This window comes from Cyrtonyx montezumae, unplaced genomic scaffold, assembly GCF_038088225.1.
Source record: "Cyrtonyx montezumae isolate F1298 unplaced genomic scaffold, pur_monq_1.0 scaffold_30, whole genome shotgun sequence".
In the NCBI taxonomy this organism is placed as follows: domain Eukaryota; kingdom Metazoa; phylum Chordata; class Aves; order Galliformes; family Odontophoridae; genus Cyrtonyx; species Cyrtonyx montezumae.
This window is the reverse complement of record NW_027072035.1, coordinates 3267387-3339175: the sequence shown is the minus strand read 5'-3', so window position 1 is coordinate 3339175 and position 71789 is coordinate 3267387. Positions and strand designations below refer to the sequence as shown.

Here is a 71789-nt window from a genome sequence, read left to right as displayed (position 1 = left end):
CCCGCCGGCCCGGGAAGCGCCGAGCCGCCCGCCCCGGCTGCGCCCTTCTCCACCCCGGAGCCGCCGGGCTCCTCCCGCGGGCATGAACGGCTACGGCTCCCCGTACCTCTACATGGGCGGCCCCGTGTCGCAGCCGCCGCGGGCGCCGCTGCAGCGGACGCCCAAGTGCGCCCGGTGCCGCAACCACGGCGTGCTGTCCTGGCTGAAGGGCCACAAGCGCTACTGCCGCTTCAAGGACTGCACCTGCGAGAAGTGCATCCTCATCATCGAGCGGCAGCGGGTGATGGCCGCGCAGGTGGCCCTGCGCCGGCAGCAGGCCAACGAGAGCCTGGAGAGCCTCCTCCCGGACTCGCTGCGTTCCCTGCCGGGGCCGCCGGGCAGCACTGAGCCCTCCGCCGCTCCTCCGGGGCCACCGCCGTGCGCCGGGCCGCAGCGGGCCCCCGCTGAGCTGGCAGCCGCCGCCGCGCTGCGCTGGGCCGCCGAGCCGCCCCCCGCTCTGCTGGGGCCGCTCCCCAAGGCAGGTGAGGACGCGACGGGTTGCGAGGCCCGGGAGGAGGGGAAGGGCCGGGCGATCCCTTCGCCCCGACGGCGCGGTCGGGTGGGAGGGGAGGGAAGGCCCGGACGTTTCCTTTCGCTCGGCGGAAGCGTTCTGTGTTTAGCGCATACACGGAGTCCCGGGCCCGGCGTGAGTCACGGCACTACATCCCAGGCCGTGTCTCCAGGCCGGCCGGGAAGCTGCCGGAGCGGCAGCCGCTCCATCCCCCACGGCCGTATAACGAGGAAAGGGGAACGACAGCGGTTGCTAAGCCGCGCCGGGAGTCGGACGCTTTGTGCGGGGCGCGGGCCGAGGGGACGGCAGAGGGCTGCACCGCACCCCGGGAGGGAGAGCAGAGGCTGCTGCTCAGGGCTCCCCCGTGGAAACAGCCTGACACCGGCTTCTAAGGAATGCGACCTTCGGTGACACGCTTCTCAGCCAGAAAGCCCGCCCCGACGGCGGAGCGCGGGGCGATCCTTCTCCGCAGGTGACCGCAACGAAGCGGGACGCCTGCGTTCTGTCCCGGGAGCCGCGCGGAGTATTCCGCTAAGGGCGGACACGGGTCTATGGGTACGGCCGGCACTCTTCTGTCGGCTCGGCCCTGTCCACCTATCCGTCCTCCTCCGCCCGCAGCCCTCCTGTGGGCAGTGTGCGGGCAGCCGACTCCCGACTGCTCTCCCGGGCCGGGAAATGGGTGTCCGCATCCCACATCTCCTCCCCGGCCGCTTCTCCCGGTCCCCCAATGCGTTTTGCTGTATGGGGTAAACGGGCAAAAAAAGTGCGACTCGGCCCCCTCCAGAAATTGAAACAAATGCTCTTCGCCAGCAGGATATAAATCTGGTGGGACAGGAGCGCTGTCCAACTTTTCTTCCCTTGATGTATGTACTTTCCAGCTTAAAAGATTACAGTAATCACGGCAGGACAGTGTAAATCGAATCTGATAGCAATAACTTTTGGGGAAGGTCAGGCTCAAGTGAAATGTTACCAAGCAACAGGCGTTTTGTGTGCAAAATACAATCAGAGTGTATTGACGAGGAATTCTTCCCTGCCAGCCAGTCAGCACTTTTTGCCAACAGCTCCCCGAGCGAAGGGACGGAGCACATCTCCATCCATCAGCCCCGGGGCGCGGCGGGGCGGGGGAAAAGGGGGGCGAGCCGAAAAATTGCGCCGTGAATAAAAGAAACAGCGAGAGAGAAAATTTTCTCCTCGAGGGCTCTTTGTCGCCCTAGCGCCGTTAAGGAGATATCTGTGTGCGTTTCCGAGCACTGCGAGCTTTTTCTCCGCACTACGTGCACAAAAATTGCGTTCTGAATGGAGGATGCAGTTATCTGCTCCCCTGGTTTTAGTCAGCTATCTTCTGGAAGATCCCCGGTGCCCGGTGGGATCAGAGCCGTTTGCTTGAAGCAGCGGTTTTCCTGACAGAACGGGTTGTGTCGGTGGGACTGCTGCAAAGTTCTGCTCTGTGCCAACCGACAAACCGACAGATCGCATCTGCAGCATCGAGATGCTCCTTCTCCGGACCGTGTGCTTACGTACCTCTCTCCCGCAGAGCATGTTACGGTAGCAGTAAGTCACCAAAGGCAGCAGTTAGCAGAACGCCGTGCTGAGTCTCCTGCTGGTTTCAGAGCAGCCTCTTGAGTCAGAGCGGCTCTTTGAAGCTCCCAGGGAGCACCGAGGCAGGGGGTCAGGGAAGAAGGTCCGTGTTGAAAGGTTTTTCTTTTCGGTGTTGTTTTTTTTTTTTTTTTCCCTTTTCTTCAAAATCAGAATAAAAAAACTGCACCTTCCCAAACAGCTACAGAAATCCGACCCGCAAACAACCACTAAAAAGAAATCCAACAACGAAACAACACCAAATCAGAGCCCCAAAACCCCTTGTATGTGTTTTAGGAGAGCTTTCTGTCTTACAGATATTTCTGGCATCAGTCTGTGCTGGCAGTAGACAGGGAAAACAGAAGGTGTGTTTGGATTCGGGAAAATCTGTGCTGCTGTGTGAGCTGTCCTTGCAACCAGAGAGCAGAGTCATTGCACGGCGGCTCGGCAGTGGGAGTATCGAGGGAGAAAACGTGGACCTAAATCACGAAAGCGGGTTTTCCAGGGAAGCACTGACCTGCAGAGAGCAGCCTCCCCCTTCTCTCCGTGGTATTTTGTTCTGCGTTATTTGCTAGGAAAAGTTTGCCTCATGATCCTCAGTGTGTAAATACTCAAATTAAAACTGGGGTATGCGTTGTTGCCAATCCCCAGCAGCTCAGTTGATTAAGTCTCATTTATTAGCTTACAGTGAATGCACACGCACAGTTCTCCCTTTGCACCACTCAGTGTGTTCCAGCGGCAGGTCGAGGTGTGTGTCTGCACGCGTGATGTTTGTTGAGTATTTTCCACCGCTGACATTAATGGGAAGACAATTTCCTCCGAGGGGGCGAAGTGGACGCGTGGAGGCAGGCGACTGGAAATAGAAACTGCTTTAAAAACAAAACAAAACAAAACAAAACAAAACAAAACAAAACCTTCGTCGCCAACAAAAAAAAACTGTGAGCACCCTCTGAGGAGCTGCCTCTGGAAGCCCCGACATCCCCACACGGTGCGGAGAGCACCTTGGGCTGAGCGCAGTGACTGTATTTCTAAATACAAAGTAAAAGTTTCTAACCCGAAAACGTAGATGTTGGGGATTGATACACGCTAGCGACATTTCTATAGTTCTATGCCCATGTCGGGGCATCTCATGCATCTCCCCACACCTCTGCTTATTTAACGATAGCTGTTTTCTGCCCGTTTTAAAAGAAAAGCCCGATCCCGGCAGCTCCCGCCGTATCCTCCGCGGGCAGCGCGGGCAGCTCCCCCCCGCCCCCTCCCCCAGCTCTGATAACAGCATTTCGTTTAAATTGCCTAAATCTCTTTTCCCGGGCGTGTCTCAGTGGCAAGGAGCGCGGCGCGGAGCAGCGCTGTGCGCTCTGCTGTACGTGGGGCTGTCCCACGGCGAGGCTGAGGGCGAGGGGCTGTGCGAGGGGACGGCTGAGGCCGCTGAGGGCACGGGCTGACGGAGGAGGGGACGGTTTTCACGATGCGACAGGTTTTCTTTCAGCTAGTCCTCATGAGGATACTTTTAAACGTAAGCGAATCAGGAACATCCTGAAAATAACCATCACTCGATGATCGGTTTCTCATTAGGGAGATCTGATCTTATACTATTTTATTGTTTTTATTTTATTATTATCTTTTTATCTCCCTGTTGACCCTTGTTTTCGGCCGATAATTTGGCAAAGCACAGTATTTTTGGCATGCGTTTATGAGCATGTGGTCTGCAAATCTATCTATGTGGAAATTAGGACCGGCGTCTCCCTTAAATGCCGCTCTGTCTCTGGCACGGCGGGGCAGAGGCAATTAGTTGTCCTCAGGCTGCCCGGTAAGACTCGGGTGTGTAAATTGCCCATTCATTCAGACGTGAATTATTCTTAACATCCCTTCTCTTGTAATAAATGTGTGACTATGAGAGTGTGAAGGGATTAAGAGGGAAAGGTAGCACGATCCTCCAGCTTTTTCTTTCTTTCTTCTTTTTTTTCTTTTTAATTTTTTTTTTTCCCCAAGTAAAAGCTACACCTAGATCTTAACATTCTCTCAATAGGATAATGTTACTGGTTTGTTTGCTTCCTGCATTTCCCTTGGCTGCTAAGGCAAGACTAATGCAGAGCGCATAAAGAAGTTTGTATGCATGTTGCCTCGTGTAGTATACCTACGTGAAGAATTATCGCTTCTCTGTTAGAGAGCATAACCAACTGAAAAACGGGTAACCTGCACAGGTTATCCACCTCAAAGAGGAGGATTTCAGCTCTGCTCCCACTCTCATTTTCTACTGACCGAGCCAGCAGCACCCTCATCTCTGTCGGACAGCCATTGCTCCTGCCTCGTGCAGAGAGCAGTCCTTTGCCATGCTGACTGCCTGCCCTGCTCTGCCAGGGGCTGATAGTTTACTTACAGCAGAGGAATGTAGCTCCCGTTCTGGAAAGCATGATGACCTCTTGCTCAGCTTACTGTGACCCCGACTCCTTTCTCAGAGTGAGAATGTGGGTAAATTGCACCGGAAATGTCCTGTCTGTTCCCAGGGTGGGAGACGAGTGGCAATGATATCCCATTTACATGCAATTAATTCCCTCTCAGTCTTGCAGGGGTGACTGTGAGCACACTTTGGAAGCCTTTGCTTACTTTGTGCAATATCTAGTTGGGGTTATCACTGTTCACTTGGGAAACAAGGCAAGTACTTCCATTGGTTTCTGCAGACCATCTTTCACATGTGCTTTCAAAAGCACTGCATGTGAACACAGCCCCTGTCAGCATCAGCTTGCACAGTGTCGCCTTCCCCAGATGTTGATGTTTGTCAGGAGGTCAGCACTGCACTGCATGAGGGAGGTCAGCAGAACAGCATCCTTGGAAATGACTGTGAACAATCTCAAGCAAATATATCTCCCCATTTGTACACATGCTGTGAAAGCTGTTAATCTTTTTTTCTTCCTTTTGACTAGCAGTTTTATTCCAAAGGTTTCCATACTCTGGCCAGGCTTTACCCAAGTGATCAGAGAACTAGACTATCTTCATTTTTGTGTGTCCCTCTGGCAATAGCACGGTCCAAGGGCTTGTGCTTAGCCCTGTGCTCAGCTCTTGCCCTTTTTAGCTTCACACAAAAGGCAAGGTACCTGAAACAAGTGCTGAGGGAGGTTGATAAGAACCCAGTCTTAGAAATATATAAAGCCCAGCTGAGCAGTGACTAAAACAAATTGGTCTAGATTTTAGGCTAGTCCTGCTTTGAGCAGGAGGTTGGACCACGTGCCTTCAAGTGTTCCTTTCCAAAAATCATTTTTTTCTAAATTCTGAGTTCTAATCAATCAAGGCATCAGCTGTGATCAGGTTTGGAAGAGAAACCTGTGGTTCTTGCTGGAGAAGGAACTGGTTTCTACAGAACCAGAACTGGAATATATTGATTTGCAAGAACAGTTCTTTAACCCTGAGCCGGTAGACATGATGCAGTGATTCTACCAATGCTGTTGCACTTGCACAGGGAATTTTGGTCTTCCAAGTTCTCTCTGAATATCTTTATCTCACAACCAGTGAGACAGTGCAAGTGAGGAATTACAAATGAAAGTCCTCAAGTACTTCTGAGAGAACTTGCATTTGGGTGGCTTGTTGCTGTCTTGTAACTAGTGAAGGAGAATAAAAGGATTGGTATAGTGTATTTGATGCAGAAGAAAAAAATTGCTGCTTTTCTTGTATATGGATGAATGAGACAGATAGCTGTAAAGAAGCAGAAAATGTCACATTACTCTTCTCCTGCTTTGTCAGAGGGATTGGACTAGAGGATCTCTAGTGGTCCCTTCTAACCCCTACAATTCTGTGATTCTCTGGCACTCTTTTGCAGTTTTGTTCTCATGTGATGTTGCAAAGAAAATTTAATTTAATCAGAAAAATGCTTATTTTTATTTTTATTCTTTTTCCATAGGAGCTTGCTCTGTTCCCTATAAGAAGAATCTATCCTCAAGTGCCCGTAGGGCATTTGGACTAAGCTTTTTGTTGACATCTCTGCCTTCTTTTGCAGACATAAATGAGGAGCGGCTGGGTGATGCCAGTGGAACAGACAACGCCGAGACCTACAGTGACAAAGACACAGACCAAAGAAGTTCCCCAGACATGACTAAAGCCAAAACCTGCTTCACACCTGAAAGCCCAGAAATTGTATCAGTGGATGAGGTTGGTTATGCAGTTCAGAAAAATGGTGGGAGCACAGAGAGCCATCCAGAGAGCCCCAAGTACCATGCAGAGCAGAACCACCTCCTGATAGAAGGTCCTTCTGGAACAGTTTCTTTACCTTTCAGCTTGAAAGCCAATAGACCTCCACTGGAAGTGCTGAAAAAGATTTTCCCTAACCAGAAGCCGACTGTGCTGGAGCTGATCTTGAAGGGATGTGGTGGTGACCTGGTGAGCGCTGTTGAGGTTCTCCTGTCCAGTCGATCTTCAGCGGCCAGTGGGGAGAGAACTTCTGTGGAGTCAGATGGTCTAGTTCTGCCTTCCAACGGGCACATTTTTGAACACACACTGAGTTCCTATCCTATTTCCTCTTCCAAGTGGTCTGTGGGCTCGGCCTTCAGGGTCCCTGACACGCTGAGATTCTCTGCCGACTCCAGCAATGTCGTGCCCAATCCTCTGGCCGTACCTTTGCAGCACCCGTTCCCTCAGCCACCACGCTACCCACTGATGCTGAGGAACACTTTGGCAAGAAACCAGTCCAGTCCTTTCCTGCCTAATGACGTCACCCTGTGGAACACTATGACACTGCAGCAGCAGTACCAGCTGCGGTCCCAGTACGTCAGCCCTTTCTCTAGCAACTCAGCTAGTGTATTCCGAAGCTCACCTGTTCTTCCTTCTCGCTCATCGGAAGATCCTCGGATCTCAATCCCCGATGATGGATGTCCTATTGTGTCTAAGCAACCTCTTTACACGGAAGATGAGTATGATGAAAGGTCTGATTCTTCAGACTCAAGAATACTCAACACGTCTTCATAGAATGACATTTGGCATATGATAAGTAAAGTGATATTTGCAGTGCAGCTGAACTACTGGGCCTGAAGAGGAGAGACTTACTCTACGAAACCCTTGCAATTGTACTAAATTGTGACTTTGCTTGGTATTGTACTGTAGCAATAAAGACATAACTTATTTAATTTCTTGCACTTCATTGGATAATGCCAAATAGCAATACTCTGGCTTTAGCTCTGAGTGTGTACTACAAAGAAAGACTTTACAGCCATCAGTTACGGGACTCTGGAAGATTCGTAGCGGAAATGGAAGCTCAAGGTCTACTTTGTTCCTTAACTCAGACGACTGGGGATATTAAACTAGAATACTTGAATGCTGTTTTATAAGAGAGAACTCCTCAGGACATAAGAAATCAAACAAAAGTAGTTCAATTGCAAATGGACTAAAACAAGGACTGGTCATCATCTTTGCATTGAAGAAAAGGCAGAAGAATTATGCACATGGAACTAGCATGAACTGCTTCTGTACTGTTTGAGCTTGGACACTTTTTAGAAAAATAATCTTACGAGTTATTCTTTTCCCATGGCTAGGTCGAAATGTGTAATGTCAGTGTAAAACCAATTACAGCTGTGAATTGCATGAAGTGTATTGTGAAATGAACACAAGATTAAACATTGTCAGGTTAATGTAGCATGCTAAGGACTCTAGAAAAATAAACTAAGATGATGATCTTGGTTTATGTCATTTATATTGGGCAAATAGCATTTCTGAGGATCGAGAGCTGATTAATCACCAGCTGGGGTAACAATTACTAGCTCCAGCAATAGCAGTTGAGGGAAGTCTATTTTTCCTAGTCCAGGTTCTGTTCCCCTGCCTTCTAGCTTGAAACAGACTCAGCAAATGTTATCACGAGGGAAGCTTAGGTCCTTGGATGTGTACTACAAACACGTCCAAGTTCAGGTGAGTGAAGCAGAACTTGCCACAGTCACAGTAATCAGTAAAAAAAAAAAAAAAAAAAAAGGCTCTCCTGCCCCTTCAGGAACATCTTTTTTTTTTCCTATGCTATGAAATAGAAAAAGGAGATAGGATGTAATAGCAGACCTTTCTTTAAAACAATGTTGAGTTAAATGGCAACTTTCCTGCATCTGGAAAAGTAATGATGTGAGCAATTTATTGCATGTTTGCATGCATGAGTTCCCCTTGTATCTTGCTTACATTACAGTGTCAGATTAACACTACAAATTGGTTGTGGTGATGAATGCCACTATATTCATTGTTCACCTAAAAGTTTGTTAAGGTTTTTGTGCCATTTTTTGAACCATTTGCAAGTGACCACATCTGCTTGGCAGCTGGACTTTCCAAAACACATCTGTCAATGGGCATGAAGTGGCTGGCAGGCCTGTCAGCTGTGCAGATCAGCCCTACCCCACAAACCCAATGAAGGTTCCCCCCGAAGGGGGGTGATCTAAAGCATGTGGGCTGTGAATTTGTCAGACATGTTGTCTAGTGTCATTGCTAATGTGAATGCCTGTTTCTCATTTGGCATTTCATATTTTGTAAAGTTTGTGTGCCCAATGAATCTTGCGGATTATATTGATATTGAACAAGCACAAAAAGAAGGAGAATAAAAATAAATAATGGCTTTATTTTCCTTGGGGGACAAATGATCAGAAAGACACTTTTTATTGCGTAGTTTTGCAAACCATTCAGTAAAGCAATTTGTAGGTGTGTGCTAGAGAGCAAAGACAGAAATGTGAAGAGTGGGAGGAAAGAAAATAAATAGCATTCCTTATGGAAATGTAAAAACGTCTGGAATTTTCATGAATGTAGAATTACAGTTTTGTACTGACAGATTTTCCTGTACTCACATGGCACTTGTAAACAAATTCATCTTCAAGACACTCCAGGCATAAAAGTAATACATACTGTAAAATAAGCTGGATCTTGCAAACGGAGAGAGATGAGGTAGTGAAATACTGTGCTCTGACATCACAGAGAAATTAGGTGTGAAAAGCTAAATGCAAACAAACAGATCTGTGAGCTCAAGTTCTGAGCTCACGCACCAAGCACATTTCCCTCCAGCAGATAATTTTGTATGGATATCCTTGCAGGTTGAATGAATTCTGTTTATTTTCCTTTTTTTTTTTTTTTTGTTTGTTTGTTTCCCAACATAGGATGAATAACCACCAGCAGGAAGACCAAACAGTGGCAGCCAACAGCTCATCATGATCTTACACACTGTGGTGTGTGATTTTCAGTGAGCAGAAGTTTGACTTCTCAGAATTGGGACACATCTTTCAGAGAAAGATGACCTTTGGCTGAATTGGGGTAAACTGCTCTTACTATAAACACAGTGGGTGAAAAATGAGGGTCAGCAATATAATTCTCAAATTCTATCTCTTTTGATCAACAGTTTTCTGGGAAAGCACAGAAATCAAAACTGTTCTTTTTTCGGGAATCAAAATATCTTTTGACTTAATAAACAATTCTTTTTTTTTTTTTTTCAAAGTAACCATAACATGTTCAAAACAGCAACAACAACAACAACAAAATGCACATTTTGTTTGTCTGCAGACAACTTTTGTAGTATTTTGGCTATCTATATCTTCCATTAAAACAAACCAACAAGCAAACAAACTAACCAGCTACCCAACCATACTCACCCAAACAAACCAATTGGATTGATCAGCAGTGATGTCTCTGAAAAAAAGTATTTTGTTCATGCAGCTGTGTTTCCAGGCTTGCAGTAAATCTGGACGTTATTTCTAGCTTCCACTTGTCATGCAGCAAGGGTCTGGGGTCCTTAGCGTGTTGGCAGGACTCCATGGTGCTGGAGTTTGCTCCTTATGTCTTTACTAGCGGGAAATACCCACGTGCTCCCGCACTTACAGCAAGGGCAAATGGGAAATGAGGGAACCCCTGCTCTCCTATGCCCCATCCCGTTCCACCGCATCCCATCCGATTCCATCCCATCTCGCCTCATCCTATTGCATCGCATCACATCGCATCACATCCCATTCCTGGCACCTGCCCACATGCACCACCCACACGCACCCTTTCCTTTGCCTCAGCAGACCTTTCTGAGAACACTTTTTCTCCCTCAAGCCGTGCACTTCCCAGCTTCGGTCTCGGCAGGGGCTGCAGGTACCAGGTCCCAGCCCTGTGTTTTCCGGCTCCATCTCGTGGTAAAAGAAGGGAGAAGATGCACGGATGAAAATGAAGCGGTGAAACTGGAGGCTGTGGTTGCGTGTTCAGAAACCAGAAAGAATAAGCATCAAGAAGATTAGCTGGAGTCTGGTGAGGTGTCTGCTAAAGTCCTGCAACAAAGAGGTCCTATTTCATTTCCATTTGTTATTTTTTAGGGGGTGATACTGCAGCCACGAGTCTGTTGGAGCAAGAGAACTTACCCTCGTTTCACGGCACGGTTCCTGAGCTGAGTGCACGGCGCGGCTGAGCCCAGGTGCCTCTCTGCCGTGCTCCTCCCATCAGGCAGGTGATTTCACCGCTCGCTACCCGCCTGTGCACTCAACACGGACGGGAATGCTGCAGGAAGCCCCTGTGCCCGCTGCTCTGCAGCCATCCGCGCCGCGGGGCCGCTAGAACCAGCGCACGGCCCCGTGCTCCGCGGGGCTGCGCTGCCCCACGTCCCTCCCCGCAGCTCCGCAGTTGGCTGTGTGCTCCCCGGGGCCCGACGGGACCCGCCCTGGGCCCCAGCGGCCACCTCGGCGACGTTTGTCGGGCGCTCGGTGAACAGGCTCACCTCGCGTTCGTGCTGACACGTTTGAAAAACGGTTTTGATTCTCTCAGTATACTGTTTCAGTGATTCATTCCTTATGTGGACGTGAGTGGGGGAATAAGATGGATGCTAAATTTATATGTTAATTTTAATATTGGAGCTATCCTGCATTTGAAGAATAAGATCAATTCTTCATTTTCATTTCTTACTTGATATTGCATATTGTCATTACCAGAAAATAAAATTAGTTCTGATTGCACACTATCCAAACTTCAATTCTAGCGGACGTATAACTCTGAAGCATCATTCTTCTCCCTTCCCTATAACCAGCTAACTTAATGCAGTATTTTAACATTCCCGCACTCGTCTGCCGCTGGCAGATAACAAGCCTTCCACCCCAAATGCATTTCAGAACGCAGTGTCACAGCAGCTTTGTGCATGACTCAGCGGAGTGTATATTGGAAATCTCAGCCGAGAGCTGCATCCCTTATATAAAGGAGTAATTCCATTAATTTCCACAGTATCACAGTACCGGAGGGCCATAACCACAGCTGTGTAAAAGACACGCTGACACACAGTGTGAATAATCCTGACATCACATGGAAGATCAAACTTCTGAAGCAGTAGCAGGCAGTAGACCTTGCAGATGATAAGTTCAGAGCATCACGTGAGTGGAAAGGTTTGGACCTACAGAGGGAGATTTACTTTTAGAAGGTCTGCTGTTGGAGACCAGGCTTTCATAAAGTCGCAACTTTGGGAATCTTTGGGAATGCAGCTTGCTATTTCTCTTTGCTATGCAGGAGATGAAGATGAGATACTGGCAGCAGGAACTCACAAGGGTACATCCCTCCTCTGCCCACTGACTTGATGGAGATCTCATAGCTCAGTTTGAGCTTCAGATATATATTTTTCCATCTTAATGAGGTAAATATAACTGCTACAAGGAGTTCATGGTTATTATCTGTAAATTCTTCAGTGCTCTGTAAGAACTTAACACTCTGTGAAAGTGGAGAATAATACAGTGTTTATCAGACATGTAGTATGAGGTTTATTTTTTAATTTCTTTCTTCTCTGACAAAGAAAAGTGGGAGTGTCATCAGCTTTTCCACAGCTTAACAGTGCCTGTGAGTGCTGTGAAAAGCCAAAGTCAGAGTAATCCTGAGATGCTCCTGAGTCAGCTGCTGTAGTGGTGGCTAAAAGACATCGTGAGTCCCACAAGGGGACATATTTCCTTGACACCTGTCAAATCCAGAGGTTCTCATCATTTAGAAGGGCTACATGGCTGATCTTCTTCCTTCTTTTCCTGGTTTTCCTTTTCCTTTTTCTTTCTCCTTCTTTTCTTTATTTCCCCCATTTCTTTTTTCATTCTTCCTCTTTTCCTTTTCCTTTCCCTTTTCCCCTTTTTCCCTTTATCCCTTTTTCAATTTTTCCCTTTCTCTTTTCCTTTTTTTCTTTTTCATTCTTTTTTTCTGTTTCTTTTTTTCTCCTTTTTCTTCTTTTCTCCTCCCTTCTTTATTCTTTTTTTCCTTTTCCTTTTTTTCTTTCTCCTTTGTCCTTCTTTCTTTTCTTTCCTTTTTTTCTATTTTTTTCTATTTTTTCTTATTTTCTTATCTTTCCTTTCTTCCTGCATTTTTCTTTTTCTCTTTTTTCTTTCTTCTACTTTCTTCTTTTTCCCCTTTTTCTCCTATTTCTGTTTTTATCCTTTGTTTTTATTTCTTACTTTCTTCTTTTTGCTTTTCTTTTTCTTCTTTCTTTTTCTCGCTCTTCATTCTTCTTCTTTTATTCTTTTCTCCCTTTTTCTTCCTTTTTTTTTTTTAATTTTACAAGGGAATTTATTTTGATTTTTTTCACAAACACACAAATACTTGAGAAAAAGTGCCATTTCTTAGTGTCCAGTAGGATAAAGAAATACACTCTTGTACTTCCTTCTGCTGTTCTCATCTGTGTGATCATAAAGTAGCTATCAGTAGCTAACATTTCATGGGAAAAATAAATAAATAAATAAAGGAAATCAGGGATTTAGAGCTGATTTGCAGGACTTTGGTCTAAGTACTAGTAATGAGTGAGAGAGGGGAGAAATTCTGACTATCGGTGACCTTTTGGGAGCTGTATTTAGCATGTGTTATTAGAGGTGATGTGTGTGTAACTGCTGTTTTGAAAAAGGAACAGAGACCTCTACAGCAGAAGCCAGGAGGTGAGCTGGGCTGGCCTCGCTGCCTGCCTGTGCTCCTTTCTCCCCCCTGAAATGTTTATGAGGTTTTAGTAGGCTTCTGTGATGTATGGGTATGGAAAGCTACAACTACCTCCCTAGATGATTCGTTTATACTTAACATCTGAAATCTCAAGCAAACGTTCTGCTTGTTGAGTTATTATCTGGCATTCACCTATTTCCTGATTTGGCCATCACTGCTGGCTGCAGTTATAACAAATTTTCACTATTTCTGCTGTCACATGGGTCTGGCAACTGGGGAAATAGCTGTGGCTGTGGGTGTGGTGAGAGCAACACAACCACCCCATCCTGCTCTGAGTACTCACCTCCTCTGCAGCACTGCTTCACAGACCCTTTCACATCGTGAGAGCAGTGGCCAGCAACTGGCCATGGTGACCTGGGTTTAATTTGTCTGGAACTGAACACAATTAGTCCCCAGAGAAACTTGGGTTGCTTTTTTTATTTCATTAAAAAAAAAAATCATTGATGCTTATGATCTGCTATGTGCTCCATCCTTCCAGCTCAAGTCCCCCTCCTCCGTATACTGGCAATGCATGAGTTCAACTGAAAGTGAACTATGTGTACAAGATATTTGAGAGCTCCTTGGGAAATGGCTCATATTTTTCCCTTCAAATGTCTGGAACTGCAACTGTCTTTGAATGCATCCCCGAGCTGAGCTTTAGAAGAGAAAGAATTGGTCATCAATAACTGCAACGTGTGTTATCCAAGCATCTAAGGCAAACTCAGTATTGCACAGCTTAACCTGGACATCAAATGCATGGCCTAGTCCTTGTACAAAAAAAGGGCCTCCTGGCAGCGTTTCAGCCAAATCTGGACTCATAACAGAGGGCAGACAAGAGTGATGTTTATCTGGGGGAATCGGGTTGAGGAAGGCTGCATGGCCCCACGCCGCGTTCTTCGGGATCGCTCCGGCGGGCAGACGGCCCCATCTAGCGGCGGTGCCCGGACCCTCGGTGATGTCACCGCCTGTTGGGGTGACGTGAAACAGACGGAGCCCCTTCCCCAATCCCGCGCAGCCCCCGGAAGCTCCCGGAATGGATGTGTCAGCTCGCGACATATGGCGATGCGAGCAGAGCAGAGATGGAGTAAATCACACCCCCTCTCCCCAGCATCATCCGCAGGTTCACCAGCAAGTTCTTGCAGCACTCTGAAAACCAGTAAAAAGGGATGGCAGCAGCAAGCCTTGCTGATTGAGAGTGCCTGGTGCTGTGAACTCTTGGAGGAGCTCTCTGTGGCATGGAGCTGCCAAATGTTGCTCCTGGTTTTGCTGTTGGCTGGATTTACTGTGTGGAATGATATCAAATACGTTACAGTAGTTTGAGGCACAGGTGAGGACTGCCAGGTCCTCCGTCAAAAGCAAGACAAGTCTTTTGGCAGTAAGTAAAATAAACTGAGCTGTTCTCCAGTAGCAAGCCAGAAAGATTCTTGGATTTTGCACTTCGTTCATAATTTGTAAGCAAATAGTCAAACTTTCAAAATAGAAAATAATATCTTTGCCATCTCTTCCTTTTATTTATTGTTATTATTATTTTTAATGTGAGCTCAATAATCTCTTCCTCATCTCCATTTTGCTGGATAGTAGCCAGCCACGGTGTCTCTTTCATGCGTTTGGTTCTGGAAACCAGCTACTTTTCTGGATCAAACAACATGGACACCCAGTGGTGGCTGTCATCAGGTGGTGAAGACATTGCAGGCTATTTCCTGCTCCTGCTCCCACTCAGCCCATCCGTGCATTGATCAGATGTGCAACAGTGCTTTAAATGTACAGCTGCTCAAGGAAAGTGATCTTCTTCCTGCCACAGCCACACACCAGAGATAATTCACATCCAGCATTGGATGTAAGCCCTTGGCATCGTCCTACGTGACAGGAATCCAAGCTGTTTTGAGACCTTTCAACAAATTAACCACTTTACAACCATCTTTTCTGTGGGTGAAATCATAAAAGCAGAAGAGATCTTATCTGTGTTTGTTGCTGTTAAGTGCTGGTTTGTGAGCAAGGGCTGCTGTGATGTCTCCTTATGCCTAACAGCTTAAATGGTATACTTGAATTAACACATCTTCACGAGCAGAGAAGGATCTGGGTCTAGAGTGTAAGCAGAGGATGAATTTTCCCTGTCATTTGTGCTGAAATGAATCATCCTGTGATATTCTCAGGGAACAGTAACCTGGCAGAAAAGAGTCTTTCACCTCTTTGAAAATTCTCCTGTGATGTCTGGAAATTATTCTTATTTGTGCCTAGGGTCTAGAAATCTCCACAGATTGGGAAGCTCTGGCCAAGGGGAAGGAGGAATCTGAAATGAGGCAGTGCCAGCTCCCTGCTTGTAAGAGGGTGTCTGATCACCTTCCTGCAAGCAGCTTCATGTTCTCCAGCACAAAATGACCTAGAACCTCTTTTTTTCAATCTTCTGCTAAAATTTATCTTGTAGTACTTCATCTGCCTTCATTCTTACTTGACCTCACTGACCATACATAAACCAATGTAACTTGCGAGGCTGGTGCCGTTGAAGTGGTTTGAACAACCAGAAGGCCATTTTCACAGGTTAATGCCAAGAAGATTCCATCCTGTGCTACCACTTTTCACACATTAGGTGGAATTTGTTATTAGTAAAGGTCAGCTTTCATGGTACACACTGCAACACTACCCTACTCCTGGTTAGGATCAACAACATGAATGATGATTATGATTTTCATTCTCCTCTGGGGCCCCCTGTTTCACTGGCAAAAGGACTGGAGGCAGGAATAAGTCTGTGGGTTGGATCTTTGGGTTGTTTTTCCACTGATGAAATGAAGGCAAGCAAATGATAGATCCAAACGTGCAGCCTTGGGCATATGGATCAGTATATCTGATCTTCTGGCTGGAACTTCTGGCAGGTTTTGTGCTGAGATAATGGTTTTGGTGTCAGCTTTGACATGAGACTCAGACTGTCATGAGGTGTTTTGCACCCATTCTATACAGTATTTCAAGCTCTTCACGAGCAAACTGCCTATATTTCATTTTGCAATCTCATCTTTATTCATTAACATGCTAATTGCTGGTCACCAGCCTTCCTAAAAATGTGATCTTAAAATGGCAAAGTAGCTTTTGCACAAATTCTCAACCCCCTAAATACTCTTCTCAGAGTATTGGGCCATTTTCAGCACATATCTGAAGGCCAGAAAATTAGCTCATAACTGTATGCAGTCAGAATGTTAACACTGCTACATTGCACACAGGCACACAGCCATTTATAATGGCCTTGGAAGACAGCTGCAGCAGGAACTACCACAGTCACCAACTCCATCTAGTGGGAAGAAATCAGAAACAAACAACAATATACAGTACTGTCCACTTGCTTAAGCATACACTTTAGACATATATAAACCATGTATACACACATGCTCACAAATTGGATTTGAATTCTTTCACAGAAAGTCAGAAATGTCAGAGGTGTTTTGTTTATCCTATTTGCCTGTGGAAAGAACTCCACCACCAAAATAAATGAATACTCGAGGAAGTGTTATGCTAACTAAACATTTGGCTCATTAGATGTCTTGAGTGTTAGAATACTTGATGCTGCCCTTCTCCTCTGCCATTCATCAGAGTTATTCTTTTTCTCTGCTTGCACAATATATATTGCCGATTTTATTATTTATTTTCAGTAGAAAGAATGGCAACAGTTGGAAGAAAGTGAGCTAGTAGCTAACGAGTCCAGAGGTGTCTGGCAATGTCTGTGATACGTGTGAGTTTTGTGCACACCTTTTTTAACTGAGGTCTTCTGTGCTCAAACTTCTGCTGAATCCTGCTAGTTACTTTTTGACCTTTTTTTTTCATCTCTGGTTCAGATATTTCAAGACCTTCTTTTGATACTTAGCATCTTGAACTGTCTTGTTATAGTCAATATTGGATTGTTTCCGTGTCCTCTGTCTTCCGTCATAGGATAAATTGTAAGATTGTCCAGAAAGTGAAGGTAGGGCAAAATAAAGCTGTACACTTGATTTTTTCAAATGAAGAGCATTTTGTATTCAAAACAAAATGTCTGTGCTGATGCTAAATGTATCTAGTGGAATTAAGGTGTTCCAAGGGTATTTTTCTCTTCATACCAAGTAGACCATGCCACACCCTGCCTATGGAGTTGCCCTTTTGGTGAACATTGTATGTAGAAATACATCCTTTTTGCCTCAAAAACATCCTAACTGTACTGTTTTTTGATCTTGATTATTGAAGCACGGTAGTTGCTGCATGGTGAGATGTTTCCCAGTTTGTGAAAACAGCCATGGCACCTGCTTAAATGAGCCTACCATCCTACTTGTTTTTTCATAGAATCATAGAATCTATTTCTGACAGTAGAGATGGATAGGTAAATACTGAAACAACCGGTCACAACCCATGTCTAAATTTAACTTAATGTTTAAATATGTATATGCTAATACTAGCTGTATAGATCCATTTTAGGTACTACTGCTCTTGGATGTGGTCTTTTGATACTAACAGTACTTGGATTTAGTATCATGTCAAAAGTCTTGGTCCAGATGAGCATATGCTCATGTTACCCAGCAAGTTAGGATACAAAGAAAAACATAAGTATAGGCAAAGCCTTTGTGTGATGTCATAGGTGCCAGTGAGCCAGGGGGTGACTGGGAAATTCCCAGAAGACTGTTAGTTACAGGAATTGACTACAGCTGTCAGGACAAGAGCTGATAGGGTCTGAGCCATGCTTACAGACGATAGCATTTGGTGGTGTTGAAAGTAGATAATATAGCTTTGTGTCAAACTTTTAACCACCTCACAGTCTGAAGCAGGTAAGGAGTTGACCTTGCTAGGAGACAAGGAGATGCAAGAACTGGGTTACCACTGTTTTCTTTAGGTCTCTCTTCATCTGACCCCTGTTCTAAAAGCACTGGAAGTTCCCCTTGTCACCACTGCTGATTACAGTTGCAACTGCATGTACTGGAAGGCTTGGCCCCTTTAGTATCCTTTTTCTCACTGTGGGAAGAGTACACAATGTCATTTTTACCCCTTGGAGTAATTTATGCCATGCACTTGGTCAAAATGTTACTACTGACAATACAGCGTGAATGTCTAATTTATCTGCCCGTGTGGGTTGTGTATGGGACATGCACAGAAGAGGACACTCACAGTGGTCTATACTGGTTCTTGCTGCCTCATTTCATGGCCTTGACAAGCACCTTTTTTTGTATCGATGTTCAGGACACCAGTGCTTGGGAGATAACTTTTGTGGGGAACCTGGTTGCCCATCTCCAGAGTGCAAGAATGGTAAGCAATACAAGTAGCTATAGATTGGTTTTATAACCTTGTAGTCAGTTTCTTTTCAGCAGGTCCAACCAGTGCTGCTTCTGCTTAGGAGAGAACCACACCTTGTTCTAGTGTTTTGAGTCTGACTAGGATCTACATTTTACTGAGTGACTCTGTTCTTTGTGTTTACCTCATTCTCAAGTCTTTGGCTTGACCTGGAGACTTACCAAAGGTGTATTTAATAAAACAGCATTGCATTGCTGAGAAGTGAGTTCAGCATGTAACACTTTTTGCTGGTGTGCATAAAATGAAGACTAAACCAAGGACAGTAATACCTTGAATGTGGCCTCAAGTGGATTTCCTTATGGACTCCACTGCTGAGTGAGGTGTTTTCTGATATTCCCATTAACAATAAAATTTTTTGGAACATATCCTCTTTCTCATTCAGTAGTGATATTGCACCAAGATACAGTGCAGAAATAACCGTATGTTAGCAAAACTCATTCCATGACAAGAATGTCAGTGTGTTAATATTGTTGTAGGGTTTTTGTGGAGGAACCCAGTACAGATTGTTTTACCACAAGAAGCTTTTCTTAATATTTTCCTTCACGACACATTAAGTACTGATGTTCGTACAAAATAAATCCCCTCATGTTTAAGTAAAATACAATCCTTATGAATGGTGCCCTGTTCTTGAACTATCTTTCCTGTGCCACAACTTCTGACTCTGTCACTCCCCCCTAACAAAGGTGCAGCTTTATAAAGCTCAAAGTACCTTACAAGGATAGTGCTGTGTTTACGACTGAGCACAGTTTGCACTGGCAAAAGTGCTGGTTCTTTGCCACAGGCAACTGAAAATAAAACACTGAAAAATGCAATAAACAGATGTTCTGCCTGCCATAGGAGTTCCCAGTTTCTCCAGTATTTATATCCCAGCACTGCCCCTTTCTTCCCATGATCAAGGCTTTTTTTATTAGAGATGTGCCAAGCTATAAAGACCATGTCAGCCTCTTTAGCTGCATCTGTTACCTTCACATGTGAGAAGCAGGAAATGACTGCAGAGCACAGCATCCTGCAGAGGATTATGATTGGACCTGCCTTCTTATATTTTGGCATTGCTTAGAGGCTGCTGTCAGGTTTTAGTGTTGCAGTGTGCAAAGTTCAACACAAAATGCAAACTTATAAGCTTGCACTGCTAACACCACAGAGCCAAAGAATCACTCAACTCGTTGTGCAAAAATGTGTTTTCCTAAGAGCAGGCTGCAAGGAGTCACCATCATCCCCTGAGTTTGATCACTCTTGCCTGATGTACCAAGAGGTGGTGAAGTGATCTGCAGTGCTGAAGTGCCTTGCCACATGCTGATCTGACTTTTCTGCACGAATAACAAATTGGTCCTTTGTGTCAGCACATCTGGCTTGTCCTGCATGAGTTACTTATGGGACATGGTAGACCTACTATGGTGACATGCTATGTATTATGTGCGTATTAATATGTATTAGGTGTTTATGTTTCATGCTGTGTAAACACCTCTTGAAATTGTTGTTTTTTTAATTACTTGAGATTGTCTCTCAGCTTTGTAGTTGTGGAAAGCAGCACTGTTAATGGTGTTCTCATTCACACACACATACACACACACAAAAAAACCCAAACCAAACCAGAACAACAACAACAAAACAACAACAACAACAACAACAAAATACAACAAACCAAAAAACAAACCAATCAACCAACAATAAAAAGCTCACAGCAATTCTTAAAGTATTCATTCAGAAGACTGCATGAAATTAACATATGGAAAATAGTTTTCTACCAGCAAGACACGGAGTTGCCATCTTTACCTTTCAAGTTAAAATACAATTTCTTTCTGACTACCAGTACAGAAAGATTGGAACAGTGAGTACAAATCCACACAGTCTGCATGCTTCATGTGGCACTGTAGAATGTGTTTGGCTTGGTTGAGATGCAAGACTGAACAAAGAGGAAGCTTTTCCACTGCAGGTACATTACTTCCACTAAACTGAACTCAGAAGAAGATGGTTTGTCCATAGTTAGGTCAGTAAGATCAATTAGTGAGTTGACTAGATGACCTATAAATGTCTGTTCCGACTCAAATGATTCTATGATTTCAAAATAGTACACACAGACAAATCCACTTCAGAGATATGCATATTAAACCCAAATGGTCTCAGTCAAACTATCTAGGCACAACTCAATACAAAAATACAATCCATAGAGTACAAATAATTCAGCTACAATCTGGAACCAGTTTTGATGTTTCTTCACTGACTGTAACCACCTACTTGACTGTGTATTTCTGGAATTTGCAACACATTGGCTTCTACACAGGGCTGACTCAACTCATGGTAATCAAGTCAGCTACTATTGTGTTGTGTGCTCATCTGCACAAATCATTTGTGTTTCCATATATTATAAGTTATGCCAAAAAGTAAATGAGAGGAACATCAGGCTAGAATAAGGCCCATTGCTCTGTTAATTGTTAATTGCTAACAACTATAACTGGAATGCTGAAGGGTAATTCTACAGATTCACCCACGATTCAGAATCACTGTAGAATATTTGCCCAAATCATCACTGTGCAATTCTTAGTGACTATGGAAGATGACCACAGCAAGAAACTTACGTACTGGCAAATGATTTGGCATTTCTTTTTGCATTATTTTTGCAGTCATGCTTGTGGATTTCTGTAATGGAATATTTAAGGATAATACTGAGAAGACAAGCATTAGCTTACAAGGCTAGGTTTGAGGTGAAGAAGATTGGGATGGGAACCAAGGATGTGTGCAAGAAACACAGCCATTCTTGGGGTCATTGGGTTGCTGTATGATTAGAGGAAAACTGCACCTAAAAAACCCCCACCAAAACCAAAACAAAACAAAACAAAAAAACACAACCAAAGCAAAACAGAAATAGAACAGCTCCTGTCTTCTGGAGGAGTGCTTCTTGATGCTGAGATGGGTGGCCTTCTTCCACAATGCTGAAAGATGAGAGAATTGCAGTAATTTCTGCAAGGGAGGACATTTTAAGGAGCAGAGATGGAGTTCTTGCATTATTTGATTCATGAAAGGATCAGTGTGTTCCCTCTGGCCCTGGAAAAAATGTACTCAGCCTCTCTTGCCACTGTTTCTCCTAATTTCTTTTAGGAGGGTCTTCCAGAAGCTTGGCCCACTACTGATTTGCATCTCTGGATTGCAGAGAGGAGAGTTTCGCTGCTGGCTGGTATGGCGGCCTGCAGTGGGGCAGCAAACTAATTCTCTGTCCTTCCCTTGTGGATGACTTTCACCAAGAGGTGTCTTCACGCAGCTCTCAGCAAACTCACCACTCCACCTTCTCCACCAGAAAGCCCTGCTGCCTAGCCTCGTGCTTCTGTGCTTCTCCCTGGAGAGCGTTGGAGGGAGCTTTGATGTGGGATGCCCTGCGTGACCCCAGCTGTAGTGTGGAGTGGAGGGCTCCAGGCAGGGTCTGCCTGCCGCCCCTATCAGGAATGAATTAGAAAGTTTCATTCTTGTAAGTGATACTTTTTTGAGTAAACATCCCTGGGTTCCTGTGATGTGTAACTAATGGAGTGCTAAACTCTCAGGGCTGGTTTAAGATTCAGAAAGTACACGTGTTGCCAATCCATCATGTTCCTAATACTAATTAACATAGCAGGGACACAATAAAGCCCCAGAACCTGCACACATTACTCAGCTCACATTACCACTCCATAACAGTCTCTCTATTGACCCAACAAAAGCACACTTTGGAAAAATGAGACGCAGTCTCTTCTGACTCAGCGAGACATATTCAGCCAAAGAAGAGAGCCAAGGACTCCTGTTTATTATTGTTCATTATTATTCTGGTATATCACAGAAGGGAATTCTCAAATCATGTAGGATGACATTTCTACTTTGCCAGCACCTGTGTGTGCACCAAGCTGAGGGGCCGGAAGCCCCCAAGAAGGCAGCAATGGCCACTGGATTGCAGGGAGATGGAACCGCACTGCAGGGGATGTTCTGCTCCTGCAGAAGTAAAAGGAAGATCTTATTTGTCAATTTACATTACTGTTATTTGCAGTTCTGACCCAAACAAATCTTACTGTTCTACTCTTACAACAGTTCCTGTAAAGACATAAAAAAGTAATGATTAAATTAAATTCCATTCCTGGATAGATGAGCATTTATTTTTAGCTCTTGGAAAAGCTTTCTGTTACTGAGACATCTAGATGTCTCTGTGATACTCTTCTACCAATCTATGATGATTCCACTAATTTTGAGAAAGACATACGATGTAGATCTGGAGATAACTGAAAGAAATTTGGACAGCAAAAGATTAGCACGTCCTTATTGCAGTGATCCCTAGTGGGAAGCAGTGCAGCTCTGTGGAAGCTGAGGCCAAGCTGACATTTCCTTTCTGCAATTTCATGGTTCGGATTTTATGGTGCTTTTGGTTGAAATTAGTAGAGCTCACTCACCAGTTCTTGAAGCTGGAGTCTGCCATCCTTCAAGGGGCTGACTAAGGAGGGTATGAATCTAGTCATTATAACATGAAATTCTTCTAAGTTGTTGAAGTTACCACAGGTTTTCTAAGCCCAAAGAGTGCTACAGATGAGCTGGGTCCTTGGGCTTGTTTGTACATTTCCTTTCTTGGTCAAAACTTTGAATGATTTACCTGAAGCAGCTGTAAGGATGTGTCCTGCTATCAACAACACATTTGGAAGGTGTGTCTTCTTGTTCATGAAAGGGAATTTGTCATCTATGTTTACGCATCCCAGAAGTGCCTTTCAGCCTGGTTTCGGTTATAACAGATGTAGTATTTGCACATCGGACATCATGGTGTTTTTCTTTGCTGGAAATCAGTATTGGACAGAAAATACTGTCTAAGAACTGGGAAGATGGGGCCTAAAGAAAAGCTCCTTCATGTACAAGTCACAGAGGAGACATATATCTGCAACACCAGACCAAGATGGGCAGAAAGCACAGCCCCAGCCCTGCAGCATAGCAGATCCTGTTGGCTTCTTTCTGCTTAAATAAAGGAAGAACTGACAATGAATGCTTCGATCCAGAAAACTGGCCATGTAGGGCAAGCAGAATCTCTGAGAAGTATGTTGTCATTTCTTTTAAGTCAACAGAAGTTAAATATGAGCCCCATCCTATTTTTCCTACAGTCAACATAGAAGGTTTTCTGTCGACTTCAGCAGAGCTGGTTACAACCCTTTACTCCTAGAATCAGTTAATTTTATGCACTGAGTGGTTTGACACTTTGTATAGTTGATATCGCTCTGGATGGCCAAAGACCACGAATTATCCAAGCGTCACAGATGCTAAATCACAAAGTAGATGACAGCGTGCTTGCTATGTCATATGATCTCAGCACAGTTTGTGGAATAGTCTTTTTTATTATTGCAAATAATCATAAGAGCTGAAAAAAATACCATAAGTAAAATAGCATTTTCTGAGTACAATGTGTCCAATGTTCTTAATGTATATACACATCTGCAATATGTTAAACTCAGACTTATGCCCATTTAATCTCAAGGATTTCAATGGACTGTCTGTATGGGAGGAGGAGTAGAGTTTGATCCCAGAATGCTGAATGACTGCAACTTCCAGGAAGGGTTTGTCTTAGATTTTCACCAAGACTCCTGTTTATAATAATTAACACAGCATTGACTAACTATGCATTTATAATACATTACATGGTTTTAGTGGTTTATGTAATGTAGGATTCTTTTCAGATATTGTTTGCTTTTTCTACTGTGATTTCACGAAACATCATAACCAGATATGTGGCCATGTGCACAGCCACAGTACTGAATGCTTGTCGGAATAGAGTCTGCTGACAGAAATGACCAATGTACTTATTTCAGGAGAAAAACCAAAGCAGTCAATTAAGAGGTGCATGTCTGAGAGAAAAAGATTTGGAAGCACGTTCCCTTTCAGGGCTGTTAGAACAGCTACCCTTTGCCAGGGGACAGTCACAAATCAGGGATAGGGCAAGAGAAGCACCCAACGAGATGGAGGTGCTCCTATATGTCCAGCCAGGCACTGGATTCTCAGCATTCTCTTTGACACGCCCTCCATGTCTGGCACCTCTTTGTGGCAGACCTGTGGCAAGCAAAAACGTGAGACTTGTATCTGCATGGAACTCTGTAAATGGTTCTGTGAACCTTCCTGCTAGCAGAGGTTCAGCTAGCAGAATGGCCTAGGTCCCTGCATATAGAAATATGGCTTGAATCTGTCTAGGTTATTTTAAGTGATATATTGCCAAATTCTGATACTATTTTTCATGCTGACTAATACCTCAGGTCATCCCATTAATTTCGGTAAGGCTACCCATACAGTGAATACTGCCTAGGAAATGAGAACACAACCTGGCCTGTTATGGTTCTGTGATTGAGTTTTTACTGCTAAGCACAGTGTACCCTACCCAAATTATTTGATTTAGCAGGTGCTTTACTGTCATTTAAAATATTTTACATATGATTATAATGCATCCTGAGGGGAAAAAACCCTCAACCTTACATTTTATTAGAGACTTCTTGCTGTTCCCCTAAAATAAGGCAATCAAAGAGACAATTTATATTGCAGAGACTTGACCTTTACTTCCCAGGACTGTAAAACAAAACCCCAGGCCCCGCACTTTCTGCATCTGGTTGACATTTGAATAAAACTGCCAGAGTGCAAACAAGTTTTGAGACAACATCTCCAGCAACATCTTCTGCAGTGAGTCTAAAAATATTCTTGGCTAACTTAGTTTTTAAGGCCATATGTTGAAAAAAAAACCCACCAAAAAACAAAACAAAAAAAAACCCAACCCAAAACTTCAGTAGAATTTATTGCAATAAGAGATTTGCCAAACTACTTAAGACATTTGGGAAGATTATAGTGAAGTACATTAGTTGCTGACTTGACAATTTGCTATGCTCACTGCTTTTATATTGGATTCTTGATATTCACACTGAGAGCTGATCCGACTTTCGAGTACATTTTAGTAAGAAACTGCCAAGTGTCTACTGGCTTATTAAATGCTGGGAAACCAAAGGTCAGCCATATTTATTAGCCACTGCAAAGCCACTGTGGATGGTACACAAAATTTTCCCATGGCATTTTGCTTGTTCAGACTTTCAGCAGAGGAGAGGATAAGGGCTGGTTTCACCGGTTTTGCTTCACAGTCTCTCTTGGTCGGCCCCAGCATCTCCTGGCCACGTGCTTGGAAGCTGCAAAAGAAGCAGTTCTATTTACACTGTGTCTAATGCTAACTCTGCTGGTGTGTCTTGTTTATAGAGCCATGGTCAGAGCATGCTCCTGGTACAGCCCTAGTGCAGCAGGGCCCACCATGGAAGGCAAACCTGCCCTGCCTTCACAGCCCCTGCCCGGGAGCTGCTTTCTCCAAGGCTGCTGGAGGGTGAATGGAGCTGACATTGAGAAACTGTTGTGCTCTGTGCCTGACCCAAAACTGGCTTTGCCAAGGGGTAGTCTGACCTGCTGACTCCTCCAAACTTCTCTCGCTTGCCTGCAGTGGCAGTTCTGTTCTGCAAGCACTCCAGTCATCTTTACTGCTTCTGATTTCAATTCGGTTTTACACGGCTGGAGATTGTCCTAGTGTAATGCACAAGTTTCCTCATAAAGGCTAACCCTTGCCCTCCTTGCCAAAGCAAACATTCCTACAAAGGCAGTGGAATCACTCTCACAGTCAATAAAATTTTCTTCCATATCATGCTATACAGAACACATCGCTGTCGACATTTCTTACAACTTTATTATATGTTTTTATTACATTTACTTGACTGATGTGCAAAGGTAACAGAAAATTCCTCCTCTGTCCATAAAGGTGCTTACAGTACATAAGGTGGAGATGTAATCAATCAATCAATAAATAAACAAATATGCAACATAAAATCATGCTTATTTAAAACACAACAGTACAAAACGTTGGAACTTGCTCATTTTAACACACAAACCATTCTGAAGGATCTGTGCCACGGACAACAATCTCATCGAGATTCAACTTCTTGTAAGCAGTTTACACGAGAGTGATGGAGAATGACATAAAAAACAAACCTACCTTTTTATGGAAAATAGCTGCAGAAGAAATAATGCTTTCCAGTAGTTGCATAGCACTGGGAATAAAAAAAAAAAAGAGGTGATTTCTTTTTTTTCAAATTATTATTTATTTTCATTTTTCTTTTCTATTTTTTCCCCGCAGTTGCCATCACTCGTGGAAATCTGCATGCTCTCCCTGCTGCAGGCAGGGAAGCCCGGCCATGCTCGCGCACTGCGGGTCCGTGACGGGGCGGGCACGGGCCCCCGGGGCAGCGGCAATTTGTTTCAGATTAACGGGTAACATCTCTGACCAAACAAGCGGCGGGAGCTCCCGCGTTTGTCGATGTAATCCGCTCCCGACGGCGTAAAGGGAGGGCACGATCAAAGCATTCTTCCGGGGAATTCGCACCCGGTGCTGCCGTTTGGTTAGCCGGCCCGAACGCTGCTAATAAATCCCCTGGGAGGAGGGGAGGGACAGAAGGACAGGGAGGGGGCTGCGTTGCTTGCACCTGCATGTCTGCCATCCGCATCCCCGCCGCTCGGAGAGCGATGCGGAGCCGGACCAGCGAGGGGAAGAGAGGCTTTGACGGTTTCACAAATGCTCCTGAGCTGCTTTAGCTCTAACGACGCGGTGCGCACAAATACCAGGGTCGTGTACAGTTCCTCACGGTCACTCCCCGACCAAACCTCGGCCCGGGGGCTCAGCCACTGCTGCTGTCGCACCCCCGGCCCGCTGCCCGCTCCGCACCGGCGCAACGCTGTGCACCTGTGCGGCGCGGGCACCAGCCCCTTGGGTGGGGAAACGCTCCCTCGAAGAAGCTCCGAAAAACTGCGTAGCTCTCAGGGGTGTTAGTGAGGGTGAGGGAGAAGCATAGGTTTGAAGAGGCGGCCGTGAACGAGCCCGTCATATCGGGCAGAGGGATTCGCAGACACCGCACTGCGCATTTCCCAGCGTGGAAATCAGTGCCCGCTCCGTCTTGTCCCGTCCCGTCCCATCGCAGCCCGCTGAGACCACAGCTGGCACCGCGGGCCGAAGGGATGCGAGTCTGGAGCCAATGTGGGGCCACAGCTGAGGTCCCCGCAGCCCTCGAGTCCTCAGGGGAAGGGGAAGCAAAACGCCCCACGGAACAGAGAGCAAACAGGAGGAGAAGGAGAATGTTACACAAACATGCTTTAAAATCATGGCTGGATTTCACAGTTCCCTGTGGATAAAGTAAACAGGAGGCGAACTGTTTTGTAATTTACGCCAGCGGCCCGCAGAATCTACTTTGTAATTTGGTGTCGGTTTACAAGCAAAGGGGACTTCTGTTTCCTAACCTAGCAGGTTCTTTGTCATGCCCGCGCCTTTTAAGAGAGACCCCAAGGGGGAAAGTGGAATTCCTTGGGTATTTGCCTTTTAGTCATGCCTGTAAGTAGCAGTGGGCAGCTCTTTGGGGATGAACGCTACCTGCCGTCGAGGCAGCTGACGGCGAGCAGCATTCCGACGAGACGAACACTGCCGCAAAACACGCGGCTGTCGCACATCTCGTCCGAGTAACGAGGGCCCGGTCCGCCCGACCCGGGTGCTGCAGCCCCCGGGGCGCCCGCCCGACGGGGACGGGTCCTGGGCGGTGGCACGGCGCGCGGCCCACCGTGCTGAGCGACGAGCGTGGCTTGTCTGCGTGCCGCTCGCGGAAAGATGTTTGCTCCTACAGGAGAATTGTTTCGATGTATGTCGGTTTTCGATCAGCACATCAATGCTCTCTAAGACGCCCTTTTTTTCTTTCTATTTTTCCCAGTCCGTACCCCGTTCAGACTCTCCGACCCTCCTCCGCTCGGTGCAGAGCGGGTCCAAGCTGCGTGTCGCCCCTTCTTGCCCCCTCCCGCTCCCGTTTACGGCCGCGCTTCGCAACCCCGACTTCGCGCAGCAATATTGGTTCCCCCCCGGCTCTGGAGGCGCGGCGGCCGTCGGAGAACCGGAGGAGACAGAGCTGTTCCGCAGCTCACTGGGAACGTCACGGTGGGAACGCTACGGAGTTAACGAATACTTTGCGCCACTGCGTTATGGAGAGTGCGGGAAAAACGCATAGTTAGCGCTGTGTTTCCAGACTTGAAATAAAGTCATTCCCACGCATTTCTCTCCCTGCAGCGGGACAAAGATCGACGACAAACGAAAAGCACCGTGCGCGTTCCACCTTTCCCCACCACCTTCCCCCGCCGCGCTTCCCGGGGGCTGCCGTGCGTCAGTCACCCCCACGCGCGTCGCTCTCCTCCTCTCGTTCGCCTCACGCTTTCGATCCCCACCCGCCGCCGCTGCCCTGCTCGGCTTCCCGGCGCCCCCACGCGCGTCCACGCTCCCCCCACGCCCATCCACACCCACGCGCGGTGGCTGGCCGGCGGCCGGCTGGGCGGGGCGACGGCGGCAAGGGCCAATGAGGGCGGCGGCCGAGCGGATCGGGTCCAATGGGCGGTGCGGGCGGCGGCGGACGGCGCTGATAACGCGACGGGGCCGGAGCGGCGCGGCGACGCGGTTGCGGTCCTGGTCGCGGTTCCGCTGGCGGCGGCATTGCGCACCTTGCCCGCACCCGCCGGATCCCACCGGTGTCACCTGACGGCGTGGCGTCCCGTGGGTCGCGGGAGCTCGGCGCTTAGCCAGCCGGCCTGGGGTACGGAACTCGGGTAAGAGCCTTGGCGGCGGTGAGGATGGGAGTTCGGAGCAGGAGCCATCGCTTCCCGGATGGCATTAACCGGGCGCAAAGCCCGCGGCCGCTGGGGCAGTGGAGCTCCAGCGCCCCGTGCCCGTCCGTTGTGCGTGGGTGGTGGGAACGCCAGGGGGCTGTGAACCCACGGCCGCCCCGATCTTTTTCTCCCGCGCTCTCCCCGCCCTTTTCCCCGCGGCAGGCGCCCTCCAGACGGCGCATGGTTCTCGGGGCAGCGGCCGTCGGGGAAGCTCAGCGGGATCCCCGCGGATTCCGGGGCGGGGGCCGAGGAGCGCGGGACGAGACACCTGGCGGGCCCCGCCGTGCCTGTGCTACCGCGGGCGGGCAGTCTGACCCTTCTGTTTCAGCTGCGGCGCGGAGCAGCCATGGCCGAAGGACGCGCCGCCGGCGAGTGGGAAATCGACGTGGAGAGCCTGGAGGGAGAGGCGGCCGAGGGCCCCGGCGCTCCGCGGGAGGAGGAAGAGGAGGAAAGCGAGGAGGCGGTGGCGGTCCCGCGGCGGGGCGGCGGCGGGGAGCCGCGGAAGCTGAGCCGCACGCCCAAGTGCGCCCGGTGCCGCAACCACGGCGTGGTGTCGTGCCTGAAGGGCCACAAACGGTTCTGCCGCTGGCGCGACTGCCAGTGCGCCAACTGCCTGCTGGTGGTGGAGCGGCAGCGGGTGATGGCCGCGCAGGTGGCACTGCGCCGGCAGCAGGCCACCGAGGTGAGGCGGAGCGGCGCGGGTCGGGCGGTCGGGTAGGGACGGGGCGGGCGGCCCCGGCTGACGGCGCCGCCCTCCCGGTGTCCTAGGACAAGAAGGGGCTAGGCGGGAAGCAAGCGAGCCTGGAGCGCAAAGCCGTCTACCAGAGGCACGTCCGGACGCCCAGCCTGCTGGCCAAGAGCATCTTGGAAGGTAGGTCCGGCGACGCCGAGCCGCGAGCGCAGTTAAAGTTGGCGGGGCCGCCTCTCCCGAAGTAACGCGGTGCGGCCCCTGCCCTGCCCTGCCCTGCCCGGGCGCGGTGCCGTCGGACTCCTTCGCGGCTCCCGCGCTGCGTGGGTGGAATCGATGCTGCAGAACCTCAGTTCCCCCTTCCAGATAATGCGAGAAATGTTAGCGGCGGTAATCTGAAATTTCAGGGTTAGTGTTACAAGCCGACATTCTTTTTACATGAGTACCCAGCAGCGTTCCGCGGTGCCGGGCAACTTGTTTGCGGCCGTATCCGTCAGCTAATGAGCAAATCAAACCGCTTTCTTTCTGAAGGGAAAGCTTAACACAGCGGCTCTGTTTACTGCGTTACCAATTGCGAGATAGGCACGACAGGCTGCTCAGATTTTCTTTTTTTCCTGCTGAAAATGTCAGCCGCAGAAACAAAATGTTGGAAAGATCCGTGTTTTAATGAGCGCATAAATTTATTGTTTGTCCTCTCTGCTTCTTAGGGTCAAGCCCCAATTTATTTCTTTCACTGCTTTAATAACTTTCTGAATTGTAACTTTGTAGTATTACAGTTATTACAGTTCTTCTTTATTTTTTTTTCTGGAATAGAAAGCTCTTTTCTTTGCCTGTGCCAGTGCGGTTGCAGTTCTGTTCTGTTAAGCCTCTCTCTAATTTTCTCCTACAATTCATTCTTAAAAATAAAATCTTTTTTTTCCCCTGTATTTATCTTAACTTTCTTTTCCTTTTCTCCTAGTTCTCCTTGGATTTTCTACCATCTGTAACAATATGATCATAGTGATTCATCTTTAGAGAATAGGAATGGCAGCAGCTATAGGTATAGATATCTTCCTTGGCAATGGGGTAACATGTATGAGAGGATTGGGAATGAATACAGGCAAAGTCTTCTCTTTACTCTTGTAATAAATTCCATAATTCAGTAGTCTTATGCAACTGGGTAGACCAAGCAGAATTGGACCCTGACAGTTACATTATATTAATTCAGTTTGCTGAATATAGTGGAGATTAGTTTTATTAACGTACAACTTTAGTTCTGAATAAATGGACTATCTGAGTACTTCCCATGTTTATTAAAAATATTGCATTATTAAACCACAGTATGGCTCATAATATGTGGCAGGATATTGCCTTTTTTTTTTGTCCTGCTGCTTTCAGTCACTGCTGTAAATGACTGAGCAGCTAGCTCTGGAGGAGATGATGCAGGGCAGAGCAGCCGGGCTGGCTTCTCTGCATGCAGGGATTGGTGAGGGACATGCTTGAGGGTGCAGGGAGTGCAGCCACGGTGGCATGGCCATGTGGGTAAGAGCTATGCAGGGTCTGCGGACCGTGCTCTGTGTCTGGTGGGCAGGCTCCGAAGGGAGCCCCTGTGCAGACACAGCTGTCATGTTTCTCCTGCATGCTTCCATTCCTAATGCTATTTCGCTGTTTTAGGTTACCGTCCTATTCCAGCAGATGCTTACCTAGGAGGAAGCTCACCTTTGCCACCCCCTGTAAGTGACAGGATGAGAAAGAGACGGGCTTTTGCTGATAAAGAGTTGGAGAACATTATGCTAGAAAGAGAGTACAAAGAAAGAGAGATGATGGAAGCTACACAAGCAGCTGCCCTGTTCCTCCCGAACCGCATGGTGCACGGAGCCGAATACAATGCGTACAAAACTGCCTTCAGTCCTGCTCAGGTTGACGCTCCCAGCAAGGAGTTCTGCAATTTCTTACCAACGTGCCTTGACCTAACCATGCAGTATTCGGGATCTGGCAACATGGAACTCATTTCTTCCAATGTCAGTGTAGCTACTACCTACAGGCAGTATCCCCTGCCTTCCAGGTTCTTAGTGTGGCCAAAGTGTGGCCCCATTAGCGATGCTCTCCTCTACCAGCAGTGCCTGCTAAATGCTACCACTGTTCAAGCTCTCAAACCAGGGGCAAGCTGGGACGCCAAGGTGGCACAAAGCACGGAGTGTCCAAACACTGAGCAGGATATAATGTCTCCAAAAATGGAGAATCCACTCCTCCTGACCCACACACCTGACATCCAGCAGGCATGTGGTGAGGTGCCGTGCCTTCCCCAGGAAGCTCGGGAAAGGTCAGCCTTCTCTCCTCCAAAAAGGACTTTCTCTCAGATTTCCAATAAGGATTCTCTGTCTCCTCCAGAACAGCCATTGAGCAAGGTCAGCAAAGACCCGGCCAAGCCTCTTCCTCCTATTAAATACAGTTCATTTCAGCCACTGTTCCCGCAGACATTTCCAGACAAATCGGGAGCAGAGCTGAGAGCGTCTTTTGTGAAAGAGACTTTTGAAGAAGCATCTAAGAAATATAGGGAGTACAGCATTAAGGAGAACCAGAAGTACAAGTTTACTGTAGATAAATGTGCAAAAGACTTCTTTGGACCCAAACAGGCCGCAACAAAACTATCAGCGGTGGAGCCACTGTCATTTTCAGTTGAATCCATCCTTAAATGACCTTCTGTAGAGGCTAATGTCTCCCAGTGAGTAAACTGCACCATCAGTGTAGAGAGCTTGTATGCTTTGCCTTCTGAAGAATTACTACTGCCCAACCTTTTCTCTTAAAAGATTTGTAAAGAGGAGTTTCTGCTGTAAATGGTAACTCTTTCTTTTTCTTCCTCAAAATGATGTACGTAAATATGCATGTTTTAAGAAAAAGTGAATTTATTTTATTTTTAAAAATTGAAATGGCAAGTACAGACTGTAGTGTTCTCTTAAGCAGAACTTCAAACCACTCAATAAAATGAGCTTACCTGCAAAAACAGATTTTCTTTGCCATGCCAGTAATATCCCCTGATCTTAGTTGTATCCCTAGTCTCTTGCAGACAAGTGTGCTCTGCTGTCAGAACATACCTATTCCTTTGTCTGCCTGATACTGAAGTACTGAGTTGTCCTGGTAAGGAGAGCTTTATGTAGACTAGTATGAATTGGAAGACTTTTTTTTATTAAGTGAAATTTCCACCAGATTCCAAATACTGTTCTTAATCAGAAGGTGAAGTGTATGCTGTTGTGCAGACTAACTCCACACATCTCTCCAAAAGCTTCTGTTCCTAAAGTAAAGACTTACTGGGTAGACTGTGTTTGGGGATAATGAGATTTTTTTTTTTGAGTTTTTTGGGGATAATGAGTTTTTTGGGTGAGTTTTTAAATAAAAGACATACTTAAAAATATTAATTTTTGAATAAATGCTTTTGTTCTGAATAGATGTATTTGCTTGACTGTGCTGTTCCTCTGGGTTTCCACTCCTTAAAAGTATTTCCATTTTAAAAACATTCACCTCTGACCTGCAGTAGTCAGAGATTCTTAAGCTAAGCTAATTGGAATGACTGTAAAAGTGGTGCACAGAATCCTTGTTGCTAGTGAGAAGTCAAGTCATGATCTCCCAGATTTTCAACTCTAGGCCCTTTTGCAGGGGTAATAGAAAGAAATGAGTAGTAGTAGAATTTACCGTGGAAACCTAGGTACCGTCGGGGCTGTGGGACAAGGCATTACAGCTCTCACTGTGACTGAGCATGAAGGTAACTCTCTGAACTTGTGATATTTTGAGGTTTTTTTTACTATATTTCACTGTTTGCAGTTCTACTTACTGCTGGTGACTTGTTTATCCTCCTTAGCGCTTCAACCCAGCAGACACTGCTCAGTCTGCCGAAAGGAGCTGTGATTTGTTCCTGATTTTTGTTATTTTCTAAGGATAAATTCTGTTTGATGTTTCTGAGCAGAACGCATACAATGGTTTTAGCTGGATGGGACCTTGAATATCAGCTAGTTCTAGCCCCCTGCTATAGGCAAGGACATCTCCCTCTAGACCAGGTTGCTCAGAGCCCCATCCAGTCTGGCCTTGAATGCCTCCAGGGAGAGGGCAGAGACATTATTTTCTAATCGTACAACATTCACCATACAGCTTGAATGATTATTTTGCCATAAATAAATCAAAACACAAACACTGCTTGTTCTGTATCTCTAGGCATGTTTGGTGTTGGTACTGAGCAGTGTTGTTCGAGCATGGGGTGAGTTGTCTGCCAGGGTGCTTTTCTGTGCCCTTTTGTGTGGCTTGATGCTATTGCCAATCACCTCATTCAAGCAGTGAGCTCTGCCTTTTGCTTGGGGAAAAATAAACAACAAAACATTTTAACACTTTTTACATGGCATGTAAATTTTGCATGACTTATTTCTTAAAACACATAGAAACATTTTATTTCAGGAGATAATAATAAACAATAACACAAACTACTTTGTTGTAACTTAACAGGATTTTGGCACCAGGCAAAGTTTCGCTTTATAGAAGCATTTGCACCGACCAGACTTTGCCTGCCTGAAAACCCATCTCCAGTGCAGTGAAACGCTTTTTCACATGTTCAGGCTTTGTCCTTTGCTCAGCTGCCATTAGAGGGAGTTGTACCGTGCTTGGGAGCTGGCGTTTCTCATCAGTCAGTTCAGCAGTCTCACCGAGCTCAGCAGCTTTTGCGCGGAGCAAAATGCTCCACACTTAATTTTTGTTTGCTTTTACCAGAGCTTGCTTTCTTTGGCTTAACTGAACATATTATACTAACAAGGGGTTTTAATTTCATCGGGGTTCCTTTGTTATTAGAATTATGAATCATTTTGTTGTTCAAGCTGCTGATGTAAAGTAGGATGGCAGATGAAAGACAGTTCAGGAACACACAGTAAAACAATACTGGATACCAGAATTAGTCCTTCATAAACATATTTTAATTTTTGCCTGACAACGGGTGCATCTTAAAGTCATTCAATTTCACATTTTAAATATTTTTCCAGGAAATCACTTGTCGTTATCTCTTCATTAGAGACCAGAAAATCACAGCCTTCCAAAACAATTGCTATCTCTTGACCTTTTAAAGAACCAGTTCAACTGAAGGGATGAAAACTCTCAAGAAATTAAAAATCTGTACCTATCTATATCATGCACACACAGATATAGACAGAATCACACACATACATATTCCTCATCATATATATGTACACATGCACGTACACTTACACATATCCACACAATCTGTGTCTGTGTTTCAGACGATCTTGTTTAAAGCCCACCCATCAGAAGAGGAGTGATATTTCTATTATTACTTTAAAAACGTGACCATTAAAAGTGAAACTGGAACAGATTCTGTCTACTTCATTTAACAAATTAGTCTCACTGGAGTCAGCATTTGGCCATACCATCCTGCTGTCACTATCTCATTTCTTGCTTTATTAGCCATTTACACCTGTACTTTGTTTCCTTTCATAAAACCTGGGCACTCCTTAAACTGTGAAAAACATCTTATCTACCTTGAACACTTGTTGCTACTGAATCAGTCTCCTTACCTTTGTTAAAAACATGTATAAACATAGTTGGAGGATTATTAGCTTGAACGGGATAGATCACAGGCAGACAATGTGTGATTTTCCTCACTCATCTTCGCAGTGGATGCATAGGACTCCTGACTCAGTCTGCCACATGCTTCCTTGGACCAGAAGAAGAGATTTGTCTGTGTGTGCTTGTGGAGCCATACAAACTCACAGACATGAGGAGAAGTCATTACTCTTTTTCCGTGGCCAAAAATGTGATGTGAGACCTGCATGCGAAATTGCTCAGCACTGGGCAATGAATTCCTTGCAGCACATCAGCTGTTACCAACCTGAGTTCCCTACTCCTTAAATGCAGTGTTTGTGGCATTTACTGTACATGTGGGTGCCTGCACCTCCTGTTCAGTATGACCAGCTTTCTCTGGATATAGTGTGCAAATTTGTGCTGAGCTCATGATTTTGGATCACGTTTCTCTATGCATCACCTCAACTTTTCTTACACGATGGTGGAACATGCTGGGAACTCAGCAAAAGAGCTGTGGGATGGAACATAAACAACATTTACCCATTTGGTCTGCAGAATACCACATCTAGCTGGTGCTGTTGTCAGAGACAATGAAACACTTGCTAGAAGTGCTCAGGTGTACTCAGACAAAAGCTGTCTGAGTTGCTGACAAGGGCTGCAGTGTCAGTGTTCTCCCTCAAGCAATGTAGGACCATTCAGGAGGACACTGCATTTCCTGCCCTTGGAAAGAGCTGCTGCACAGTAGGTGTGGGTTGTTGGCTTCCTGTTGAGGGCGAGGTTCTCAGTGGTGATGACAACAGCACTGCTGGCTCATTGCAAAGCCTATGCTAAAACTGGATTAGTTGTTCAAGTCTCTGAAACAGCACATCTGGCTACTGGGCTTGAGCTCAAGACATTGAGGGCGCTGAGATTGTGGAACACCAAGCCATCAGATGAGATTAGAACTGAAAGGTCTGTCTAGTTTCTGCTGATAAGCTGTATCTTCCGTGATTCTGTGTGTGATTGAGCACTGAAAAAGAGAGGAATGATTCTTCATATCCAATTAAGTTATTATGTTGGAAGAATATGACTAATGAACAATTTTGTTGGAAGGCAGTTGTCTTCTCAATTTTTGTAGAAACTAATTACAACCAAAATCCACCCATAGAAAAGCAGAAGACTGCTTAGGCAAACCTACTGATATATTCATCAACTGATTAAGTGGCACCAGAGCCTGTGAATGTGAATACTTATCTAAGCAAGATAGAGTTTAGAAGTCACTTTGAGACATAGAAGAATCTTGAGAATGACAGACGTGATGCCATGGTCATGCTGGCTGGCTGACATTATGCATCTGTACCTCACTGTACTCACCCAAATCTGAGATTCAGACAGTGACTAAATTTTTTTTTCATTCCTTGGCAATATAGTTGGTCAGGAAACAAGTATGTCAAGCTGGTTCTATCTGTGGCATACCATGTCTGTCTTTGTGCATTGAGAGTTCACCGTAACATCCACTGTACCCAATCTGTTTTTCCCCCAATCATGTCATTTCTATATGAACAGTTCCACAGAGGAGCAGGCTGTGGCCAGACCCTGCTTTTTTAAGTCCAGCAGAAAATATGGGTGAACAGTCCACTCTCAGAGGTAGCTTGCCTCTGGGTTATGAAAATCATAGCAAAATCTGGACCTCTGTGGAAAGGTGCTGTAAGTAGTCAGAGAATTGTTTAACCACAGATTTAAAAAGAGTTATGTATACAGATAGAAAACCAAAATCTTAGTGTAAATTATGTATAGGTAAAACCAACACCTTTCAGACAGTTGTAGACTTGCAGCAGTGTAAGCATAGGGAGCTGAAAAAAGCCATCTAGGGTCTTAGTAAGTAGCTTGGGAATATCAGATAGACAGGAACCTTGCACTTAACACTTTTGGAAGATCACATTTCATTTAATCTTTTATTTAAATTTGAAATTTATTTACACTTATAACCTTCTGAGCTTCTTAACTTGAGGAGGCATTACTACTTCTTCTACTGTATCCTCAAACAAGTTTATTAATGGGAATTTAGCACTGCATGATATAAGTAGGGAGCAGAACTGCAGTAGCACTAGGGCTGGCAGGCACCTCTGGAGAGTGCCCAGTCCCACCCCATCCCAGAACAGCTCAGCCACAGCAGTTTGCTTGAACTGTTCTTGGGCAGGTTTGATATCTCCAAGGATGGAGACTGTGCACCTGCTCTAGGCAACCTGCTCCACTGTATGATCATGCTCACAGGAAAAAGGAATATTTTCTTCTATTTAGATGCATTTTCCTGTATTCCAGAGTGTACTCAGTGACTCTGTCCCACCCTGGCTACCATTACAACATATATCTATGTTTCCTATAGCAGGTATCTATATGTGATAAGATCTCCCCTGTGCCTTCTCTTCTACAGGTTGGAGAACCCTGGCTTTCTCAGTATTTCCTCAAAGGAGAGATACTGCTGTTCCTTCTTGTTGTTGCTGAATTCATTCTGAGATGTACTGGGAAGCTCAGCACTAGATATGTCTAACTGGTGCAGGGTAGAGATGAAGGATCACTATCCTCTGTATTTTGGCAATGCTCTGCTAAATGTAGACCAACATGGATGTATGTGCTGAGTGGAAAACTACTGTCTTTTGTTCACCTTGGTGTCTGGTCCAACAAGGCCACTCTGACTCAGTACATGTACAGGATTTACATTTTGCAATATTACTGTCAAGTGCACTAGCATTAAATATACTACCCTCTATTAAATCATTGCATACCTGATGCATGATGGAGTAGGTGAAAAATAAAGGACTTCCTATGAGTGTAGGACCTGAAAGGAAAGGAAGAGAAAGAAAAAGAGAAAATAAAAATAAAGGAGAGGAGAGAGGAGAGAGGAGAGAAGAGAGAGGAAGGGAAAGCGCAATAACCATGAAATTTTGAAAGTGTACCAAAAAACACACAGTAAATGTGATGCTAAAAGGTTATAGCCTAGGCTCAAGATGAAGTACTTACATACAGTGTTACTAAAAAGCTTTATGTTTGGAAGGGCTGTGTTCCCTCAGCTTCAAACATGATCTTCACCTTCTTACTAACCATGCTGCACTTTGATACGGAGGCTGAGAAAACTGCAGCCACATTATCATATTGTAAAACTACTTCAGTTCATACACTGTGAAAATAATGTAGGATTTGAGTTCAGGAGCAAAGTGCTTTATACCAAAATTGTTTTGCCACTGTTGTTCCTGGTAATCTGGTGAAGGAAGTGAGAAAAACAAGACCAAAGCTTAATGGTAAGGATGCTACCTGGCAATTGACAGGTGAGCGCCATCTGTCTTCCACCTCGGTGGCTCTGAGGAAGCTGGGGAATGGCAGTTGGGCTGGTGGAAATCCCAGCATCTGCATGCTTTCTGCTTACCCCAGTCCTGCAGGGACCGCACAACCACAACCACATCGGCCTTCCTCTGCAGGAGGTGGAGGTGGCCAGCTTTAGGGCATCCTGGCAGCTTCAGCTTTGCCAGGCACTGCAGTGAACTCTCTTACAAAAGCAGCTGCATTCTGCTGAAGTAGCAGTTCTGGGTTAACAGCTTGAAGATGTGGCTGCATGGGTGCATGCTCTGCTGGGCAGGGAGGGCTTAAGCAGAGGCTCTGCAATGCAAAGAACTGAGAGGAATAAGTTTTTGGATGAAACTCTTATTCAGTCCATTAAATTCTCTGATTAGAATTAGAGGAGTGTCACTCAGTGATTTTTTAACTGAGATCTGAGAGTAAATCAATGATGCTGTTAGTATTATTTGTAATAATTTAACCTCAAAGCAAAGATGATGTAGATAATCATAAAGGAGTTTCTGTCTAACAGAGGAGGATATGAGCAGAGGGTTTTGCTGAATACATGATCTTCTGTAATTTATGGCAACCAGTAATAAGTCCAGGCTTACAGAAAGGAAAGAGTACTTGTGTTGACAACAGGTTCCCTGTAAGAATGTCTTCATTCAGCTTCTGGTGTTACTCCCGCATAATGTCTTGGTGGGAGCAGGATGGACTGAGCCAGGGTGAACTCTGCAAAGCAGTAATAGCTAGTATTACTAATCTTGTCTACTATTGTCTGCTGCACAGCAGTTCTCAGCTCACTTACCGCAGCACCAAAACACACACCTTGTGCTAAAATGGTGATGCTATTGTGGTGGGTATGCTAGAAGTCCTTTCCTCCTAATTGTTTTATCTGACCATGCTTTAACTTTTACTTGTCACATTTCTTGAAGTCAGAGTCCCATTAGGAGGACTTTGAGTTGGATCCTTTGTTGCTTAACTAATAAACATAGAGCTCCTTCTACTTTTCTCCTGGCATGGAGATATCTTTGCAGTCTATCCCCTCTATCTAACCAACCATATCTGTGAAACTTGCAGAATTTTATATCTTTGAAATCGCTGCTGTATGCAGATATAGCTGGAATAGTTTCAGTAGTGAAGGGGAATAAGATAGACTCCAGCTGAAAACAACTGTTGTTTTTCTTGCGCTCTTCTAGCCATCCTTTCCCACATAGTTGAGCTTGGTGTCCTTCTACACTCCTTTCTTCCCTGCTGCACATCCTCTGTGCCTGTCTTGGGACACTTGAGTGACTCCTCCAACATAAATGCTGCATTCTGTACTTCCCTTCACACATTGGCAGCAGCCAAACATTGGAACTGCTTGTTGTGCTCAGGTTTGGTCTCTGTGCTGCAAAACAACACCCAGAATGTCTTGTAAAGGCTTTCTACAAAGCAACCATCTCAGCATGCCTATGTGGAAGCTGCAAAACAAACAAGGAATCATAGCATATCTCCCTCAGCTGGGAAATGCCACATGTGGATGAGGATAATCCATTCATTAGGTTCTGAGCATAAAGTCCCACCTGAGAGTATCATAAATCCACATGATGTCCCTGAATGCTGGATTTTTTGTTTGGGCCTATGAAAAAACTGAAAAAATGTGTAAAATGAAAATCACATGTACTCCAAAGCAGCTTCTTAGCACTGGAAGCTGGTAACATCTGAAAGTGAGTAGGCAAAACTGACACATAAAGATGTGCTCTGAGCCAATTTATGGCAAAGGGTAAAGATCATACTACATCTGAGTCAACATAGAGTAGGCACTACTCCCTGGCGACTGTACATCCGAAGAGTCTCCGGTGTACTGATTATACCAAAAAATGTATGGAATACATTACAATTATGAATGCTTCTCTGACATGCTGTTTCAGAAAAGCTATGAGAGTGGTTGATTCTTTCAACCTGCAGTCATAATCAACCCAATTTCCATTGCTGTCAAAGACAAAGCAGAGATGTTTATCTCCACACAGCCACTTGTTAAGAGGAAGAGGTAGTCTGACAGAATGAAGATTCTCAGCAAAAGCATTTACAAGCCTTTCTAGAACATCTTCTTCCTGGTACTTCTTTGGAGCTAAAAGCTGACTGCAGGAGGCAGGTATCCAGAATGTCTGTAGGGTGTGTTCTGCAACTACATATGTGACTGTGCTTAAATGGAAGGGTTTTATATTCACATTCTTATGTCATTGTTTTGACAAAGAGCTTGCAATGCATGTCCCGAACCTTCAAAATATATAAAAAAGGAAAAAGAAGAAGAAAAAAAAGAAGAAATTAAGGGGCAACTCCTCCAGATAGCTGATGTTTTATTATGGTGCTAATTTGATTCATCCCTTCCCACAGTTACGTAGAACCATTCTTTCTTTGCTGATGTTTTAAACTGAGGAAATGCAAGCTTGTATTAAACAAGTATAGCATAGCGTTTGGAAGATTAGACCCATGAGGTAGACAACTGAGGTACGTGCACAGATTTGGGCTTTGAGTGGAAGGAAAATGCAGTCCATCTGCTATGCCATCCAATGTTCTTACTGCTAATGAAGCCTATTAAAGAAGTTACAAGAAGTATGTGGACTCATGTTTGGGCCAAAGGAAGGCCAGAAAGTCTGTGTTCAGCAAGTCCCAGGTAACAGTGCTCACACGTAAGAGAAGTCAGTTAACTTCTGCCAAGTTATCTTTAGGGCACATCAGTGACAAGATTGTCAGCCTCCCTCTGCTCGATACAGATATTTAGGAAGTCTTAATGAGTTGTGTTGATGGTCTAAAACCAGCCACCACTTCCAGCCCTGCTTGGCAGCTCCTTGCCTCAGCAGGGAGTTCAGTGATTCATTAGAATGGAAGAGAAGTAAATGAAGGCCATCTGCTCATCAGAAAGGGGCACAGCAGTTTTGAAGGAGCTGGCGATGGTCTCCATTGCCCTCTGCCAGCTGAAGAGAGTTCAAAGCCATGGAGCCAGGAGAGCAGGAGCATGCAGCATGATGGATCCAGCAAATAATCCCAGGGAAGCAGTGAGAGCATCTGGATGCTTGTTCTTTCTCAGCACTTTTACCCAAGAGAAGGACTGCATCTCAGAAAGTTACCCCAAGCCAACAGCATCTGGTGAGCTGTGGCTGGTCATTCCAGATCCAGACAAATAGCTTAGACATCAAAGAGATGGCTCCTGCATTTCAGTCTGGTGTTATGGACTGCTGGATAGCAATATCCCATGCAGGCAGGATTTCTGTCTCTGCTTTGGACAACTCAGAGGTAAGTGCGGTCCAGTCCTTTAGCTATTCACCATGGGAAGACTAGATAATGAAGCAACAGTTCCTTACATAGACATAGATCACTGCATGGAGGCCTGTAGTGTTGTAGATCCTAAACATACTGCACTCCTTGGTGGCCAGAAGGCTCAGCCCTGCTTCCAGCAAACCTATTATTGAAATTTGGAGGATGAAGCCTCTCTCTGTTGCCTGCCTGCAAATTGAGAAAAGACCATTCCCTTGGTATGAAACTTTCACATGATGAATAACATCTTTAAGGGCAAGAATAGATGCGATGGAGTGACACTCTGCTGTCAGGAACCCTGGTGCTGTTAAAACAGTGTCAAAGACCTGGTAAATGCCATGGCCTTAGACTAGGAGCAGAAAAAACTGGCTCTATTAGGGTGGCTCCTTGCCAAGCTAGCAGCATGACTTGCCTCTTCTTCCAGCTAGCAAGAGGCATGTCCTGCCTAACTGTAAAAGAAGTCTTCTTTACCTTCCTCAATGTAGATCACTTTACTGAAGAGGTAATGCTAGACCCCCCAGCCTACCCATGGCATACACAGGCTTCCAGACTGCTGAAAAGCCTTGCAGGCAGAAGGACTGCATATACAGTGTCCTTCATAACACAAGATATCCTTGTGTGGTGTGCATATAGAAGTCTGGTTCATCTTTCTGCTTTCTCTTCCACAGCCTCTTGCTGAAGGTAGAGATCCCTCCCTAGTTTTAGCAGACTTCAGAGATGGACACTGGTTTGGGTATTTATTGATTTTTATTCAGATATATAGAAGCATTTAGTAAAGAATACAGCAAGTTCCAAACTAGGCCCTGAAGAAGCACTGCAATGGTTTTAGAGGGAGAACAGTGACCTTTAGCTGTCCTGATTTTGGGTGGCCTCTGGGGGCAAAGCAGGCTGAAGCTGGGAGCAGGACAGGCTGTTTAACCTGAGTCCTTTGGGTTGCTCACGAGGTCAAGTTGCCTACCTTGGGCACAGGTGGGGTATGGAGGTTGGCCTTGCCATCCACCCAGTCCTTTATTTTTCACCTAAGGCAGAGTCAGATCCAGAAAACAGAATACTCTCTCCTCTCAGTACTAGCCTACACTTTCTGTGGTAATGTAATCTTAACAAAATGTAATAAAAACAAGCTTCCATGTACTGGAACTGCAAGACATATTCCCCCTCCAATGAGATGCACACGAGAAAAGAGGGAAGGACACTATTCCAGTCAGGGATAAGAAAATAGACATATAAAATCACTTCAGCATCTGGCTGCTAAAACCAAGACCCTCAGCAATTATTGCATGATGTTTGGTAATGTAGTTCGGGTTTCAAATGCTTTGCAGAGTTAACAAAGGGACAAACAGACCCCTGGTAAGAACCCTGTCTGGGAGTTGACTGTAATGGAAATAATTGAAAATGTTAAATTGGTTAAATTTCTTCTTTAAAAGAAGGAACTGAACAATGAACCCTTACTGAACTTTGAGTGAAACTTTACTTCAGTGTAATCAAGTGGCTGGAAAAACAACAACAGCAACAAATTGTCACCGTGATATCATTGCAACAAAAGCTCTTAAGTCTTCTCGTGAAGGACTTCTTTACAATTTACACTCCACAACTGAAATGCAGATTCTGATGCACTGGTAACATACATCTGTTCTCCTGACTTTTTAACCATAGAGTGCTAGTTTATTGCTGAGCTTAAGGATAAAAGAAGCAAGAAATGAAAGTAAAAAAAAAGTTTCCTCTTCACTAAGTGCATTCAGATGTCAGCCTGTGAAAGTCCTATGCTGAGCTTCATTCTGAGATCATTTTACCTTTCTACTTATGAGACAATGTTGTTACCAAGTAGGTTTAATCATAAAAGGGTTGGGTTATAGAATGGGGAAATGTTATTTTCAGATACTGTCAATAAAATAAATTAAAAATAGCTGATGCATGTTAGTATCAGAGAGTTAAAACTTCCAGAAGAGCAGATTTGTAAAATAACTGTACTTGCATGCATTGCTGGTCCTTGTTCAGCCTTAAACTTTCAGTGATATCAAAGCTGGAGACAGGAAGCCTAATGTGATTTGTGTTACACATGAACATAGATCTGTTCAAAGAAATACTGCTGCTATTAGCTGCTATACATGGAGTAATGGAGCTGACAAAGGACAGTGTTTCAAGCCAAACCCATTGCATGTTGGCAAGGGTGTCCTTTCTGCCAAGATGCAGGAGGTTGCCACCATGCATGTTTCCATTCCAGACAGTGTTCAGATTTGCCTGTACCCATAAAAGACATGCAGAACACAGTAACTGGTGAGTGGATTTTGTTCTCCTGTTGGGCAACTCTTCACTGAAAGGAATAGTGTTGATTTCCCTCAAATGGTTTAGTTCTGCAAAAATAAAGCACATCTGAGCTAAGTTTGAGCTGAATGCATCCTGCTCAGGCCATTTTCAGAGATAGCCATGATTTTTATGGGTTTTATATTTTTATAACCCTGACTTTTGTTTTTGATTCTACAGGTAACTGGGACCATGGTGTATGGCTTCTCATTTTGCAAACATGAATGTCTCAGCAGAAGCATTATGGTTCCACATAACCTTTGGTGAGAGAACAGGGAGGATATAAAAAGGCTAATATCTAAATTTAAATCTGAAAAGACTAAATATTGTGTCATGGATTACTTTTTAGTTTATAGAGCTGCTTCTTTCTGCTTTATTCTCCCTAGTTACCTTCCTCAGTGTCATTTGTCTTCAGATATGTGGTTTGCTGTAGGTCCTTATGAGACATCTGATCTTAAGACAATCCCTATTCCTAAGCACATACCTCAAGCTTTAACTGCAACTTAGAGCAGAGCTCATGAGGAAATATTCTCATGCACCAAAAAAATAATTTGTCAGGATGCAAATCAACAAATCCTACAATATGCTTTACTATTCCTTCTTTTTCCTCTAAGCTTCCTTTGAGGAGTCCAACACAGCCAACTCCTCTGTACTCTGCTTTAAACTGTTGCATTAGCATTGAGAGAGAGAAAGTCAGAGCCTGCCTTTATCACAGGGCTACATTCAGAAAATCAGATTTGCCGCTCAAACCTTGGTGGCAACCAATGTGTTGAAGAGGCTAAACACTGCTATAAGTCTCTTATGCCCACAGGTAGCACTTATTGTTTGCTGAAAGGAGGTGATGCTGACTTCTCCTGGGGGAGTGATTCTGAAGTGTTTAAAAGTACTTTTCAAAAAAGCTACATGCTGAAATACACACTGAAAAAGGCTTCTCTTCTCCTTCCCCATGTGGGCCCGTCAGCTGTAAGATGGTAGTAAATGCCCTCTTTGAAAAGATCAGAGAAGTATAAATGGAGTGGCTGTGGCAGCAAGTTCATTTTATGATGGCTATTTTATTTTATTTTATATTTATTCATTTTATGATGGTACAAGTATCAGGTTGTGGGCTGAGATTACTACTTGCTTCTTGTCTACTGTGGTATATGCAAACTGTGCCTTAAAGGTGCCACAGCATGTGACCAAGCAGCCTCAGGAAGGGAAGCTTAAATGGATATGAAGTGTAGCAGTAAGTATTTAAGCTAAGCTAAAGGGATAGCATAGCTAAGGATATCATCCCTGCTGCTCCCACCTGATTTCTGCCAAGATGAAAAGTTGCATGCAAACCCTCCATGGTCTCTTCTTTGACATCTTGGTCTTTAATGACAGAGATACACTAAGTTTTCTGCTTTCCTCTCCTTCCTGTCACTGAAACATTCATGAGTATCTTGCTGGGGATTTGCATCTTCTCAGGTGGTGCTGCCCGAAACAGACTCTTTGGTAGCTCCTTCTAGAGTGATCATGGCTGGGACTGATAAATAATCCATGGTCATTTGGACTTGCACTTTTGAGTACAGCTTTGGGAGCTAATAAATCATGGCAGCTATGATGATTGTCTGATTCTTCCTATGTTCTGCAGGAACCTGCACCAATGCAGGGTCTGGCTTTTAGTTAGCCTTTGCTCACAGTGCCCATGCTGTTCTGGCTTGCTCAAGAGAGAAATGCCTATCGGCCACTAGTGCCAGGTCTTTGTTCTACAGCAGAAGATATTCCTCTATGTTTTCCTACATGCTGTCTGTAGGATGCATGACTAATTCTCTCCCTAACCAGAATTTTTGACTCTTTCACCCATCCTGAATGTGTTTGCTGAGTTAAAGGCTGCTTCTGTCTCTAGTTGGCTCAGAAGAGTTGTGTGGCCTGAGACACCTCCATTCTCCTTTGAAGTAGAAAAACTTGTTCAGCTGAGCTGCAACTGAGCCTTAAACCTATTATAATGAGACATGTGAGGCACCCCTGAGGGAACTGGGGTTATTGAGTTTGGAGAAGAGAAGGCAGAGGAGAAATCTCCTTACTCTCTACAGATACTTGAAAGGAGTTTGCTGTGGGAAAGGACTCTTCTTGATGACAAATGATAGGATGTGAGTAAAGGACTTCTATCTGTTCTAAGGGAGGTTTAGATTATATATGAGGAAAGCTTTCTTAGTTTAAAATATAATAAGGCATTGGAATGGGCTGTTCAGGGGAGTGGTGGTGTTGTCAAATATGGAGGTATGTAGCGCATGTGTGGATGTGGTTCTTAAGGACATTGTTTAGTGGTGAACTTAGTAGCATTAAGTGATGGTTGGATTTCATGATTTTATAGGTCTTAAAAAAAAAAGTTTTAAGATGATTCTATGATAAGGTCTATCTTATTGTTTTTTCCGTGTTTGGTAGTATTGCTGTGATTCAAGTTTAATAATGCATGCTTTTTATAACTGAGGCTATGGAAGTTGTGTTCACTACAGCAGCATCTTACTTTTCATACTAGGTTTGTGTGAGCTTCCTATATATCACAGATAACCTGGCCTTTGTAAATGGAGTGCTTGCATGTGAATGGGCATGGGGGCATGAAGACCTGGGAAGGCATGACTTGCAAGCTGGCAGTGCTGGTCCTGCATTTGTTCCATAGCTTCCTACCTATTTATTGAGTTTGTTCTTAAGTCCTTTTGGCTGCTGTTTTGTACCAGCAGGTCACAGTCTGGAAGGACTAGTCTGTGTCAGTATGGTAAATAGAACCATTCTCTGCCTGGTGGCTTTCATGTAGCTACTTCCAACTCATGTTTTATGCAGGGCATACTTATTATATGCTTAACGCCAGCTTTCAGCCCAAAGCCCCATGCCCTGTAGTGGCATATTTTCGTGGTGATTAATACCATGATCAGCCTTGCTGCTTTAATAAAGCTCAAATGTGTGAATAGATAGATTACAAACGAACATTGAAAGCACAGCAGTATGAATCTTACAATGATCTTAGATCAGGTCTTAAAATATTCTTCTGTTACTACTCTCTGATATAGCTAAAGCAGTAGTTAGAATAATGCTGCCACAGTGCTTAAGACGCTCTTGGCTAGGCAGCAGGAGACATATGTTTGGAAGGTAGTAATTAATCAACTGCTAGCAAAGTCATCCTTTACTCTGCAGGGTGAAACGGAAAAAAAAGTTTACAATTTGCCTTTCAAATATGAATGTTTTGGCGTCTCAAAACACACGAATTACTTATTTATTTATTCACAGTATGAAGCGTTCTCGGTCTCAGGGCAAAGGCGAGGTAAAGCCGCCTTCTCCTCCTGCTGCTCTTCACCGTTTCAGTCCGATGCGCGGAGCTCCTGCGGGTGCTGCCGGCCGTGCACGCCTCCATCCCGGCCCAGCGGAGCGCCGGACGGACGCTGCTGCTCGATGCTTGCTGCCAGCGCCCGCTAGATGACGCCTGTGATTTTGCAGCAGGTTGCAGCCTCGGGAGTTGAAGAGCTCCAAGATTCGTTTTATGCAACTTGTATATGGTGAGTGTATGCGTGTGGTGCAAAGAGGGCTCGAGAATAGGGAAGAGCGAAACACATCTTTGTCGCTGTGTATTTGTGAGGACTGTGAGGATGAAGAGAGGTGCTTTGTGCTTCCAGATCCTATCTCACCTGGTTTGTGGAGTGCGAACTCGATTGTAGAGACACGTAGTTGAATCACTTCAACATTTCACCAACAGGAAGAAACACTTTGACACAACAAACACGATGATGCTGACATGTACAACCCATGACCTAAAGGAGGAAGGGAAAAATATTGAAAAGCAGTCAGAACTTCAGCAGATGGGAACATCTCTCCATGTTGTAATGCATGTCTTGCAGAAAACAACCTGAATGGAGTGTGAAGGTGAAGTCCTCTAACCAGTGATATGCCTCAGGATGGCATGCAGCAGAGCTGTGTTAGTGCCTTAATTACAGTATAACAACCGACACTCCTCGTCACCTACCTGCCTCTGCTGGTTTTGTGTACTTGGGCCTTTAAATTCAGCCATGCTTATATTTAAAAAATACACAGCATAGTTAAGACTAATGGGAAATAAAGATCATTAAACTAGATTGACTGGTCATTTATGTCTAGGTATGGCAAGTTCATTTATTTAAATAATCTTGATTGTTTTATAACAGGCAAATACAATTTCCTCCTCTGGAAGCAGGTGCAGGAGGAGGTTTTATTTGGTTGTTTGGATTCTGAATGTAACATTCTGACTATGGGTGTGGAAAATGAGGGGAAAATTAATGACATATAACAACATACTTTCTGTAACTGTGCAATACAGTCCTCATTTCATCAAAGGCTAAAAGCAAAATCCTGTCACTTGAAAGCTAAAGGGTTTGCTGGCCAAGGTGGGAGTCTGCAGTTAGAACCTCAGCACGAATCACATGTAGCAATTTGCCCTGCTGGTGCCCTTGGACCCACACTATCTCCTAGAGAGCTTTTAAATGAACCAGCAAACATCTAAGGTGGATTTAAATGAGGAGGAAGTAAGAAATCCTGTTGCTAAATACAATAAATATACCATAATTTCATTAAAATTTTATGAAAGATTTATTTCCAAAGAACTGAAACTGTTAATCTTCCCCTAATTTTCTACTTTAGATCTATTGAGTCATGTCTTACCTTCCTTGGTTTCATTGCAATCATACTGGGACCTCCAGAGATGCCAGTTAGAGTCCTTGTTAGCCATTGATCAAAGGAGCAACTGTGCTGAATCATTACCTAGGATGTGTTTTCCTCTAGACCTCTGTGAGTCATACTGAAAATGCCTAGAGAGTTTTAAATAACCTCATTAAACCTTGTTTCACCTTCTTTGCTACCAGTTACTGCTGCTAACTGCCACTTCCACAGATGTTTATAGCCTTTTCTGTACAGTACAAAACATTTTAATCTGAAAGAAATAACATGCAAATAGCCCTGCAACCTCTCTAAAAGAAAAAGATTTTAGGCCCTCCTTGTGCTTGTTGAGGAAGCAAGAATGGGTCTATCTGATATTTTACCCTCTCACAAATGTATCTGAGAAGTTCAGGCCCTGTACTGCTCTGTACTTTCAGATGCAATACACTTGTGTCACAGTATAGACTCGCTCCCATGTGTGACTTTCTTCAGATCTGAGATCTTCCTTTTCTCCTAGTGGTACATACTTTTCTCTGTAGAAAGATCTAGGCATAAAGGCAGGAAATGACTGAAGCACAGTCTGAATTATATTTTCTTCTCCTTAGTCTGAGAGAAAATGGATGGAAATGAGTGTGGTGCTCCAATAGCCTCCCTTTATGTTCTATGTCCCAGGATGTGATGTGGTCAAAGTAACATTCTGATGTGCAGTTGTTAAAACAGGACAGCTGGTACACAATGTGTTTTCTTTGATTAAGAAAGGCTTTAACCAAGCTTGTGGGACATCCAGACAGATCTTCTTCACAGTCTGTGTTGTGAGTCAAGTTGTTTTCTTGCAGAAAATGGAAATTCTCTGAGATCAGAATCAGGCCCAGGGTGAAAGGACAATGAGTTCTCATCATCAATTCTTTGTCAAGTCTGTATGGAAAGCACTTCTGCTGCAGAGCAGCATCAAAACAGCTTATTTGTTATCTCCTTCCCTTCTGAGGCAGTGTAAAGATTTATGCTGTGTTTGTAGGGTACGTTTCCCCAAGAAAAAAATTCTGTTTGCAGCACATCAGACCTGTAAATCCAAAATTCATAATACCAGCTAGTGAATTCTAGAGGCTGTCTTGGAAACAAGTTTCGAGACCTTGTACTTGTATCTTCCTCAGCCCACCTTCCAGTTCATGTCCGTAAAACCTCTCCCATGATAAGCTTCTTGCTGTCAGTTCATTTTTATCACATTAATGGTCATCCTCCCATTGAACTGAGAAAAATGAATAGGAAGAATGTGTTCACCAGTTCTAATCCATGCTGAACACATTTTCATATGCTTGGGCACCTTGAAGTCAGTGGGAACATGTGCATCAAAGTCTTTGATCCAGGTAAGAAATGCAAACAAAGGCAAATAAGAGGGGGTGCTGTGTTTGTTGCATATAAGCTGTCATCTGCAGTGTCACTCATTCACAAACTTTTTAAAGATGTTTTAAAAATATTTGATGGGAAATGCCAGCCATATTTCTTTTAATATTTGGGGAATAAAAAAGTGTTATTTAGAAGTTTAAAAACTACACTCAAGTGCACAGTAACTATTGATCTCCATGGATGGAGCAGATCACCACCACATCTGGAGTTGCAAAGAAAGGCTCTGTCACATTATCAAGGCACAAGACCCTACCTGTACTTCACAAAGAGAAACCTTCCTAGTGTTTACACAGGTGGGCTATGCAAGGGGTGTGAAGACTGTTGGCAGCTGTGCAAAGGGCTCATATGAAAGTGTGAGAGCAAGTACATTTTCAGGGGTGAACTATTCAAAATATGCATTTTTTAAAGTGCAGTGAATTGAATTCCATGCTTGCAAAAGGCATACATAAAACTAATAGGACAGAAATGGCAACCACAGCCTGAACATAGCTCAGGGTGCCTCTTCGAACATTCCTATAGTGGCAACAGCCGCCATACCTCTACCCTCGTCTGGAACAACTATGTGAGGATGCTGAGAGCTTAGCTCACCTTCTCTCCCTTTGCAGACCTTATTCTCACCTCTGAGGCTGCTGCTTATGTCTGAACAACTGTTGTGTTATGGGACCATTCTGGAGGAATTTGAATTAGGTACTCAGATATGGAAGGGCTGCATCCTCTGCAGATGAGAGTCACAGTGGTAGGAACTGAATTCTGGGGGATATCTCTCCAAAGAGAAAGCATCAGTGCGGATGGAGGGAGATAGGAAGGGAAGGTATGGACACCTCGAGGTTCCTGATCTGCAGGGGCTGGTGCAGGTGGATTGTATCCCAGAAGGAGAAGCAGTTGAAGCAAGTTGCATGCAAAGCTGAACTGTGCTCAGAGAAATTGCTCGAAGGTCAGAGGTGGGCACAGGGAGGGTTACAATCAGTGCCACCTCAGTTCAGGGCTTTTCTGAGGGGGCAGGCAGACAAAAGTTTGGTGGAAGAGAAATGGAAATCTGTTGCCAACAATGGGGATTTACATTTTGGGATTTTTCTGGAGTCACGTATGCTAGCTTTTCACTTGTGAATGCTCTAGCTGTTCATCACTCTAGTTGTTCATCACTTTCAATACAGAATGTTGTGCAATGAACGTTGCCTCTACTAGGGAGCCCTGTGGCTGATACTACGTGCTACATACAGGAGGAACTTCTCAGAGGCAGCATGTGGGCTTTTTTTAACGGGTTGGGCCTCCAGTGGCACACTGATTGCTGCCACATGTGCATCTCATCAAGGCTGGGCTGAGATATGCCAAAATGCGGATGGGATCTGGAGAGAGGCACTTATCCTTGACAACTCAGTAGTGGATCCATGCAGCTTTCTAATCCTGTCCAGGAAAGTGGCCCCTGCCCCACCACAGGAATGAGTAGTGGTGCAGTGTGCTGCCCTCCCATGGGCTGAATATACTCTGCCAGTTCTGCTCATCTCTGAGATCTCCAGATGAAATAAACCCGCTGAGCAAGGAAGCCTAAATAATCTGGCCAAAGCCACAGTAGCAATCAGTCTCAGGGTCCTAGCTTAGGACTGAGGAGTTCCTGGCTTCCAGACAGGCTATGGATAGGAAGAAGCAATTCTCACACAGCTGGCTATATATTATCATATTCCTCTCAGGGTGGGCATGTGGAACAGCAGCAATTAGAATTTATACCCCTCTCTACCACTTTCGCAATTCAGTTTCTGTACCAATTTGAGCTCAAACTAAAATTAAAAACAAACTAACAAACAAACAAACAAAAAAAGGAAAGCTGCAAGCCCCTCCACCTTTTTCTTTTCACCAGCTGTGTAGGGAGCATACTGAAGAAGGAAGATGCTGAGGTGTTTTTGCTTGAGAAGGGCACTAAAAAAGCTTACCTTCCGTCCAGAATGACCCAATTTCTGGCTATTCCCTGCGCCCAGCATATCACTGTGCTTCTGGAGTGCCTTCTCATGGGACTGTGTTTACTGCCCCGTCCTGCAAGAGGAGCCATGGGCTCAGGCTGCTCAGTGTCAGGGACCTCATTGTGCCAATTTTGCTACCTTTATAGGCCCTGCTACTTAAGCTAACAAAAATTTTGTAAGGGAATAGGATATGAAACACATAAATAAAAGTATCAAGTATCCCTAAAACATGTGTGGATTAAGCTGGTGAAAAGGTGAAATTTCTCTTCCCTGTGAGTTAATGTCTATTTTTCTTGGAATCTATACTTTGAGGACTGCCTCTTTCTACTAAAGTGATAAAAGATACGTTTTCTTATCTGCATGCACTGACATTTTAAAAGGCTCCCTTTGTTGTATCTAAACCTGTATGTCAACAATTATACCTCTTATACAATTTCCTTCATATTTACTTAATATAAATGTACATTGTGTTGATATAAAACTAGACAGCATACTTTTAAATTCTTCGTAGTTTTGTGGGATGAAAATCTTTACAATGCCAGATTAATCTTTCATGACTGACAGCACACTGGCATGGCATGACAGCTTAAATCCACATTGGAATATGTTAATCCATCACCTGGAGTTATGATACTTTTTTTTTTTTTCTTTCGTTTTTTCTTTTACTTTTGGCCTCTAGATGCAGTAACTTTTGTTTAAAATGGACTGCCTTTAGAGGTTAGGTGTCTCACTGCTAATTCTTCTCTGAAAAGTGTTTTAAAATTGTTTGTTCTTGGATACTAGGAAGGTATTTGCAAATGAAATAATAAAAAAATACCCTTTGGACATATAACTTTTACTTCTCTAGCTTTTATTAAGTAACTTACTGTGATAATTTACCCTGTGAGTTTGAACTGAAAAGTCTGTTCTGTGTCTGTAAGGAAGAAGAACTGGTCTGTTACCTTCTGCTGGTTACAGAAAAAGTACTTTTTCAGAAAAGGATGTACTAGGGTTAGCCATATTTAGTGCAAAATGTTCTGATTTGTGAAGAGGAACTAAATTGAAATTCCTCCAAAATCCATGTTGGAGTAGTAGCTTTCCATGAAAGTTATGTCTGGAATTCTCCAAGTCTGTCCATGGGAGTCTGGATCCCAGCATTGAGATCCTTGTGACCTGTGCTGGTGTCAAACTTCACTGAAAGGACATCTTACCTACTGTTCTCAAAGAGAACTGCTTCAAGGTCTTCACTGAGCCCCTGGGAAAGGGGCTTTATATTTGCCTGGGACAGAGCAAAGACAGGAGTTCACTTTCTCCTCTTCCTTCATTACGAAGGTCTACAGTGTTGAGGTACAACACTGGTACTAGCTTTCAAGAAGCAAGTCAGCTAAAATCGTCACTAAGCAGGCTTTTGCCCTGGAATGGATAATTCATAGTCTTACAACTAGAGAAGAACATGTACTGAAAACACTTACAAGGGAAAATATTATATAACTATCAACAATGGAGAGCAATGAAAGCAAAATAAAAAGGATATCTGAACCCTTTATTTACTTTACAACAGTAAAAAGGAAGAAAGAAAGAAAAAAAAGAACTTGTAATACATCAATTCAGAAGAAGCTATTAGGTAAGTTTCCATGCTATGAACAATCTTGAGATGAAGTCAGTGCGTTATCAGGATTTGTTTTGACTGTAGACAGTATGAACTTTGCTCAACAATATAATCACAGAAAACAATTTGCGTGTGTCACTTTTGCTCACCCATTTTCAGGAGTAATGAGATCCTGCTGGAATAGTCTGTACGACAATTTCTGCTACCATTGTTGACTGAAAACAAACTAGAGAAGTTAAAATCACACTGTCTACAGCCAGCTTGGAAAAACACTCTCAAAAGCAGCTAATCCCAGCTTTGAAAGTCCAGTTAAAGCCTACATTTGATCTGAACTGCAGCTACGAAAACCTGCCTGAGCATTTTCCAAACTTCAGAATGGTAGTTTCTGACCCTTAAATGGCTGTCTCGTAACTGGATAATGAACTTCGTACAATTCAATAGCTTTAATAGCAATGGGCTTCTGGTTTAAGACGTTCTAGGTACTACTACGGTTGGAAGTCAATTAGCCAAATGAAAACACAAGCTATAACTGTTAGATAGTTGGTATTTAAGAGAAAAATTAATGCTAGTTAGGTGGACAAAAGAGATAAAAGTCCTTGCTTTCTCACTGTAATAAACCTGAAAAGAAGCAGGAAGTGGTGTGTACAATCATCTGGAAGAAAAAGGCAGAGAGAGGAAGAGAAGAAAGCACAAAGATGACTTAATATGATTTCAGGTGTTAAAATAAATCATATGATAATGAAATGGAACAAGCAATGACATGCAGGCATTACAACTGTAGACTGGAAGGACCTCGCAAGGCCACTGAGACCCTGCCCCTGAAAAGTCACAGCTGTGATTTAGGACATATCAGACATGCAGCCAGAGGTTAATTAGCTGGCACATAGCTCTCTGCAGCCATGCTAAGAAATCACTGTCTACTGAATTTAGCAGTGCTCACTGTTGCAAGAGCAACCTGAACAATCTTGGTGCTTCTGGCGTGTCAGTGTAGGAGGATATTTAACAGGCCATTCATTACAGCAGAGGATTAGTGTGGGATGAAAAATGTATCATTTCCATTCTTCTCTCCTGGCAGCAAGGGGCTGATGCCATGGCATGTTAAACATGTTTATTCAAGCAAACTCTATTCCTTTTTTTTTTTTTTCTCTCTCTTTTTTTTTTTTTTGTCTGAGTAAATACAAGTTCACTTTTGTGATATACAAACACACTGAATGTTCAGAAATAAATGGGTATAGTTGACTGCATTTCAATGACTGTTCAATGCAGTGGTGAAAGCAGACAAAGCTGTGGCAAAGTTCTTACAAGTAACAGGTTTTCAGTAGCCATTCTTGAGCTTTCCTTCCCAGCTGCTCCTGTTATACAGTCAGTGGCATTTACATTAGCAAACAGCAAAGTGACCACCCAGCTAAAATCTTTTTCAGCTGGGAGTGTCCAAACAATGCACCTAAAAGTGCAGTGATAATTCAGAGGGAGCCTTTACTTGCTGTGAAGTTTTTCATTACTCATTTCAGAGGAGATGAAAAGCTTGTTTTGAGGGTAGGAGATAATGTGACCTCTGTGCATGCTGCACAAAAGCAGGCTGGTAGTTAATTTAGGTCAAACTTTAAACAACTCACTTTCTCTGTAATAAAGTACAGACTGTTCCAGGTCTGGCAAAGACAGCTTTTTTTGCTATCCTCCTTTTACTCTTGCCCAGTTTGAGCTAACACTGCACAGTTTCAGAGTGGTATAGCACAGGGCTTTGTCCCAGTAAGGCAGTGCTTATTTATACCTAGCTCAGACTTGGACCTAAGAAACAGTGATAGATACAACACACATTTTCTGTAAGTAGTGTTAATGCAATATTATAAACTCTTTAATGAATTATTAATACCAAAAGCTGTGGTAGTTTACAGACTTCTTTAACATAATCTCTCACCAACAAGATTATAGGAAATTTGGAGCTCTGGAATATATTCAAGATTGCTCTTAATGGTGAAACGTTGTGATTGCTGAGAGTAAGCTATTTTGTGGGCTGTTGTCACCAGAATTGCATTGCTTCTTTTATTTTAAAATGGGGGAAAAAATACAAAAATATCTGTCCATGTTTGCTAATGTGAAGGAAAGACTATGACACTGAGTGAATTTTCTGGAGTTGCCTCATTGAAAACCCTCAGAAGCCACCGGGACATGGTCCCAGGCACATAGCTCTGGGTGCCCCTGCTTGAGCAGGGTTTGGAGCAGATGGACCCAGAAATCCCTCCCTGCCAATCTCAGGTGTTCTATGATTCTCTATGAACTTTTTGTGCGTGCAAATATTAAGAACCTGGAACTTCCATAAGAATTTAGAGCACTTATTGCTGCAGACTTATACCTGGTCATAAATGAAGTATACTTGAAGGAGAAGTCACAGCATTCCACACTGTAGCAGGGAGAGCCTAGATAACACCATACTAAAATTCTTACGACTCACTAGACTATTGAGCTCCACCAATACATCTCCCTGAAGCTTTTGCCAGTCTTTGGCTCAGCTATTTAGGGATGACAGCCTTTCAGCAGAAAGTTGAGCAGAATGGCTGATGCTTTGAATATCTGCCCCACAGACATGTGAGATAGTAAGCAGGAGAAGGCATGATGGCAGTGGCCGTGGTCAGTAGACTTCATAATCTCTGCCCTTCTCTAGTTGTTGGGCCTGGTGCTCTGTTCTGAATGGTGACTCAAGGGAAAAAGAATAGGAGGGAAAGGCTGAGATGAGCTGCAGGACAGCAGCAAAAATAGGAAGGAAAATGATGTGAGGGAGAAAGATGGATCAAAGAAGAGGTAAAACAGGGAAGCCTGAAGAACCGAGTGGTTCAGACATCAGGATTTGTGGTCTCCCACATCCAGGTTTGGGAACAAGCCCTGTCAGGCACACTCCTTTTCATCCATTCATCCTCAAAATGTGGAATAGAAACTGAGCAACCTCCAGCAGCAGTCAGGAGATCCACTTATTATCACTGATTTCCTGAGTGGAAAGGAGAGGTAAATGGTACACTGAAGGAAAATAATGGCTTTCCAGACTTGGCCTTCATCCTCCCAGTGCTTCTGTATAACATCACTGGAAGCAGATCAAGAGCCAACACAGACTATGCAAACAAAACCCTCCTTCAACAGAGGGTATGCTCCTAAAAGTGAGACTTACCAGCAACTTCATGGGGCCTGTAGTGGTATCCTTATGGCTACCTATTGGAACTGAATAGTACATACATATAATAATTAAGGACATTAGCAATAACCACTAAGATATCTCTTCAAAGAAACTTTAATTTTCTTCACTTATGGTTTCTCCATAGACTTAAAATTAACTGGATTTCTTTTCATGTAGACTCTATTTTATTGTGTCCAAAACCTCTATTTCTCACGCAAAGGAGGGCCTGACCAAACTTGCCTTCGTAGTGCTCTGACTCACTTCTGCTGTGCTCCTTCCACTTTGGCAAGAGCCTTTACAACCTTCATGCACCCTGTAGGTGTGAAAAGAATGGGTGAGGTGTTTGATATGGGAGACAGTTCCCTACTATGCAAGCAGGATATGAGGAGTAGGTGTGTTTAAGAAAGACCAGAGAGATGGAACTGATACACTAAAAGTGATACTTGTGTGGTGAATTTCTTTCTAACTATTATGTTGTGTAACTCTTTCTGTTGTTACTGTTTAAATATTTGAATTGTTCCAGGTTTTTTGATGTTCAGACATTGAGTAGGAACAGTATAGGACAGGAAATAGCATTGTCAAATGCATTTCTCTGACTTGGATGCTGTGACAGAAAACTCATGAACGATCTACAGACCACTGAACCTTTTCCAATACCTGTAATTTTTAATGGCAATGAAGTGTGTACTTCATGGGCTTCAAAATGAAAATAGTTCAAAAGGAAACTCTTTGATTTGGAAAGAAAGACTTAGTTCCACAGAGAGTCTCAATAAACTGAGGTGAGACAATGCAGAGAGAGAACTGTTCAACTAAATTTCACTTTTTCTCTGACATATTGACTTCTTTCATTCTGGAATAGCTTAACTTTTAGAACAGTAATATAATAACGGTACAAAACCATACCTTCACAAAATATCTTTCCCTGTAAAGATCCTGAAAATAAGTATGATATTGAATATTTTATAATTCAATATTAATATTTAACATTTATCTTACAGAAGTCACTTTCAGATAAATAATCCATATATTACATACAGAGTCTCCATGGAAGAAAAGAAGTTCATAGTGACAAAGAGTACCCTTCTGGCAATTGATTAAGTCATTCCATTTAAAAAAGATCTTGGTCTTGGCTCTGCACATGATATTATAAAAAGCCTGTCACCTTATCTTATTAATTTTTTCCCCATAGATTGCACTGAACCAGAACCTTGTCAATGAACAAGTTTGCATCATTAGCACTGGTGTTTGGTTTCCTGAAACTTAACAGGAAAGAATGCTGCTAATAGGAGAAGAGGGAATGAGTGGTAAAGGCAAGAAGAGAGCTTTTTAGTAATTTGAAATACAAATGAAAATAAGAAAAGAGCAGGCTTATTCCATATGGCAGAAACGTGTTTATATTCCTCTCCTATCAACCGGTTGATGATTGTCTTTTTATTTATGCAATTAGGCACAACACAGAAAGTCATGCAAGCTCTGGCTGATGGCTTGTATTTTGCACTTGTTTAATCTGCTTTTCAGAGTATTATGCAGTACTGTATACGTTGGTGAAAATCTTCCCTAATGTTCATAAGATGCTTTCTAGAGTGGCCCTCTCAAAAAAGGCCCTTGCATAAATCTCCTTCACTCATATAAAGAGACAACAATTGATCCCAGTCCATCTCCCATCAAAAACTGAACTTTGAAACTGCTCCTCAGCTATTATTAGCAGTGTTTAGCTATCCAGGCAGCCAGGCCATTAAGGGCTCCTCTTTTATCCGCTAGGCCTGTAATTTCACTTTTGGTGTTTTACTTGTGAGTGATTATAGCAGGATGTGACTCAAGTAGAAGTTCAAAAGGTTACCACCCATCAGCTGAGATATTGCAGTATGTATGGGCATGTTCTTAGTTTGCCCCATCTGCAATCTAATTTGACTTAATCTAAACATTCATTGTTTCTTTCTCGTGATTTGATATTACAATGCACTCCTTTGACCTCATTTTGCGATATAGCAGTGCAAGGCAGGAAGTGAGCACTTTCAATTCTCCTTGATTTCTTCCTTTTCCCATTTGGGGATACACAATTAGAGTTTTAATTATCAAGATGAATTTTTAAGATCGGCAGGTATTACATGTATGGGCTAGGTAAGCAGATGACAGATATTACAAAGTGGTATACATTGCTTCACTTATTTGCTGGGCAAACACTGTGAAAAATCCCTTATACAATGATTTACTCAGCTGCTAAATTACTTGGCTTTAGCCACACCAAACTTGCTTCTTTCTGTGTGAATTATTCTTTCCCAGGGATATCCTACTCATCAGGTTTTATTGGCACCTGTGTACGTGTGGAGAAAACCGTACAAGTAAATATTTGTCGAAACTGAATTTTCAGTATGCAGAAGCACTTATGTCAGTTGTATGTTTTGGATCACTCAACTTGTAAGTGTCAGAGCCTTGGGAGTGCCCTCCTGGCACCTTCTTTGGTTCAAGGGAAGGCAATATTTGCAAAAGCAGATCACAGCCAATCTGTCAGCTCCTTGGTGCTTAGACTACTGAATGCCAATATGAACCTGAAGAGGATAACGAGCATCTGATTATTGGCTCCTCCGGTCACCTTGTGTCCGATATTCTTTCTGATTTTTTGAGCTGCAGTAAAATCAAAATACAAAGAAAAAGCACAAGGGGACTCACTGAGCTTGTCACAAATCCTGCAAGTCTCCAGCTTTGCCACGTGGAAAAAATTATCCTGCTACCTGTGCTTTTCTCCTTTGAAGCTTGTCTAGCAGCAAAGTGAGATCCTTATTTTCCATGATAAATATTGTTGGGCGATAAAATTTCAATAATGTAACTTGTCTTCCAGAACATTAACATTCTGAACAGTTTTTCTGAGAATTTTGGTGGGAATATTTTTGTCTATTAATTTAAAATCATTGCATGATCTAGAGTCTTGTGATTGGGTTTAAATGGAAATGTACAAATGGCAGCCCTGCAGAATGATTAAAGAAAGACATAGTGCAAGTCCTTTGTTTGATAACTGGTCATTATGTTTTGGTTTTGAAAATTTTCACAACCCATTTTTTTTTATTATTATAGAAATGCTGTATTATTTAATCTACAAAAGTTACTGATACTGTAACTAGTATTAAGAGTATCAGTTTGGACTTGCTCTGCAGTAATTGATTTGCTTTCTTGAGTGAGAAAGCAGTGAGTAGTATCTGAGGATAATGATGACTAATTGCACCTATACGCAAAGCAAACAGTACCAAAATCTCAACTTGGCATAATTCTACTCCCAGTTTTACTTGAAAATAGTATATCAGTGAACAACTCCATGGAAAGACTTCCGGTTTTTTAGAGGAAATAAACATTTTTGGTATACTCTTCCACAGCTTAGAGAAATATGTAAGCCAAGAAACTAAAAGGCCCTGGTGTATATCTTGATCTATGGTTTGATTTGTCTGCTGTGTTCGTGCACCAATTGCTCAGAGGAACCTTTGGAAGTGTGACAGGACCAGTCATTACCATGTGAAATCTGTCATGTTGAAACAATGAAGACATATTAATTGATCTGTATGTCAATCTGTAATTTTTCCTCCTTTTTTTTCCTTCTTCTTTTTGGTTGAATTACAAGGCAATTCACTCTATTACTTAAACTAAACCAATATCTTCACATACTTTTCAGTATTCTGTGGTGGGTTAATTAGTGTGGTTAAATAATTTTAAAGCACTTTTGCCTGAGTCAGACGGTAGTTTATTTTTATTTGCATATAAATGCAAAATCCATTGTGTATTTTAAGTTCATTTGAAAGTAAGTGAAAGGAATAGACTGCAGTTAAGTAGTATTTATTAAGATGACATTGAAAAATTCTGTTGAAATATTTATCAGGGAAAACATTTCTTGAAACTGAAATCTTCAAAATATTTGTTGACTTAGAGAAAGTAAATATCTTTCCACCACAAAAACATTTTTTTGATGCCTAGGCAAGTGTCTCTTCAAAAAACATGAAAAATAATTTAAAAAGAAGCAGAAGTTTTACACATATTTTTAGTATGGGAAAAATACAGTTTTCTGAACAGCTGTCCTCCATACAGATCTACCATAATAAATCAGTATTTGTCAGTAATAAAAGAAAAAAAATATATCAGATATCAAACATCTTTCAGTTCCAGGCTTCCAAAGGATCATTATAAACAACAGCAAGTAAAAATATATGCCAAAATGTATTAAAATACCTGAGGGCCCTTCTTAAGTGAAAAGTAAAACCTAAGCTTTTTTCTGCAGATTGGATTTCAGTTGCAGCCAAGACAAACTCATAAAAGCTCTGTCTGGCTATTCTGGGCAAGCCCTCAGGTTGTGCTCCTGATCTAGGGCAGTCACCTCAGAGATTGTGCTCCTCAGTCCAGGGGGAGTGCGTGGGACTTTTCAGTAGGCATTCATGCAGAACCAGTGAGCAGAGGGACTCAGCCAGACAAGCTTTCTGGGAAAAAAATATCAGTTTTTCAGTTGTCTATTGCTATTTGTTTCAAGTTTCAGAAAATATCATGTTTTTAAGTTTTTGTAATAGAAGACATATATATATAAACCAGGAGCTCAGCTTTTCCAGCCAAAAATAAAGATTACAGCCACCATTGTAGATGCCCAATGGTGGAACTAATTCAAGTTAAAGCCTCCTGTGTTTTTCCCCAAATGAAATTTCAACAATACAAGGAAGATATGTTTTTGTTCTGAAATCTCTTATAATTTGTTGTAGGTTGCTGATTTTTCATTACAGTCTGTAGAGGAAGGAAGTGTCACAGCACTGTTCTTGCCATTCCATTTTGGATGTGAATGTTTTTCATTGCTATTGATAGCCTGGGCAGCAGTTGATATGGATAATGAGGTTTTTTTTTTTTTTTTTTTGCTTCTGGCTAGGTGAGAGCTCGCTTGTTCCAGTGAAGCTTGTCCAGACAGAAAGGTCAGATTTGCTGCCTAATGGTTCTTTCAAATATCCACCTAATGCTGTCTGTTTCCAAAGTGATGTTCCAGAAGCTGTTTAGTCAGTGTTTATGGAGTTTAGAAAGGAAAGTAACAAAAGTTAGTATGTCTTTCAATTTTATTTGAATGACAACTTACATGCAGCTAGTAGGCTGGCTTTCCTTTCATGGCTTGCTCCTCAAAACACGTAAGACTCTATGCACAAAAACATAATGTTCCTGTGATAAAAAATGGTGTGTCTTTCTGTAGGAAAACCATTCAGCAACTTGACATTATGTATTCCTTCCAGAAGTAATCTCTGTCAGAAGCGTAATATGATGGTGTCACCCTTGTGAGGAAACCTTTGTAGGGCCTAGAAGGTGCAGCCTAGGAGAAGTGCCTTTGAGATCATTTCACCTAAACTCTATCTGAACCTTGTAAAATATCAGCCATTATGCATGTTGCAGTAGACGAATGTGACCTCCATTTATCTTTCATTTTACAAATATTTTCTGTGATTTAAGGCCTCCACTGCTTCCGTTTGCTGTCAAGGAAATGAAGGAAATAGGTTTCAGTAGCACTTTACAGAATGTACTTATCTTCAGTCATTGCTGTAAATATGTAGTGATCATATTCTCACTGTACAAAATAAATCAGAATGCTTTGCCAGTTAGTTCACTCAAATCTCAAGTTATAACCAACGCGATTTTTCCCTTGTTAATAACTTTTTTATCTGCATTGCATTTTTAATGCTTTTGTTTGTTTCATAGATATAGTTAATACAGAAGTACTGGAATAAAATCAAGGTCCACTGAGTATCTTTTTAGTTTAGTATTTAGAACAGCAAGGATCCTATAAATAACAGTAGTGGGATCTGTAAAGAGCCTCACCCCCGAGATGCTTGAACAGAGGAATGAATGTGGGATTAGAGGTGCATTCATTGGCATATAATGATAAATAAACAGTAGAAATTGCATGGAACCTAGGAAGAATGAAATAAAACATAATAAAGAAAAAGCACAGAACAAACATGTAGAAAAGAGCATAAGGACAGGTATAGCTTAAAGGAAGTCCACAAAGATAAAAGAGATGAGGGGAGACAGAAGAAAAGCAGGAACGTGCTGAATTCTCCTGTAGCAGCAGCAAACTTAGGTGCAAGACTAGTTACAAAAAAGCTGCAAGACACTAGTTGTTGCAGATACACTCACTAGCTCTGGAGAGTGACTCCAGACCATTGGTGCCCCAGATTTGCTAGGATGTTATCAAGAAATAAGCTTTTATAATGTAAGGGGCTCATTAAGTATACTTGGCAAATGTATTGGTTTTAGTAGTATCTGTGGCTTCTTTCAAAGTGAGGCTGATGTCAAAGGTGAGAGCTGACATGTCTGGCTTCAAGGCCCTGATGTTACTTGCTCACTGTTAAAAATAACCTTTTAACTGCTTTTGAGTGCAGCATATCTTGCTTGCTTGCAAACTTAGGCTTTGGACCTATAAGTGGCTGGGAAGACGCTGTATGTAGCCTTGGCATCCTGAGGCCCCTGGCTCAACCCTCGTGGAGTACTGTGTTGATACAAAAGTATGTGGGAGTTCTGTGGGAGCTTTGTTTCTTCTTCACATGAGACAGCACTGGTGCTGGTGCAGGAAGTCCCTACTACTTCTCCCTTCCAACCCCAGCCAGGCTGGAAGAGGCACATCTGTGCCCCCTCATGTCACCAGCAGCACATGCCCTGCTGGAGGGTGCCCAGAGAGAAGATCCTGTCCCACCTCACTGGTCCGTGCCTTGCGAGGCCCTGCTGTGCATGAGTACCGAGTATGGGTATCAGGCAATGGCCTTGGAGAGAGAGTGGCTGGAGAAAAACCACCTTGCAGAAAACTGCATTCTACCAACATTTCTACAACAAAGCCTTGAACCAGGATGAAGATGGTGAATTGACTAATTTGAATGTAACTGGTTTAAGTGGGTTTAGGTTTCACCTCAAATTATTCACTCAGCCCTTGTCACAGTCCTTTATACTGTGTCTGTGGAGTTTATGGAAACACAAACTTAATTGCTTGGGTGTTTCCAGAACTCCTCTGGTATTTAATATAAGATAACACATCGGGAAGTGTGTTTGCAGCTGAACATGTGTTCTTGTTTACATCCTGAGTTTATAGTACACAAATGTTATTTTTATAAAAAATTCTTCCTGGTCACTAGAGTAGCCAGGAGACCTCATCAGACTAAGTGCAACCTCTGCTCCTCATCCCAGAACCAGCACACTTCTAGGACAGCATCACCAACCACCATGGAAATGCTCTCAGGAAGAGCAGCAGACTGTATTGTCCAGGGCTGCTGGTTTGGCATCGCCAAAAGACACAAATAATTGCTTATTAAAGAAAAACATTGTCTTCAGCATTCAAAACAGAGAGACTTACTTGCTAGTAACCATCAGGAAAAGCAAGCAGAATGCTCTAGGATTTATGAAGACGGCATCTTTGATTCACCTCCCTAAACAAATGGGGCCAGTGCAGCCATGTGACCATGGTGTTTTTTTTGCTGTTTTAAGATGATATTATACCAATCATGAAAGTGGACAGTCAAGGTCAGGTTGGACTGGGCCCTGAGCAACTTGATCTAGCTTTTATATGTTCATGTTTGTTGCAGGAGATTTGGACTAGGTGACCTTTTAGGTTTCTTTTCAACTCAAACGATTCTACAATTCTGTGACATTGAGTGAGAATACTTTCTGAGAAAAAATATGACAAAAAAAAAAAACCCAAAAACAAACAAAACAAACAAAAAGGGAAATAGACAGACCTCTGGCTGAACTGAACAAAAAAGGAGATGATCGAATAAAACACACTTCCTTTGGGCCAGTCATTTGTTGAGAACTGGTCTGAGACCGTTGGGTCTTAAGACTGTCAAGGAGTAGGAAGAACTACCTCAGAGGTGAGATATGTATGAAAAGTAAATGCAAAACTGGTGACTCAGTGATTGTTTCTCTGCAGCCCTCTGCAAGCAACACCTAGCTATTGAGCAGTATGCATTAGCTGTAATTTCATCTATGTCTTTAGTCCGGAAGGATTAGTCTCTTCTAATCTACAGTGTGGTGATGAAGTTTCTATCACTGGAGATACACAAAATACAATTGGGCAAGACTGAGCAATGTGATTTCAATTCAAAACTGGGCCTACTCTGAGTAGGATATTGGACATCAAACACCCAGTGGTTCTGTCCTGAATTATTCTGTGTTTCTGTACTATCCCTTCTTATGTGTAATTCCAGTGAGAATAAAACCCTCCACTAAAAAATTGTAACCACAAAATATTCAGAATTTATTTTCTCTCCCTATTGTTTAATATGATATCTCTCCTCAGTCTTAAATCTTCAGGCATTGTAGTAAGGTGCAGTGAGAAACATGGGCACATAACCTTTCAGTGGCTGTGACTGGAATAGGGTGTGCTACCTTCACATCCTTTTTCCCAGAGAACGGTATGAGCTTCTGGGGAAGGTTTATAGTCTCCCCAATTCTTCTACCAAGTTCAGTGACAGGAGGTGCATGAAACTCAGTTGCTAATTTCATATCTCATGTCTCTTCTTTCTACCAATGGATTGCACAAAGATTTCATACCCTGGCAGAATCCTCATGTTAATTGCAAAGGCAGTAGGATCAGGTGTTGGGACAGGTCAGGGAGACTTTAGACCATAGAAGAAATACCAAATGAACTCTAATTGACATTTTCCTCAGGAGTTTCAGGCATCATTCAATCATCCTTGGGGCATACCAGCCCGTGGATTTTGACCTAAAAAACATGCACTTCTCTTGAGATTAGATTTTTATTTTTTTCCTTTATTTTTTAAATTTGAATATGTTTATTTATTTAGTAACTGTGGAAAATTTCAGTGGACAGCTGATGTCTTATTTTTTATTCCCATCAATTCCTGGAATGCTTTATTAAAAAATCTGATCTTAGTTAGCATGTTTGTAAATTATGGAGATCACATTATACACAAATTATACACAGAGGTGAATTGCACATTGGTCATTCATTATTGCTTGCTTTCTTTTAAAACAGAAGTGGAGACAAGTAGTATGGAAATGTAGAAGTACCAGTTCTTCAGCATCTTCCAGGACTCTCTTAATACAGAGTTTTGAAGAGTTACATCATCAAGCCCCACTATATTACAGGTGACCAGCTGGTGATATCCCATGCTCTCAGTGAAAAGTTTTATGGAAAATGGCTTTATTTATATTTTTGTTGCAAACGAATATTTCCCAACACTTCAGTTAGCTGTGGTATTTAGTACAGAAAGAGGGCAACTACGCACAAAACAAGTATGTCGATGCCTTGCACTGTGATATTTTGCACCAACTGTCCATGGGCCACACTGCTGATCTGTAAATTGAACCTGGCCAGACTGGCTTGATACAGGTGTGGTGCAGTCACTGCAGCTTGTAATATTCCTGTTTGGGACTAATGAGGCACCCAAGACTTTCTGATTGTAAACTGTCATCCAAAAGTCATCTTCTGATTTTCCCAACTAGCTTTGAGGTCTGATGAGCAACATTGCTGCTTCCTGTTTGGGTGTAGAGCAGAAAATTCGTAGAACAGTTTGTGGAAGTAGTGCTTTCACCAGTGCTCTCAAAAATCTTAATGGAGTATATTCAGCCAAGAGAGGAAAAGGTGGCATTAGCTTTTATACTGCTACAACTCCTGAAGTCCTCTCAATTCCTTGTCCAGGAGATAGTGAAGGCCAAGGTGATCCTTCTCACAGACATATAAAGACACCTTTCTAGTCTTATGGATAACAGTTCTCACTGGAACTCACTCATGCATTTTCAGTCTTGTTTGACAATGTTCAAAAACTAGGATTCTTTCCCCGCTGTGTGCATGCTAAAGGAATCCACTTGTTTTAAGCTATGTATTTTTCAACTTCCCATCAGTATGTTCCCATTAGTCTTGTGCCCTCTGTGTAATGGAAAAACTCATGTGCCATGAACACTGGGAGCTTGATACTGAAATTTTTATCTCCTATCCCTTAATATGTCTGATCAACATTATTTTGCAGTAATGCTGTTTCTCAGAAGTAGTCATTCTTTAAGGGCACACACACCAAAATAGTTATGATATAGCTTTAAATATTTCTTATATAGACTTCTACTTCTGTCTCGAGTCTGTTTTGTCAATTACCCATTTCATGCTGCAGGCTGGATCAGAATGATATTGCTTGGGATGGGTGCAGCTCTCATTGCAGTCTTTTCACTCCTGGTTTCTCCATTTCCATGTCAGGCTTATGAACATGTACATTTGCTGCCTGTGGAGTGTTATAAATCCCCTCAACACAGAACCAGAAAGTAGTTCAGCTCAGTTGACTCATAGGAAATTACAAAACTTGCTTTAAGAGCATGTACTTGTCTAAAAGGGGTCAATGGCAAATCTGCTGATAGTATTGGAAACAAGTGAGAAAATGCATTTCATATAATAATGAAGACAAACAGCAAGCATAATGCAAGTGAAGACAGATAGCTTTTTCTTTTCCAAAATATCTATTGCCTCTGGACAAACTATTTTACCTAAGAAAACTTTAATTCTAACCTACGGTCTCATATTACATTTAAAAGCAAAAATAAACTCTGGAAGGTAACATAAGAAATTCTCTAATCAGAACTATTTCATCAGAGTCAAACAACTCAAATTGGTTAACAGAAGCTTTTCATTTCACTTAATGATGACAAGCAGTAGAGCTTCAGAAAGGCAGGTTTGTTCTTGGAAGAGTAGAAGCAAGTTAACAAAAACTACAGGTGAGAAAGGAAGTTTGTCAAGCCCAAACTGGGGATTGCCTTGTGAACTGTTCCAAGCAGAACCTTAATCATTTGACTCACTGTGTAGCCTAGAGGACTCTGTTTTGCCCAAGCATATTTTTCAGTATGATTTTAAGGTTTGAATTTTGTTTAGTTTTTAACCTCAGTATAAGAAATTTACAGATATATATTTTACAGATATTCCAGTAAGTGCTTGGAGAAATCTCTTGAGATTTTCTGCCTTAGTGGGAACAGCATTCTCCATTTTCTGTCAGGTATAAAAAGGAAAGATAAAAAGTCAAACATTCAGTTTTTATTCTTTCTACTATGTAGTCTGTTTTCTTTCCTTAAGCTCTTCCTCTGAACAAAGTTTTCGTGTTGCTACATGTGTTATTTTCTCATTCCTCTTCCAGAAAGCTGTTTGTTTTAATAGGAATTTGCTGTGTTCATCTGTGATACTAAAACTGACCTCAAATAGCCATGGTCTTCTAACCTGATTTACATTTTGATTATGTTTCTTGTGGTCAATGACAAAGCAAAATTCTTCAGTTGTATAAACAGGAAGGAGAGTGACTGTTAACATGGGTTGGTAGTGATAGGACAATGGGGAATGGTTTTAAATTAAGACGGGAGATTTAGGTTAGATGTTAGGAGGAAGCTTTTCACTCAGAGGGTGGTGATGCACTAGAACAGGTTGCCCAGAGAGGTTGTGGATGCCCCATCCCTAGAGGCATTCAAGGCAAGGCTTGCCCATTCTGGGCAGCCTGGTCTAGTGGTTGGCGACCCTACCTGTGACAGTGGGGTTGAAACTAGGTGATCTTTGAGATCCTTTTCAACCCAGGCCATTCTGCGATTCTATGATTTTATGATTTTTTGCTCTCACTTTCTCATCTATTTATTTATTTATGAATTAATTTATTTTCTCCTTAGCTGTACTTCCACACTTTAAAAAACCTGATGGACATTTTGCAGGAGGCATCGTGGATATTGTCATGAGAAAGTGTTATCTTTTTCTGGGACTATGATTTCATGAAATCTGTCCTAAGGGATTCCTGCAGCTTATCAGCTTGGGGTATAGTGATCCTATTTCATGAGGTACTCATTCCTCCATCTAACGTATCCATAGTTAGGTCTTCTGATCATGTGAGAAGAATCAATGTTTTTTAATGCCACATTAACACATGCTGAGCCATTATTGTTGTCTTGCATAATTTTGTCAGTGAATGAATTTCTTTGCTGTACTTCTGGTAATCCTTTAGCTCATTCTCAAAACCCTCTCTGGCTCTGCATATTTGTCTGTCTGCCTTATACTTCTACCGTGTTTTTACCCTTAAGCTGTCTACAGTGTGGTAAAAATGGAATGCAAATAAGCTTCACAAATTGCCCTCAGGAAAATTGTGATAGGACAAGGAGAAATGGTTGCAAACTAAAAGAGGAGAGATTTAGTCTAGATATGAGGAAAAAGTTCTTTTACAATAAGGATGGTGAGGCTCTGGCACAGGTTGCCCTGAGAGGTGGTGAATGACCCATCCCTGGAGACGTTCATGGCCAGGATGGACAGGGCTCTGAGTACCTATCTAGCTGTAGATAGGTGTCCCTGTTCATTGCAGGGCAGTGGGACTACTTGGCCTTAATATCCCTTCCAACTCAAACAATCCTATGATTCTATTAAATTATGTCTGCTGTCAGAAATGGCCTCACTCCAGGCACAGGGCTTTTGAGTGTTTGTCCCTGTGAACAGAATGGGCTGCTGTTACTGTCCAGCAGTGCTAATGAATAGTTCATGACAAGGAGGTAGTTTGTGATGGTAGCGCTCTTCCCCATGCTCAAACCATACCCATCATTGCTGCTCTGTATTTGCTTTTTCTCCTGTAGTTTATCTTTGCCTTATCCACATGTTCCCTCACAGTTGAAAAGGTCAATTTTTAGTCCATGCACAGAACCTATTGTTTACCAGATATAGACCATGATGTATTCTTCTGGATGTCTGAATATGAGTTAAATGCTTTCACTTAGTATGATAATTTTTAGAGATAGGATGCCACCATATACACTTTTTACAATCTGTTGATGTCACATACTTGCAGACCAGAGAAAAAGTCCCATAGGGTCTGCTCATTCCAATAAAATGCTAGAACTGTGCCTATCTTTGCTCTGCATTAGTTTATTCTCATATTCTTTCCATCTCTTCATTTACCTCTTTTGTGTTTTATTCATGAATTTTCTTCTAATGAGTTCTGAGAATTTGTTCTCTTTGTGATTTCTTCTCTTCCCTGGACTGCTATCCTCATGCATCAGTTATTGGCAGGGTACTCAGCCTCCTGAGCTGGAAGGCAGGGATGGGCATCAGAATAAACCTCCTATAATTCAGGAGGAAACAGTTAGCAACCTTCTACTCCACCCAAACTGTCACAGATGGGATCCACCTAAGGATACTTAGAGAGCTGACCAAGATAATTTCCATCATTTGTCAGCAGTCTTGGTCAACTGGGTAGGATTCAGGTGGCTGGAGACTTGTCAGTGTGACACCCATCTACAAGAAGGGTCAGAAGGAGAATTTGTGGAACTCCGGGCCCCTCAGCCTGACCTCAGTGCTGGGAAAAGTCATGGAGAAAATTGTCTTGTTTGTGACTGTGTGGCATGTGCAGGACAGCCAGGGGATCAGGCCTAATCAACATGGGTTCATGGAAGGCAGGTTCTGCTTGACCAACCTGATGTCCTATAACCAAGTGACTCACCTTGTAGATAAGGGAAAGGCTAGACTCTACCTAGACTTTAATAAAACCTTTGACACTGTCTCCCACAGTATTCTTCTGGAGAAGATGGCAGCCCATGAATTATACTGGATAAAAAAAATGACTGGAGGTCTGGGCCCAGCGAGTGGCAGCAAATGGAGTTAAATTCACTTGGCAACTGGTCACTAATGGTGTTCCCCAGGCACTGGTATTAGGATCTGTCCTGTTTAGTATATTTGTTGATGATCCGGAAGAGGGGATTGGGTGCACCCTCAGTAAGTTTGCAAATGACACGAAACTGGGAGGAAGTGTTGATCTGCTTGGTAGGAAGGTAGGAAGGCCCTACAGAAGGGTCTGAATAGTCTTGACTGATGGGCTGAAGTCAATTTTATGAGGTCCAACAAGACCATATGTTAAGTCCTGCACTTTGGTCACAACAACCCAATTCAACTCTTCAGACTTGAGGCAAAGTGGCTGGAAAGCTGATCAGTGGGAAAGCATCTGGGAGTATTAGTCTACAGAGAGTTGAACATGAGCTAACAGTGTGCCCAGGTAGCCAAGAAGGCCAATGGCAACATGGCTTGTATCAGAAGTGGTGTGGTCAGCAGGAGCAGGGAGAGGATTTTCTCTCAGTATTCAGCACAGATGAGGCTGCAACTTGAATGCTGCATTTAGTTCTTAACCCTTCACTACAGAAAAGACGCAGAGGGCCTGGCGCATGTCCAGAGAAGTGCAGCAAACCTGTTGAAGGATCTGCAGTACAAATCTTGTGAGGAGTGACTGAAGGAACTGGGATTATTTAGTCTGGAGAAGAGGAAGGCCAGGGGAGAACTTACAGCCCTCTACTGGTTCATGAAATGAGGCTGTAGCAAGGTGGGAGTCAGCCTCTTCTCCCAGGTGACTGGTGGACTTGATGATACTTGTGTATTCCTTCCAACTTGGATATTCCATGATTCTATGAATTAATTGAGTGACAGCTTTGTTTATGCTTGACAGTTGGGTGTAAGCAAAATAAGCTCCCTAGTCTCATCTAGAGTCCTTCGCTGTATGTAGGAAACACCGTTCTCTCTTCATAAGAGCTGGGTCCTGTAACTTGCTTATTGCAGAAGTCAATAATTTTTATGCAGTTTGCCAATGCACAGGACAATCATTTTGTCAGAATCTTGATCAAAACTGTTGAAGAGTAGCCTCATAAAAACAGCGTTTTTCTGTGTTAAAACTACGTCCAGAACTCTTCCAGGAAATGATTAGTGTGATTTCAGTAGCTGGCTGCTGCTGAACACTGTTGCTGTATAGTGTGCGTTGGTCTATATACCTTTAGATGCAGGCTGCTCTTTTCTGGGTTTCCTTTTTATCCGAGCACACAGTGATTTTGCAGCTGTTTTGGTACAAAGTAAAGAGCATGCAGCTGCT

At 43.3% G+C, this 71789-nt stretch overlaps 2 protein-coding genes across 2 annotated transcripts; both read left to right on the top strand.

Moving 5' to 3' along the window:
- The first annotated feature begins 82 nt into the window (after positions 1-82).
- Positions 83-7081, top strand: DMRT3 (doublesex and mab-3 related transcription factor 3). Its single transcript, XM_065744179.1, has 2 exons — positions 83-521; positions 6117-7081. The coding sequence occupies exons 1-2, from the start codon at positions 83-85 to the stop codon at positions 7079-7081; spliced, it is 1404 nt and encodes a 467-aa protein (XP_065600251.1).
- Positions 7082-28827: 21746 nt separating this feature from the next.
- DMRT2 (doublesex and mab-3 related transcription factor 2) lies at positions 28828-32581 on the top strand. Its single transcript, XM_065744215.1, has 4 exons — positions 28828-28954; positions 29343-29696; positions 29783-29885; positions 31356-32581. The coding sequence occupies exons 2-4, from the start codon at positions 29361-29363 to the stop codon at positions 32378-32380; spliced, it is 1464 nt and encodes a 487-aa protein (XP_065600287.1). The 5' UTR covers positions 28828-28954; positions 29343-29360; the 3' UTR covers positions 32381-32581.
- The last annotated feature ends 39208 nt before the right edge of the window (positions 32582-71789 follow it).

Coding starts and splice junctions, on each gene's coding strand:
- DMRT3 (XM_065744179.1), top strand. CDS start 83: ATGAACGGCTACGGCTCCCCGTACCTCTACATGGGCGGCCCCGTGTCG. Junction 522..6,116: donor GGGGCCGCTCCCCAAGGCAG/GTGAGGACGCGA, acceptor CTTCTTTTGCAG/ACATAAATGAGGAGCGGCTG.
- DMRT2 (XM_065744215.1), top strand. CDS start 29,361: ATGGCCGAAGGACGCGCCGCCGGCGAGTGGGAAATCGACGTGGAGAGC. Junction 29,697..29,782: donor GCCGGCAGCAGGCCACCGAG/GTGAGGCGGAGC, acceptor CCGGTGTCCTAG/GACAAGAAGGGGCTAGGCGG. Junction 29,886..31,355: donor GGCCAAGAGCATCTTGGAAG/GTAGGTCCGGCG, acceptor TCGCTGTTTTAG/GTTACCGTCCTATTCCAGCA.